Here is a 52,959-nt window from a genome sequence, read left to right on the forward strand (position 1 = left end):
GTGGGCATTAAGAGGAAACAGTCAATATTCAATGGAATTCAACATTTTATTTATGCAGTTTTTAGTCTACATTTTCTTGAGTTTGATGTAAACAGATCAACAAAGAATCACCATTTAAGGCATTTGCTCTGCTTAAATGTCATTTATTCAGTCCCTTTCTTTTTCATATTCTATGAGTTACATATACTGTATTCCTAGGGGGGGGGGGGGGGGGGGGGGGGGGGGCAAGCTGGTTGTCACAGGGGCACTGGCCCCCGATGTCCCGCCCTAGAACCGCCACTGTCAGATAGGAAAACACCCTGGACAAGGTGCCAATCCACCGCAGGGCATTACCCCATGCATTTACTAACTACCTTACTCTCCCCTAGGGCAGTTTAGAATAACGAGGCGCCATGTTCTGTAAGGGCAGTGGTAACTCAGGGGTACAGTACCGGACTAGTAATTGGAAGGTCGCTGGTTTAAGTCACACTGCCAGGTTACCACTGTTGGACACTTAGCATACTTATTTACATTTTCAGCATTTAGCAGACACTTTTATCCAAAGCGACTTACAGTCTAAGCAATTGGGGGGTTAAGGGCCTTGTTTATGGGCCCAACAGTGGCAACCTGGAAGTGGTGGGGTTTGAACCAGCGACCTTCTGCTTATTAGTCCAGTACCTTAACAACGAGGCTACAACTAACCTTCCGTTGTAGAAGTGCATACTGTCAAAATGTGCCCACCAAGTGCCGCAAATGTAAACGTTTAGGGCACAGGAGGTAACTGGAGAAACCTGCCGAAAACCCACATGGGCACAAGGTAAGAATGCAGAATTCCTCACAAGCTGTAACTGGAGACAAGCTCCCCCAGGACTTACACGGCATGGCATTCACATCTCCTGCTGTGTCACCGTGCCACCCTGAATTCGACAGGAAAGATTGGTATATGGTAGCCTCATTTTTGCCAACATTCTGTGCAATTTGCTGCTTTACTTTCCTGCTATTCATCTTTATTAACCGCTTCACTCTTATCAGGTTTGCTGTGTGTCCAGCGTGTTTTTTGGGAGGTTGAAGGAAACCGAATCACCTGGGAGAACATGCAGAGCTCTTTATACTCTAGGTGAGGTTCGTACCAGGGTCCCAAGTAATTTGTGTTCCTGTGTGGCACTCACTTTAGAAAGGAACAGGTGAATATTTACTTCACAGTCTTCACAGTAAATGTTGTTTATATCTGGCAACAGACAAAGTACATAGAAGGTGCATCCTGGTGTTCATCACCTGTGAATCATTTTGCTGATATGTATGACAGCTTAACCATCCTGAGATATTGGAACATCAGGAAAGTGGCAACCCTGTCAGTGAGGTTTCACTTTTCCAGTTTGCTCTTGCTGCTATGATATGACAAAATAGTATAATTTTGTAGCTGGTGCAACTGGATTTAGGCACCCACTATTTCCTCTCTTTAAAACTCTGTTAGTTGCTTCATGTTGTTTTCAAATCACATGTATTAAAGTGTTTGCTCTTTAATGGCTGATACATGTGTTATTTATCAGCTGGCCTAACAGAACCCTGAGCTATTTCTTTTATTTTGTAAATAAAAGTACGGTCTCACCACCCACTGAGGGACATCAGTACATGTGATTGCCCTGCTGGTTTGACTGCATCAAAATAGCAGTGTCGAGCCTTTAAATTATTTGCAGAAATGACAGGAACCAGTGCAATCAGCGATGGGACTGCATTTGCAGATATAATAAAAAGTTACCATTCCCATTTTTTCCTGCTGCTGTGTCCGAAATGGCTCGCACCTCTTCCCTATCAACATAATAAAGGTTGAACCTAAAAATTGGATCCATACTGTAGTAAAAATTTTCACATTATGCTTCATCGATCTCTCAGCAGACATGAAGCTGAGCAGAAGTGCAGGATGAACAGATCTAGCCTACAATGTAAACACAATTCTGTGTGGCAGTTATGCATATTTATCCTTGTTTTAAATATTTATTTATTTATTAGGATTTTAACGTGATGTTTTACACTCTTTGGTTAGATTCATGACAGAAACAGTAGTTACTCGTTACACAAGATTCATCAGTTCACAAGTTTAATATCAAACACAGTCACGGACAATTCTGTATCCCCAATTAACCTTACTTGCACGTCTTTGGACTGTAGTAGAAAACCCACACAGACACGGTGAGAACATGCAAACTCCACACAGAAAGGACCCGGACCGCTCCATCTGGGGATTGAACCCAGGACCTTCCTGCTGTGAGGTGACAGTGCTACCCACTAAGCCACCGTGCCGCCCCTCCTTGTTTTACAATAAGCACACTATTAAATAAAAACCTAAATGCTTTACTACCTGTTTTCTCCTGGTCAGGATCATACTAGTTCTGGCACCACCCTGAATCAAAGAAAACAAGCCCCCTAGTCACGTACTCACCCTGGACAGGGCGGTGCTCCATCACAGACGGCACACATGCATTAGCTCACTCATTACCTACAAACTTGCTAGAAAACAGAACCTAGAGGAAACCAACACAGACATGGAAAACATACAAAACTCCATAAATAATGAATGGATGTAAGAAATAGCTAGGAACCGTGTTGCTGTGTGGCATCCAGTTGACATGCTGGAACATCATGCCACCCTAAAACATTAAACTGATAGTCTAACCCATCCTCCAGGCATTGTTAAGATGTTGCAGCTTTACATGAATGTTTTTAATATAAAATTTGGTTTTATACTGTTGTAATAATTTAATAATTAAAAGAATATTATATTTAAGCTTATTTCTTAACTTATTTTCTTATATTTAAGAATATTATATTTAAGATTAAAATATATTCTTCTTCTTGATTTTAATTTTTTAATTTCTGTATTCTTTTACACTTAGATTTTAAACATTTCTATTTTTTGTATATTTTTTGTCTACTTTGTTTACTTTTGTAACTACTGTGGCTGAGCAGTCACAAAAGCATTTTACTGCCAGTTTTACTGTGTATGACTATGTCTGTGACAAATAAACCTTGATTAGATTTATTAGATAATTAGAAGATTGTTGATTTAAGGTGACTTTATTTAATAATGGTTTTGGCCTAAAAACCATCCAGCAAGAGTTTGTTTGAGAAAATAATAAACTCTTTAAATTGCCCTATTTTTCCATTAAAACCTGCATAAACAAGCAATGCTTTTTAATTAACCAGAAAATAAAAAGCAGCAAGTTCAGCACTGAATGTTATTGCTTCATCAAACCAATCTGAACTCATTCAAGCTGATGTCAAACCCCCTCTCACAAAATTAATTAAAAAATAAACCTCTGTATTATCCACACTAGTTAAAAAGGTCATTTACATTTAACAGCCAACACTTAATATGAACTGAGAGCTGAGCCACATACGCTATATGGCCAAAAGTATGTAGACACCTGATCTTGAGCTTGTTGGACATCCCATTGCAAAACCATGAGCATTAATATGGAGTTGAAGGCGGCAGCACTGATTGTATAAATGCTAACTATATAAACAAAATAGAGGACAAACACTGAACAAAATACTTTATTTGTTTAAAACACACATGGTAACATAACTTACAAGTGTTTCCCTGCATAGTTTCTTATATACTCAGCAATCTCAAACTCACCCATTCCACTGAACTCATTCTGGACACTTAAAAACATCCATTTATTATTAAAAATATATTTTTTAAAAATCCTCTTTAAATGACATGCAACTTGACCCCGGCACAACCATATTTAGCTAAAAGTAGCAGCAATCAGTTTATCCAAGAGCCACTGAATGAGCAACAAACATGTTTTATTGCTTTCTGAAAGCCTGAGTGGACAATTATTGAAAATTTAAAGTTTAAGTAAACTTTTGAAACCCTGATCTGAGCAATGTAAACCTGATCCTGTTCTATTAAAAGCTTTAACTCCTTAAAAAAAGCAATAAAACAAATTCAGTACAACTACAAAGCTCATTTGGGTGGATGGGCTACCAATCAAACAGTTGTGGGTTCAAAACCTGGCTCTGACCTGCAGCCACTGAGCCCCTAAGCAAGGCTCTACTCATAACCCTATCGGCTCCAGGGGCGCCGTACAATAGCTGACCCTGCGCTCTGACCCCATTGTACATTGCACTGTACACGTATGTATATTGTATATGACAAATAAAGGCATTTTATCTGCCTTAGATTAGTATTAAATACAAGACTTAAATATTCAGTTTAATCCAAAACTTGGACCTGTTCTTTTTCTATGACTGAATAATACTTCAGAAAATTTGCTATAATTTGCTACAGCACATCCAAGTGTTTGTTTTTTAAAACCCTGATCAGTAATTTCTGGCACCACCTTTGGTTGGATATTCGGATGGACTGACCCATTTAAAAACTAGTTTTGATGTGCAATGTGGGCCGACATACTGCTGGTTCACTGAGTTGCATCCAATGCACAAGAATATTAGAACAACCTTGCTTCTATTAGAAACCTATTACAAGCCCTTTCTACAATGCACCAGTTTTAGTAGAAGTAAACAAAGCTAAAGTAGCGTTATTGCCAGTAGGTACAGTGATGTTGGGTTTGACATCCACATCTCCTACAAGTACAAAGTGTACGTGGGTTGTATTTGTGCTTATAGTCTAAAAATCTGGTATGCATAGACTGTACTGTAGTTAAATAATATAATCCTGAAGGTCAGTTGGCTTTTTAGATCATACTTAACTGACAGCAGATGGTCTCTAAATTGCATACTGGATTAGCTTATGTAGTGCTGAACTCTCATACTCTACCTTATTTAAAACATGGTGCTAGCTCCCTGACTGTGATAGTGTTCATAGCTTTGGTACAGAGTGCCCCCTCTGTGTGACCCTGCCAAAACAAAGTGATTGTCATTCTGAGTTTAAAAATGTGAAGAAGGTGTTTACAGTGCTTATAAAATATCATCATACCCTTTGCATCATTTATCCAGAGCGACTTACAGGAGATACATTACAAATGAAGTAAAGTCTAACATTTTCCAGCTGTATTTTACACATTACAACTTAAAATGAAAAAGTAAAAATAACATCAAACTCAACTCTCAGGTTCAAATCTCAGCTCTGCTCATGGCTGGCCTGCCACCTACACACAGACACAACATTGGCTGTGTGTCTGTAAATGGGGGGGGCGAGGGCCCAAGAGTGTTTTTCATCACTGGGGCAATTAAAACATCTAGTGACCGGTCCAGATGCCTGCAAGAGGGTGGCTCTATGTGTGATAATGAGTTGTTTGAGACACTGTCCCTGACAGATGTAAAAAAAAAAAAAAAAAAAAAAAATAAAATAAAAAAGATCGGCAAGTGCACGCATATCAAAAGGGACACGACAGCCACAGCCTTCATCTTTTAGAGATGACGCAGTAGCAACGAGAGAGAGAGAGAGAGAGAGAGAGAGAGAGAGAGAAGCTCCAATTGGGCTGGTTCGGGTAGAAAATGGTAAAAATGAATAAATAGAAGATTTACAAATATTGAGGTTAATTATTAAAATAATAATAGTAAAACAGTCAAATGAGACCAAGACTGGACCTTTTGGACTCCAAGGGATATGTTTGACAAAAAGCAAACAGCACAGCACCCAAAATGAGCCCAATCTACTGTGAAGCACAGTGGTGGTAACATCATTCCATATGGGTGTTTTGATTTAGTAGAAAGTGTGCATTGAAGGGGAAATTTATAAAAAAAAATTTTTTTAGGATTTAAACGTCATGTTAAGATTCATCAGTTTGTATCTCCAAATAACCTCACTTGGACAGTAGGAGGAAACCGGAGTTCCCGGTGGAAACCCACACGGACACTGGGAAAACATGCAAACTCCACACAGAAAAGACCCGGAACACCCCACCTAGGGATCAAACCCAGGACCTTGCTGTGAGGTGACAGTGCTACCCACCACCCACCACGACCACTGTGCCACCCTGAAGACGAAATAAATGCTGAAATAAACCCAAATTCTTAAGGGAAAACATATGGCTGTCTGCTGGATATTTAGGGCTAATTCGGAGCCCTAAATTAAAAGTGATCTGTGCATGGACTTGGAGGAGGGTGGCCTTTACCACTCAGCAAAAACTGACATTTCATAAAGAAAAGAGAAAATAGAAAAGTATTTTCTAATCTAGGTGTGAAAAATGGCAGCTACATACTTAAATATATGGCTGTATGCTAGGCGGTAGGATTGTTTTTTTCTTCTGTGATACAAAATGTGACTAAACGAGGTATGATGATTTTTTATATCCACTGTAAAAACATTTTTAGTCTGATGGTGAATTAAACACGATCATGGAAAGTGCATTCATTAGCAGCAGTATTTCGAGAGTGCATTCTCATAAAAAACAACTGTTTACATATAAAACCATCACATTAAAAAGATGTCATTTCCTTTAGCGTTCTTGCACAAAATAATGTAAGTCTGCATAATGTGCGTTCCGTGTTTTCATTAATGGCCACATTAAAAGTAACACGTCTGACCTTAACGCAGTTCTGCTGTAGTGTAAAACCGTCAGAGTGCTTTGAAACTCATCGTCTCATTCTGTTAGTAGTGAAATGAAAATATTAAAACACTTGGCACAGTAAAAATAATTAAGATAAAATGAATCTAAAAATAATAAAATTCGCAATGTGTCTATGGACAATCACTTCCATCATAGATGACTGGCTTCTCTGTGGTCAGGTGGTAGTTGACTTTTTTGGAGATAAACCTACAGAAACAGACACACATAAGGGTCATCAAGGAACTGGAGATTTTCCACAGACTTTACAAACTAAATTAGGCTTATATTGCAGGTACAGGATTAGAATTTAGAGTATTTTCTCCTCACTTTTTTACCCAATATAATAGTGGCCATTAAGAGCTTACTTCTCTCTTGTCGCTGCTGCCATCCCCACCCCTGAACAAGGAGGGCTGAGGTCATCACGTGCCCCTTCAAACCATTTGTTTTCCCCTGACAGGAGCACAGTATTATGTGTGGAGAGAAACATACAGCCATCCGTGTAGGCGCCCTGACCCCTACCTCAAGGAACCCTGTTTTAGCCATTGTCTCTCCCCATACAGACTCACAGCCAATCATGATGCTCACTGTGGCCATTTGTCACCCTTTCCAGACTTATATTTCACCATCATCTCTGTCTCTGGTAGAGGTGCTGGCATTAGCAGTGGAAGAATACAAAAGAAGAAGCTCGGTGCTTTGATTGTGCTGAGGCTCTTTGTATGAATTTGCTGCTGACCAGTGTAACAACGCGGTCGCAGACATACATGAAAGGAATTGTCATTCTGGAATATGCAAGCCTTTGCAGCCCCATTTTGGTAAGAAGTAACTGAAAAATTAATAATAATAATTTAAAAAATATATTTTGGGTGATTTTTGGCTTTTTTAGGTATTCAAACGTTATATTTTAAGCGGTCCATTACTCTAGCTCAGCTATCGACCAGCCGGGCATCCACACAGACTGGCTATGCCTGAGGAGGGCAGATGGCCGAAGCCCTGCCATGGATATTCTGGCATGGTATCCAGGGTTTGCCTGTGGGACTGGACCTGCCATGACCCTGACCAGGATAGAGCATTAGATGAAAATGAAATACAAAAACGAATCTGCATATTCATTACAATCCCTATTGGTTGGTGTTATACAAACATTGACTCGTAGATATAATGTTTTGCTTGTGTGATTGGACATTGTACCTGGAGAAGGAGTTGTCGAAGATGAGAGTGTAAACGCCTGGGTTTCTGGCTTTAAGCTGGCCCTGCATTGTCTCTTTGTGGGCATTACATCGGGTCAGAGCAATCAGAACCTATACACAATATAAAAAACAGAATAATGAATCAAAACGTACTGACAGATGATAGAATACAGTTCTACAAATACAGTGCCAAAGAACAGCTACCAGAGGGAGGGCATCAAGCCAACAGTGACCCTTTAGCTGTTGTATTTTTAAGGCACCATAAATTACAATCAATCTTTCTGTGATCATTGTATTAGGTAGCTGGCTAGAACAATGAATTCTGGGGGATGAAGTTTTAATTGACAGCTCCTGGAGACCTCAGCACAAACAAATATGTGGATTATGTGGCTTTGCGCCTCAACCATACTGCAGGAGTCACAGTTGCAGCAGTAAGGCACTGATACTTTATCCGGAGCAGACACGTGTGGTGGAGAAAAACAGGAAGCATATCGTGTTTCTCCTGCAGGAGTCTCCAGAGTCCACAGGCCAGTAAAATATATCCAAATTGAAACACTGTAGAGGGGAAAATGCTGAAAAAAAGTTAGAATGAGATTAGCATTTGTGTAAAGATGTGTTACCTTGGACTGCTCCACTGGAGTGTCAACCGTTTCTCTGTAGACCACGCTGAAGCAGATGCTCTTTGGCTCAGATGAGAAGACCCAGCCGATTGTGGGTGCATGGTTTTCTACAGTTATGGAGATGAGGCTGTAGCAACTGGACTTCACGAACAGCTCCCGAGGAGAATCACCAAAGTGAAAGAGGTCATCGATGTGCAGCTCTGCTGAGGAACTGCAAACATTACAACCATTACAACATGAAGAAAAGAACTATTACAACAGGTAGGGCATAAACTCAAAAACAGAATCCAACACAATCCAGTAATAAAAATATCTGGCAACACATTGTATCATTGCTATGTTAGTCTATGGTCTACTAAACATAACTATGGAAAGTACAAAGTACATGGAACAGTCGTCTCTTTGCCCAGATAAGGAAGAAAACTCAAACTGCCATCTTATGTTAGAATGAAATTCAATTCAATTCAATTCAACTTTATTGTCATTATACAATACAGGGTTGTACAGTATAACGAAACACTGTCAGGCTACATCTCCAGTGCAGACAATGAAAGACAATAGTGCAAAAACAATGGGGGAGGGGATGGGGGAAGTTACCAAAAGAAAACCATACATAAGGTGCATAGACAAGGTGCAATGACAAGACAATATAAGGTGCAAAAACAATATAAGGTGCAAGAACAAAAGCAAGGTGCATAGACAGATTGAGGTAGTGGATTTGGATTTAGCAGCTAGGTTTGGGTAAACAAATTCGAGGTAGTGGATTAGCAGCAAGAGTGCAGTAAAAGTGCGAGTGCAACAGTCGTAGAGGTGGTTATGTCCTGGTAGTTATAGTAGGAATGACTAGTTTAACCGCTCGTGGGTAGAAACTGTTCTTGAGTCTGGTGGTTCTGGCTCGAATGGTCCGGTACCTCTTCCCAGATGGCAGTGGCTGGAACAGGAAGTGGCTGGGGTGTGTGGGGTCAGAGGAAATGTTCCTGGCTTTCCTCAGACATCTTTTATTGTAGATGTCCAGTATGGGTGGGAGTGCGGTTGCAGTGATGTGCTGGGCAGTTTTCACCACCCTTTGAAGAGCCTTGTGTTCAGCAGCTGTGGCACTGCCGTACCAGACCGTGATGCAGCTTGTCATGATACTCTCCACAGTGGATCTATAGAAGTTACAGAGAAGCTGCTGTGGCAGGTTGACTCTCCTCAGTCTTCGAAGGAAGTGGAGACGTTGTTGTGCCTTTTTGATGACGTGTGATGTGTTGAGTGACCAGGTGAGATCCTCAGCTAGGTGGACGCCAAGGAACTTGAAGCTGCTCACTCTTTCCACCGTTGTCCCCTCGATGCTCAGTGGTGTGTGCACTCTACTCCCCCGTCTGAAGTCGATGACCATCTCCTTGGTTTTGCTAACATTGAGGGAGAGGTTGTTAGCAGTGCTCCACTCTGTGAGCATCCTCACTTCCTCCCTGTACAGCCTCTCATCATCGTTGGTGATTCTGCCGATTATTGTGATGTCGTCGGCAAACTTTATGATGGTGTTGGAGCTGTGTTTTGAGATGCAGTCGTATGTGTACAGTGTGTACAGCATAGGTGAGAGGACGCAACCTTGTGGGCATCCTGTGCTGAGTGTGAGGACGGGGGAGGTGTGGTCACCCATCCTAACAGATCCGTAATCCAAGAATGACACAAAAAAAAAAAAACGGCTGTGCCTTGAATTTGAAGCTGTGATTGTCTACACTCAGATGAGCTTTACATCCCCAGAGGTTTAAGAGCTGCCATTCAAAACGGAAGCCCCTGCTCCAAAATCACCACTTTAATGCTTGACTTAGTTTTGTTGATTAATACATGAACAAACAAACAGCAGGAGCTTGCTGGACTGTGAACAGCACTATTTATATTTCAGGATATATACATTTATTGCATGGTGATGATGAAGAATGCTGTCTGCTTTAATAATGTGTTTTAATGAGTATTTTGCTAATTAATATTAATTAATATGTACAATTAATTAGCAGCTTACTCTCCTGCATAGTGTCGATGATAGTATGCAGTAACAGGTGGTGTGCAGGTACTGACCTGAGTTCCTCTGATTTGAGGAGGTTAATTTCAGCATCTTGTACAGTTGGGGGCAATTCGTTTCTTTCCGCAGCCAAATCACTGGAAGCACCCCTATGAGACAGTACATAAAGAACATCATATTCTGGATGGACAGTAATGAAAAAAGTATACAAATTTGTGTTCAGACTGAAACACAAAAACATTCAGGTATGGGTTATGACCCAAAGACATTTACCAGATGTTAAAAACTTTTTCTAACTCAATTTAACAGGATGTGTCCCAAATTGTTTGTTTGGTGTTTTTTTGGATTTTAACATCATGTTTTACACACTGGTTACAATCATGACAGTAACAGTAGGAACTCATTACCCAGGGTTCATCAGTTCACAAGTTTAATGTCAAACACAGTCATGGACAATTTTGTATCTTCAATTCACCTTCCTTGCACGTCTTTGGACTGTGGTAGGAAACCGGAGCTCCCAGAGGAAACCCACACAGGCACGGGGAGAATATGCAAACTCCAGACAGAAAGGACTCGGACCTCCCCACCTGGGGATCGAACCCAGGACATTCTTGCTGTGAGGCAACAGTGCTACCCACTGAGCCACCGTTCCACCCATGTAATCTGTGCATTAAATAGCATGTCAGAATGGTAATGTCACCTTTAATGTCTCTGACAGCCAGACAAGAACTCAGAATAAACATTGCAAAAATACATCTTTTACACAAATGACCCTGTATGTAAGTTAACATGGATATTTACAACAAAACTCAACCCACTAGGCCTCTATTGCCTCAGCATGGCTTTGCATACCAGACTGTTTTACACTGGATGTCCCTCCTGATGCAGCCCTCCTCTTTGTATCCAGGCTTGGGACCGACACTAAGAGCACACTAACAAGCGCACCTCCAAATGGCCAAGTTGTTTTGGCCATGTCTGCTCACAAATGATTTATTTAAACTTGAACAATTAACAAAAATGAAAAATTAGACCAGAGGTGTCCAAACTTTTGCCTGTAATTGTGTAAGTACAGAAAATCCGACAGGGTTTTTATTAGTGATGAACAGTAAACTCAAGGCGGTACTGCACTGGGGTTTTCATGAAGAAACAGCGCTGTTGGAACTCATTACAAGAAAAGCTTCGAGCACCTTACCCACAGTTCTCCTTAACACAGCATCTGTTCTGTTTCTAAAATTATTTCCCAGTGGAAACAGCAGTTCACCTGAGGCAAAATGTAGCCTGTCTGCATACGAAGGGAATAAATCTCTGTACTGACTGAAATGATGAGTGTGTTTCAATTTGTATTTTAAGCAGATCAGACTGCACTGTCTGAAGTTCTGGCGGGTGCCTGGTGGGATCTGTGTATTTTACCTGGTGTATGGTGGAATTGTGTGTATTTTACCTGGTGTATGGTGAGATTAGGTGTGTTTTACCTGGTGTATGGTGAGATTAGGTGTGTTTTACCTGGTGTATGGTGGGATTGTGTGCGTTTTACCTGGAGTATGGTGGAATTGTGTGCATTTCATCTGGTGTATGGTGAGATTAGGTGTGTTTTACCTGGAGTATGATGGAATTGTGTGTATTTTATCTGGTGTATGGTGAGATTAGGTGTGTTTTACCTGGAGTATGATGGAATTGTGTGTATTTTATCTGGTGTATGGTGAGATTAGGTGTGTTTTACCTGGAGTATGATGGAATTGTGTGTATTTTATCTGGTGTATGGTGAGATTAGGTGTGTTTTACCTGGTGTATGGTGAGATTAGGTGTGTTTTACCTGGTGTATGGTGGGATTGTGTGCGTTTTACCTGGAGTATGGTGGAATTGTGTGTGTTTTACCTGGTGTATGGTGAGATTAGGTGTGTTTTACCTGGAGTATGGTGGAATTGTGTGTATTTCATCTGGTGTATGGTGAGATTAGGTGTGTTTTACCTGGAGTATGATGGAATTGTGTGTATTTTATCTGGTGTATGGTGAGATTAGGTGTGTTTTACCTGGTGTATGGTGGGATTGTGTGTGTTTTACCTGGTGTATGGTGAGATTAGGTGTGTTTTACCTGGTGTATGGTGAGATTAGGTGTGTTTTACCTGGTGTATGGTGGGATTGTGTGTATTTTACCTGGTGTATGGTGAGATTAGGTGTGTTTTACCTGGTGTATGGTGAGATTAGGTGTGTTTTACCTGGTGTATGGTGAGATTAGGTGTGTTTTACCTGGTGTATGGTGGGATTGTGTGTGTTTTACCTGGTGTATGGTGAGATTAGGTGTGTTTTACCTGGTGTATGGTGAGATTAGGTGTGTTTTACCTGGTGTATGGTGAGATTAGGTGTGTTTTACCTGGTGTATGGTGGGATTGTGTGTGTTTTACCTGGTGTATTGTGGGATTGTGTGTGTTTTACCTGGTGTATGGGTGTATGGTGAGATTAGGTGTGTTTTACCTGGTGTATGGTGGGATTGTGTGTGTTTTACCTGGTGTATGGGTGTATGGTGAGATTAGGTGTGTTTTACCTGGTGTATGGTGGGATTGTGTGTGTTTTATCTGGTGTATGGGTGTATGGTGGGATTGTGTGTATTTTACCTGGTGTATGGTGGGATTGTGTGTGTTTTATCTGGTGTATTGTGGGATTGTGTGTTTTACCTGGTGTATGACGGGACTGTGCGTTTTATGTGATGTATAGTGGGATTGTAATTCGCCTGGTGTTTGGTGGACTCACTGATCCTTGGAGACTCTGTCCTCCGTCTCTCCCTCCTGTGACTCTGCTGTGGTTTGTGAGAGAGTCTCACTGTCGTACAGTCCATTCACCTCCTCATCAGTGATGATATCAAACACACCATCATCCTGCTTCACATGTGGATTGCTCACTGTATCACACACACACACACACACACACACACACACACACACACACACACACACACACACAGATGGACGATTTAGATGGATGGGGAATGGACGTCAATTGAAATAAAAAACTACAGTACAGAATTATATATTTTTAATATTATTATATATTACTATTATTGCATATTATTTATCAACTGCTTCATCTTATCAGGTTTCCAGAGGGTCCACAGCTTAACCAGAACTGCTTGGAGCAAGGCAAAATGCCATAGTACTACTTACTTACTGACTTAATTACATGCGGGGGGAAATTCAGATTAGTCACCCTACCCACAAAAACCTACAAGTTTAGGCAAGGTGGGAAGAAAACTGGGGTACCAGAAAAACACCTGAAGTGGGCATATGGAGCTCATGCCAAACTCATTACAGACAGTGACTGGACTTAACATTTAAAAGTGCTCTCTGCTTTGACCAACAAAATCCAGACCAATCAGACTCAAATCACTTTGCCATGGGGTTCCTGTGAGATTAGAAGTGAAGTAAATGCTGGTTGTTGTGAAAAAGGTGTGCAATAGGTCAGGCAAGATGTGCTATACAAACCATTCTAACAAAAATCTTAAGAACTAAAAGTCCAGGCATCTAACCTTGTCAATAGTCTGTAAAAAAAAAAAAAAAAAAAAAAAAATTATTTTGATGACGTTAGAATAAAGCTCTTGTCCCAGAAGTCGATCTAAGAGCGTTAACATTCTAGGAAATTATTCTGGTCCTCTCTAAAATTCCACACAGTTCTCGTGTACAAAAACAAAGCCGCAGCTCTATGAGTGGCACATATAAAAGCCCTAAATTGCAATGTAGCATCGCCTGAACTGCTTTCAAGATTCCGATCCAGATGTGCTGCAAAAGAATAGAAGAACTTCAATAAGGTAAAGTGCCTGCTACGGAAATGACCATCTGTCCCCAGCACTCATACGGCTGTCCAGGAACGGATTACATTACTGATTGGCTTGAGGTGTAAAGAGCGCTGAATTGATTCTATAAACAGAGATCAAGCAGGCAACAAAACAAAAAGCTCTAAGATGAACCTGGTTTGCAGCTGTTACGTTATTTAACCGGTGTTTGTCTGGTAAATATAATAATGAAAAAGCTTTGTGACAAAAAGTCATTTCATTTCATTTTTCTTCACACTTTGTAGTAATGACTAATTGGGTACTGACAAACTATATAGCCAAAAGTATTTAGACTCGCCTGCTAATTAATGGGGCTGATTATTATTTAAATGTTTTGGCCACCCATTGCTATCCATAATGTTAAATACATTTGAATAAAACCCTGTCCACTAAACACTTATAAACAGTGTTTAGTGGATGGTGGAATTGTGTGTGTTGTACCTGGTGTATGGTGGATTGTGTGTATTTTACCTGGTGTATGAAGGGGCTGTGTGTATTCTATGTGGTATATGGTGGAATTGTGTGTATTTTATCTGTTGTATAGTGAGACTGTGTGTATTTAACCTTGTGCACAATCGGATTGTGTGTATTTTAAAACCCTGATGATAAGTCCACTAAACACTTATAAACAGTGTTTAGTGGACTTATGGTATAAACACTAGCTAGCTAGCTAGATAGATAGATTTATTGATCCCGAAGGAAATTAGAGTATGGGACTGGAATGCCTTTGTGTCCAACATCAATTTCTCTTTTGACTAAATTGCCACAAATTTTCACAGACACACTTTATATGAACATTTATGGTTTTGGATTGGTCAAGTGTCCACGTTCTTTTAGACAGACAGTGTATGCGTGTTGATGCATTGACGTCAGCAGTTTTAAAAAGGTGTGTTTTAGATATCCACGCAAAACACACAAAATTTGCATTTTTTTTCACAACCTCCAGCCATGACACACTATTCAGCGACAGCAGACGTCACTTCACATTTGACGTTTTGTATTTGTGTAAAAAGCTTCAGTTCGGTGTGGCCTAGATTTTAGCACATCAGTGTATTGATTGAGACTGTAACTAGAAAGCAGTGCACAACATATAATCTTGCCTTCTGTTCAGATTGCCATCAGGACCTAGCAACAATGCCACTGTGTGACCAATCCTTTGTTCCATAAAGATGAGTACAAGCTGCTAACACACACGCTGACATTTTGAGGACAGACATTACTTGATAGTTATTCGTGTGTTTTTGTGGATGTGAGATTAACACGAAAAGCACGTACATGTTGTGCATCATCATTTTTGGGACTCTAAATGGAAGGCCAGCACTAAACGCATTATTAAGAAAGCTTGGCTGAGATTGCCACCTCCTGTGGTATTGGAAAAAAAATTCAACCACCTCAAGTACTAATGGTGCCATTTACTCTGTCGTCACAGCACTTTCTCATGAAAGTGTTAATCGTTCAAAAAATAACCCTGACCCTACAGTAGGAACTGGATATTTTTTCTATAAAAAAGAGGTTTGGGTAGCAGTTCATTCCAGTTCCAGCCTTTAGACTGTTTCCAGTGAGTGTGTGTATGTGTGTGTGTATGTGTGTACCTGTAACACTGGGAGTGGGTTCGTTTACTGGTGATGGTGTGCTGGCAGTGTGTGGTGCTGTAGCTTTTGTATTTGTAGGGTTCTTGACTTCAGCACCGGAGAGTCTCTCGGCCACAGCGCAATGCTGCGAGTAACACTCCCTGCAACAGCGCTCCTTCTTCGGCCCATACTTTGTCGTCACAAAGTTATTGCTGCAGTAGTAGCAGAAGATCCGCCCACACAACCTAACACACACATAAATGCATCAAGAAAAGAGGAAAATGTGCAGGTCACTGAAGTTCCTAGACATTAACCTCATGAAACCATGTGTTTCCTTGCACACGGGCACAGTCTTACTGGACCAGGTAAGGTTTATTCCCTAAACTATTGCCAGAAAGTTGGAGGAATGTAATTGTTTTATATAGTTGATTTTATTCACCTGTTAGTGTGTAACAGGGGAGTGTGAACTTATACACCAGGCTGTGGCTCAGTTATACACAGAAATCTCTCTGGATTCCTTTAATCTTTATTATTTATTAGAATATTAATGTCATGTTTTACACATTTTGGTTACATTCATGACAGGACAGTGATGGACAATTTTGTATCTCCAAGTCCCCTCACTTGCACATCTTTGGACTGTGGGGAAAAAACCCACACAGACTCCGGGAGAACATGCAAACTCCACACAGAAAGGACCCAGACTGCCCCACCTGGGAATCGGACCCAGGACCTTCTTGCTGTGAGGCGACAGTGCTAACCACCGAGCCGTGCCCCCCCTACTTAAATCTTTCAATGATATTCTGGACTGTGGGTGGTGGAATTTCTAAATTTTATGCAGAAATGAGTTGAGAAACATTGCTTAAGCAATGTTTGGTCTTTGTTTGGTGGTTACCATTGTACAGCATTACTGGTCTTTAAAAGTCTTACCTGCAGTGGTGTTTGCGGAGCAACCACGTGAACTGACTCTGGCAACTCAGGCAGTGCGTGGCCTCTCTATCCACCAGCCACCATTGTTCCTCCGCCCTCAGCTTCTGCTCAAACTCCAGAGTATCCATCTTCTGCCACAGAGCGTCCTTATCTCTGCACCACACAGTGGGAGAAGGGGAAAAATAAACAGGTCTGTAATTTACATGCACTCGTACGTGACAGGTACAGTGTGTCATGGTAGTCTTGAGATTTTTCTTCTATGACTAAATGATTGGAACATATTTCTTTGTCCAAAAAATGGAAGTATTTTCTTTACTGTGTACAACAATATACATACAGTCACTTAGAATATGCTAGCACACCACTGTTAAAAGTTTGAACTTTTTTTTTTTTTTTTACCCCTTTTTCTCCCCTTCTAGCACATCCAATTGTTCAATTAGCATCGTGCTTCCTCTCTGTCTATGCCGAACCCTGCCCTGACGGAGGTGATTGAAGCTAACCCGTATCCCCTCCGAAACACGAGCAGCAGCCAGATGCATCTTTGCCACCCACACATTGACGAGTTTTGGCGCCACCCAGCGTTGCATGCGGAGAGACACACCCTAAGGGCACCCTCTCCCATCTCTGTGTAAGCGCCTCCAATCAGCCGGCAGAGAACGCAATCGCATTCTGACAGAGAGAGACCCACATCCGGTTCTTTGTCCCACCCCCCACATGAGCAACCGGCCAATCGTTGCTCATATAGCCACTCAGCTTCGAACCGGTAAAGCAAGGCTGGATTCGATACCACGCTCTCAGAATCCAGCCCTGGTTGCAGCGCGTTTCTTTTTACCGCTGCGCCACCTGAGCGGCTAAAAGTTTGAACTTTTAATGTTTTCGACTCTCAGCAGAGCCACTGACCTGGCGGGGTGTCCATACAAACCCAATTGGCCGTGTTTGAGAAAGAGAAGGTCGGACAGGGTATTGGTTAAAAGAAAATTTGTATTTTCAAAGCTTTATTGTCATATGTACAGTAGGAAACGTGTTTCCCTGTACAATGAAATTCTTATTTTGCTGTCCACACATGATGTAACAAAGTACAAAGATAATAATAAAATAAAATCAAATTAAGAAATAAGTTAGATATAGTAAAAAAAACACGCTGAGTATAAGTTATGTACATTGTGCAAGAAAAGAGCAGATATATTGCAATCAGACAATATAGTTACATGTGCAAAATGTAAAGACAGTAGTGTAAACATACATGTGCAGCTGTATGTAGACCTGTAAACAGTCATATGTGGTATAGTGCAAGTATTGTGCGCAAGTGTGATAGTGTCTATGAATAATCAGCTCAGCTGTTTAAGAGTCTGATAGCTGTGGGAAAGAAAGAGATCTTTAGTCTTGTTGTCCTGCATTTCACACTTCTGTATCTCCGGCCTGAGGGTAGAAGTGTGAATAGTCCATGTTGGGGGTGGGTGGGGTCTTTGATGATGGACGCAGCTCTCCTGTGGACTCTGTGATGGTAGATGCTCTGGAGAGAGGGTTGTACCGTCCTGGTGATTTTCGTAGCAGTCTTTATCACTCTCTCCAAGCGTTTGCGATCCTTCACAGTAGAACTGCCGTACCACACGGTGATGCAATTGGTCAGGATGGACTCAATGATGCAGCGGTAGAAGTTGCTGAGTATTTTGGGTGACATGCCAAATTTCCTCAGCCTCCTCAAGAAATACAACCGCTGCTGAGCCCTCTTTAACACCTGTGTGGTGTTTAGTGTCCAAGTGAGGTCATCACTGATATGGACCCCTAGGTATTTAAAACTGTTCACCCTCTCCACCTCAAGGTCCCGGATAAACAGTATCCCTACCACATGTCAAAAACTATGTGGACATTCTAAAATCCTATTTATATCTGATTGTTGAGGGGGGCCATACAGCACCAAGAGTCCTGGAACTTAGAAATACGGTTTACATTCCAAATTTTAAAACAACCGGCTACTTTAAATTGCCCTGAACAATTGAGTGAACGTGTTAGTGTGTGATGCCCTGTGATTGACGCCCTGTCCAGGGTATGTTTTTGGGTGATGTCTGACCCACCACAAACTGAATGAAACACATAAATACATTTCTTAAACAATTTGGTCAGAAAGTGTTATAGCCAATTTGCAGCTGTAACACTTTTAAAAGGGCAGACTGATTGTTTCTTTAATAAGCTTTTCAGTACAAGGTATTCTGTTGGCATTTTATGCTCCTGTTAGTGGCTCAGTGGTCGGCTGAAATAACTGAAACCATTAAATAAAAGGCACGGACATTATTCATTATTCATGTCAGTAACCACTTAATTCTATTCAGTGTAGTGGTCTAACGCAAACTAGAAACACAGGCTGCGAGGCAGGAATACACTCCTACTGCCGGATCAGCTGGCAATCGGATGCAGGGCGCCGCTTGGCTTGGCATTCAGTCAGTCATTCATACCTGGGGTCGATTTCAAGCAGCCAATACACTTTTAATCAGTTTTTTTGGAAATGGAAGGAAACAAAAAAAAAAGCAAGATGAAAACACACAGACAAAAGGGAACTGAAGTCCTAATAGAAGTTCAAATCCAGGTATTCAGGACCGTGGATTTAGAGCACTGCATGCTGCGCCTCCCTCTCGCCACGCACTTTGCCATGTAGTGTATTCATGAAAGATCTTAACCGACATGCAAAAAATACAAAGGCAAAAAATATACGGCTACTCAGCACCCCTTTCAGTCCAGCTTTTCTAATCAATTCATAATTCCCATTATCTACAATTCTCTCTCTCTCACACTCTCTCTCTCTCACTCTCTGTATGAGTAAGTGCTGGTGAAAAACAGCAAAAAGCCCATGCTGGTCCACGGCAGGATGTTTATTTTTCAAGATCACAAAAAATAGCTTGACGTTAAACACACAGAAAAAGTGCACATTGATTACAGAACACCACAGGATTGCTGTCTGGTGCCACTTACGTAGAAAGACATTCCAGACACGTTGCTAATTAGTCTTTTTACGTCCCCTAATGTGACTGATTTATTCCTACCAGTCGTACATATTTTTTACAAGACTTTATAACACAATAAGTAGCCCAGAAGTGCTAATCCAGATAATCAGGACTCTTATCACAACAGTAAAAACATTAGAAAATGTCTTTTTCAGTCCTGCCTAAACTTTAGTATACATTAATTTCATACAATGATCAGCCATAACATTAAAACCACCTCCTTGTTTCTACACTCACTGTCCATTTTATCAGCTCCACTTACCATATACAGTGGGGCCAAAAAGTATTTAGTCAGCCACTGATTGTGCAGGTTCTCCTACTTAGAAAGATGAGAGAGGTCTGTAATTTTCATCATAGGTTCACTTCAACTATGAGAGACAAAATGAGAAAAAAAAAATCCAGGAAATCACATTGTAGGATTTTTAAAGAATTTATTTGTAAATTATGGTGGAAAATAAGTATTTGGTCAATAACAAACAAGCAAGATTTCTGGCTCTCACAGACCTGTAACTTATTCTTTAAGAAACTCTTCTGTCCTCCACTCGTTACCTGTATTAATGGCACCTGTTTGACATTGTTATCTGTATAAAAGACACCTGTCCACAGCCTCAAACAGTCAACCATGGCCAAGACCAAAGAGCTGTCAAAGGTCACCAGGAAGAAAATTGTAGACCTGCACCAGACTGGGAAGAGTGAATCTACAATAGGCAAGCAGGTTGGTGTGAATAAATCAACTGTGGGAGCAATTGTAAGAAAATGGAAGACATACAAGACCATTGATAATCTCCCTTGGGGTCAAGATCTCATCCCGTGGGGTCAAAATGATCATGAGAACGGTGAGCAAAAATCCCAGAACTACACGGAGGGACCTGATGAATGACCTGCAGAGAGCTGGGACCAAAGTAACAAAGGCTACCATCAGTAGCACACTACGCCGAGAGGGACTCAAATCCTGCAGTGCCAGGCGTGTCCCCCTGCTTAAGCCAGTACATGTCCAGGCCCGTCTGAAGTTTGCCAGAGAGCATATGGATGATCCAGAAGAGGATTGGGAGAATATCATGTGGTCAGATGAAACCAAAATGGAACTTTTTGGTAAAAACTCAACTCGTCGTGTTTGGAGGAAGAAGAATGCTGAGTTGCACACCATACCTACTGTGAAGCATGGGGGTGGAAACATCATGCTTTGGGGCTGTTTTTCTGCAAAGGGGACAGGACGACTGATCCGTGTTAATGGAAGAATGAACGGGGCCATGTATCGTGAGATTTTAAGCCAAAACCTCCTTCCATCAGTGAGAGCATTGAAGATGGAACGTGGCTGGGTCTTCCAGCATGACAATGATCCTAAACACACTGCTCGGGCAACGAAGGAGTGGCTCCATAAAAAGCATTTCAAGGTCCTGGAGTGGCCTAGCCGGTCTCCAGACCTCAACCCCATAGAAAATTTGTGGAGTCCGTGTTGCCCAGCGACAGCCCCAAAACATCACTGCTCTAGAGGAGATCTGCATGGAGGAATGGGCCAAAATAGCAGCTACAGTGTGTGCAAACCTGGTGAAGACTTACAGGAAACGTTTGACCTCCGTCATTGCCAACAAAGGTCATGTTACAAAGTATTGAGTTGAACTTTTGTTATTGACCAAATACTTATTTTCCACCATAATTTACAAATAAATTCTTTAAAAATCCTACAATGTGATTTCCTGGATTTTTTTTTCTCATTTTGTCTCTCATAGTTGAAGTGTAGCTATGATGAAAATTACAGACCTCTCTCATCTTTCTAAGTAGGAGAACCTGCACAATCAGTGGCCGACTAAATACTTTTTGGCCCCACTGTAGAAGCACTTTGTAGTTCTACAATTACTGACTGTAGTCCATCTGTTTCTCTGCGTGCTTTGTTAGCCCCCTTTCATGCTGTTCTTCAATGGTCAGGACTCTCCCAGGACCACCACAGAGCAGGTATTATTTAGGTGGTGGATCATTCTCAGCACTGCAGTGACACTGACATGGTGGTGGTGTGTTAGTGTGTGTTGTGCTGGTATGAGTGGATCACATTGGTCACAGGACACTGCCCACAGTATATTTTTGGTTGGTGGACTATTCTCAGTCCAGCAGTGACAGTGAGGTGTTTAAAACGCCGTCTGATCCACTCATACCAGCACAACACACACTAACACACCACCACCATGTCAGGTCCTGGGAGAGTCCTGACCATTGAAGAACAGAATGAAAGGGGGCTAACAAAGCATGCAGAGAAACAGATGGACTACAGTCAGTAATTGTAGAACTACAAAGTGCTTCTATATGGTAAGTGGAGCTGATAACATGGACAGTGTGTGTAGAAACAAGGAGGTGGTTTTAATGTTATGGCTGATCGGTGTATGTGTGTAAAAAATGACATTAAAATCCTAATAAAGAAATAATTGATGTTCAGTTTTGTATGTAATGTATTTAAATTGATAGAAAAACTCTCTTAAGCGTCGTCATTAGGAGACATTAGAAGATGAAAAAGGGAGGCAGAGCTAAAGCTTCACTGCTCTTTCTTTCTACAAACTTTATCTGCATCCTTAATTAAAATCAGCTGTGTAAAGCAAACTTCCATTTTAAATTCCTACATGAACACATGCAGACATAATTATTTAAAAACGTTACCCAAACACAGTGCAGGTGAACGATTGGCTCAGTGCCCTGACTCGGTGTAGCGAAGCCCTTTTGAATCACCCCAGCTCTGTCAATTCCAGTGCATTTTGGACTATTAGTGGGTTTATTTAATGAGCTGAACTTGCCTGATGAGCTCGATGAGGCGTTCCTCCAGTGTGCTCCTGGTCTGAGTGAGGTCTTCGATCTCGGCAGCCATTCTGAGCTGCTTAGTTTGAGCATCAGACAGAACTTTCGGCAGCTTCACCTTCAGCTCATCGGACTCCTGCTGCACGGCTCCCAAAGTCTGCTCTGCACTGTGGAAAGAGAAAAGAGAGACATCAAGTGTAAAATAAACACAGTTTCATTAATGAAAATCAAGCCCCAGCTTTCTCATGAACAAACAAACAAACAAAATGAAAAAAACAAAAACAAAGCAATTTTGTAATTTTTTAATGACTTAGTTAAAAATGTAACGCTTGATTTTTAGGATACTGACACAGAGGCTTCATAACTGATGCATACAGCATATCCCTTCACTAGACACTTAATTAGGAACACCTGTATACCTGCTTATTCTTGTATCCATCCAGCCAGTTGTGTGGACGCAGCACAAAGCACAGAACATCAGAATGAAAAAACAAATGTGACAAAAAAAAATTTTATCCCCTGATTTTTAAGTTTTCCTCCACAGTGCAGAGCAGGTTTTAGGAGTACAACAGTACAACAGGAGTCTAATGAGCAGAAGGTGAACCTGGAGAAAGTACTGTCAGATGGGGTGGGTGCTAGTCTGCAGCTCTCAGCCAGCAAATGGGTCGTAAAATAGAACTGGTAAATGATTACATACCTTTAAGTAATTACTTGTCCCTGAGGGGGAAGGGGGGGGCAGCACGGTGGCTAAGTGGGTAGCACAGCAAGAAGGTCCTGGGTTCGATCCCCAGGTGGGGTGGTCCAGGTCCTTTCTGTGTGGGGTTTGCATGTTCTCCCCGTGTCTGCGTGGGTTTACTTCGGGTGCTCCGGTTTCCTCCCACAGTCCAAAGACATGCAAGTGAGATGAATTGGAGACACTAAATTGTCCATGACTGTGTTTGATGTAACCTTGTGTGAACTGATGAACCTTGTGTAATGAGTAACTACTGTTCCTGACAAGTGTAAAACATGACGTTAAAATCCTAATAAACAAACAAAAACAAACATGTCCCTGATGGGATATGGGGATATTTTGCTCTTTAAATAAATTAATTGTTTTTTAAGGGCAGTGGTAGCTCAGCTGGTATAGAACTAGTAATCAGAAGGCTGCTGCTTTTACTAAATATACAGTAAAAGTAGTATTTTATAAATGTGTTGTGTTTTTCTTTTGTCAAATATCATGAGGATTATAATGATCCCAAATCATTCAGTGTGCAAATAAATAACAGAAAGTGGCGCTCAGGTGGCAGAGCAGTCTACCATGTTAGCCCACCACCGTTGGGATCTCAAGTTGTCAAGTCAAATTCCAAATGTACTTTCGACAACCCGGGTGTCTACAGAGACACACGAATGACTGAGTGCGACAAAAGGGTTAAGAACCAATTGGACACTGGGGAAAAAAAAGAGAAGAATGACTGACTGATTGAATAAACAAATAAATTAAAAATAATAAAATAATAAAAAATAAAAAGAGAAATGGGGGGGGGGGGGGGGGGGGGGTTTACATTTTTACAGCACTTTATGTATACTGGAAAAAAAATATGCATAGAAAACAGTGAAATTACCCCATTAATGCTCCTCTCACAAACTACAATGCATTTTACTCACCTCTGTAAACAACACGTGTGAAAATTACGAGACAAAAGTGAAAACGAACAGAGAGCATCACTGCAAACGCTGTTCAGTAAAAACCTCTGCACATCTGTATGCAGACATTGTGTCGGAAGCAACAAGTATTATCTTCTTACATGATTCTTCACTCTCCCTATACTAGATGTAACAAAAAGCCTCCACAAGGGGGCGTTCGTGTACAAACTGGAACCACTATGCTAAAATGTCCATGAAAATTCCTATTTCATAACAAAGGTGCATGTAAGGGTCAGGGATATATTAAACGTTGAGCGGATGGAAGTTACTTGTAATGCACTGTAGAATGCAGCAGAGGATTGTTCAGGAGTGCTGACAGGCGACCAAGGTGAGTACCGAGTGACAGCTGTTGGCCGAACATGAAGGCTATGGCAGAACTGCTGCTGTTGCTCAAATTGCAGAACATTTTAATCCTGGTGATGAAGTGAATGTGTCAGGTTACAATGTGCATCGGACACCTCTGTGTATAAGGCTGTGTAGATGCTGGCCAGTCAAATTGTCTTTGCTAACCCCTATTCACTGTTGAAAGCACCTACAATTGGCACATAGACATCAGAACTGGACATGGAAGCAATGGAAAAAAAAAATCGACTGGTCCAACAGATCCTGTTTGGCCTACAAAACAGATTGACTGTAGGATGATCCACCTTACAACGTTCTTATTTTGAAGGACTAGCTAGAGGAGATTAGGGTCTCTGTAATATTTTGCTTAATTTTTAGGTGACCCACATTTGGCAACACAAACAATCAAAATGAAAAACAAAACAAAATAAACTTTTATTAATTAATAAAAATGGTGGCAATCTGGTCCCACTGTGGTTTACAAAATGTAACTTAAAGCCTTCACAAGGGGGCGTTCACATTTTTGAACTGTGAGAGAAAAGTGGAGCCACACAGACACGGGGAGAACACGCAAACTCCACACGGGAATCGAACCCAGGACCTTGTTGCTGTAAGGCCACCGTGCAGCCCTCATTTCTGTGTTGTGTACAGCTCTGCATCCTCCTCTGTCAGTGCTGCTGTGTGATCATGTTCGAGTATAGAAGTGGGATTTTGGAAGAATGAACTAAATGACTTCATTTCTATCCAAACGGTTGTGTGTGTGTCTGTGTGTGTGTGTCAGTGTGTGTGTGTGTGTGTACGTGATGAGTGAGTTACCCTTTCAACCTGTCCTTCAATTGCTGTATTTCATCCTCTCCAGAACAAATCAGAGTCTCGGCCTTGGCGATGTGCAAATCTTTCTCCTCCATCAGCCGAGAGCACTCGGAATTGACTTCCTGCAAAAAGGCAAGCGGGTATTCAGGATTTTCTACTCATTGTAGCTTCTCTATTATTAACAGAACATTATTAGGAGCATCTGTACACTTGCTTATTGATGTAATTTATCTAATCAGCCGGTCATTAAACACAGGTCATGAGGTATAGCTAATGTTTATGATAAAAAAGCGACGTGTAATTTGGGAGATGTGAGGTGTAACCTCATGGACAGAATTTCCTTACTCAATATTACTAATGCTCTGGAGACTAAATGGAAGAAAATCCATGCAGTCATGTTCCAAAACTGAAAGGAAGCCTTCCCAGAAAAGTGAAGACTGGTCTGGATGGCAACAATAGGGGAACTAACTTCACAGTTTTGGAGGTGATGTGAGAGTGTCAGGTGTTTGTCACCTCTGGTCTCACTTTAAAGTGGAGATGAATTACCAAGGACATGGTCTAAACCTTCTGAGGACTAAGGAATAATTGTAGTCGTGAGAATACAGAAAGAAAAACCAATCAAGTGCATTCGCTAAGCCCCTGTGTGAGCACACGGCTAATGAGAGCTCTGATATTGTCAGTCATAGCATAATTAACCCTCCTCTTTTTTCATCACCTTCAGTGTCCTGGCCTTTCTTTAAGGTTAAGAGAGAACTGTGGGATCCTCCACATGCTCATGTCTAACTTATTAGCCTGACAAACGTCTGTTTAATTGCTGGGTGGTAATGAATAGTCATTGCATGAGTTACACAATTTATAACACATTACTGATACTACATGTGTAATGGTGCACAGGTCATTACTGAACTTATTCTACACAGGGATCACAATAGAATAAACACTGTGAATAAAATATAGATGTGATCCTGTGATCTGCTCCATGGCTGAATTAAGATCAGAATACAGGCTTCAGGTCACTAGCCTGAAGGACTAGCTCTCGAATTAGAATCTCAGCTGTGCTACCTACCTTGACAGGTGCCCAACAGGCATTACTATTTATATGTTTACTAGAAATGTGACAGTATTACTAACAGTATATTATTTAACCCTAATTGCTGTAATTTTGCATTATAACCATTATTTGATTATTTCTGAAATTTACTTTTGATCTTTTAAATAAAAATGTTCACATCACAGAAAGTCATGCACGGTGATTTCATAGTATCACCATTGGACAAAATAACACTGTATAGGTATTATCACGAACAATATTATATCATCCATCCTTACTTACATATACATTTTACTAGAATAAACGTATCAACCTTTAAAAGTCAAAATGCTTTCTAATATTTAAGCAGAACTCAACATAGATAAAAATGAACAGACCTCCAACTCTGAGACTTTAGATTCCAGGCATGCCATCTTCTCTTTCTCAGTCTTCACTTGTGCTTTTAAATTCTCAAACTCTTCATTTAATCTCTGACAGAAAAATACATAAACAAAAATACATTTTATAAACAAGTTTGAAAAACAAATGGTATTAAAAAAGAATAACCTCAATGTGACTCCTCTGAAAAGGCTTCTTACAAGACTTGTATGAATGTCTGTGGGAATTTGTGCCCATTTAATCAAAAGTTGACAGCATTTGTATGGCTGGGCACTGACATTTGTCATGAAAGCCTAAACTGATGTTCCAGTTCATTCCAAAACTGTTCAGTGGTGCTGAGGTCTGGACTCCAGTTCGCTGGAGTTTCTTTAAACCGAGATTTTCATGTCTTTATACAACTTGCTTTGTGCAGACAGTCGGCAACGGCCTTCCCTAAACTGCTGCAGATAATTATAAATGAAGCATATAATTTCCTTTATGCCTATGATTTATTACACCTGTTAGCAATAATTGTGGCTGAAACACAAAATTACAAGGGGTGTCCCAATACTTTTGTTCATTTAGTATTTGTACAGGAACCTTTAGAAGGGTTGGAAAAGCTCTGCCAACCAAAAGCGCCCAAAATACCCATCCACTTCTACAGTGATTGGTTAGTAAAGATGTGTAAATAAAGGCACTCAGGTGGCGCAGCTGTCTAATGTACTGGCCCATCACCACTGAGATCTTGAGATCTTGAGATCTTGGGCGCCCATACAGACACGATTAGCTGTGTCTGAGGGAGGAATGGTCGAAGATGTTCCTCTGCTGGATGGTCGAGGCACCTGCATGAGAGATGGTAGATTTGGGCAGCAATGCTTGACCTTCCATACATAATGCTGCTCTCTGTGAGCCTCCATCTCTAGCAGGTGAAACGAAGCAGTCCAGGGTCTGTGACAGTCTGTGACTCTTCTTGGTCATGGAACAATTATGAAAACATTAAAATGCCCTTTATTTAGAACTAAATCTACAAAATATGGAAATTTAACTCAGAGGGAACTTGGTGGAACAGCAGTCTATTATTAATCGTGCCCACTGACCTGGTTGGGCACTCTACAAACACAACTGGTCGTGTATAAAGGAGGGAAGACTGGATGGGGTATCACCGCATTGCTGAACAAGGGGCAAAAAGAACACTTCGGTGTATCTCCATATGGGAATCTATCACTGGCTAGCACAAAGAAGAACCCAGTGGCATGGCCAGTGTTAAAGAGAGAGTCCAGTAAATGACCAGATTATTGAACACTAAAATAAAGACATTCCCACTTTGCTATGCATTTGCTATGAGGAATTTTAGTGACTGTACGAGTGCATTGAGAATAACGATCTGCTTACCTTCACCTGGCTCTGGTGCGCCATACTTTCTGAACTCATCTGAAACCTTACAGCTGCTGTCTCCTCCCGTGCCGCCTCTCTCTCACACTCAGCTTTGTCTAGCAGCTCCTTCAGCTCCAGTACTGTTTTTGGAAGATTCTCCAACTGCTGAAGCTCCTCTCGCAGACTGGCACTCTCCTGCTGAAGCGCAGCCAGGCTGGCATTTAATCCGTCTATCTCACGTTTGCCTTGCTCCTCTTGTTCTTTAACTCGCTTGGCCTTGGTTTCCCAGCATTTCTGAGTCTCTTCACGTTCCGCCGTCAGCTTGCAGACAGTCAGTCCCAGCTCTGCCATCTCTGTGTTGACTCGTTGGAGCCCTTCTTTGCTATCAGCATTCTCCAGGATCAGCTTTTCGTTCTGTTCCTTCAGTTCAGCTATCTCCTCCTGGGCTGTGGCGTAGTCGGCAGTTAGCTTACTTAGTGCGGATCTTTCGGCGTCTAGTTCAGACGTTACAGCCTCCATGCGCTGCTTAGAGTGCAGAAGTTCACCGACATGAACTCGGTTTAGCTCCTCGCCTTGCTTTTTGAGTTGTTCAGTCAGGGTTTGTAGCTCCTTTTTAGACGCTTCTGTGATTTCCAGACTGGCCTGGATCTTGACCTTGTCCTCAGAAGCACTGTGCAACTTGCTTTTTAGGTCCACAACTTCTTCCTGAAGCCTGGACACTTCTTTAACATTTATGTCCAACTGCCCCTCCAACAAAGCAATATTCGTAGCCATCTTTTGGGCTTCCTTCGCATTACAGGCACTTGTCTCTAGCTGAGCTGTTTCTACAGCTTTTCTCTGCACCTCTAAGTTTTCTATCATCTTGCTTTGTCTCTCAAGGGCACTCTCTGCATCCACCTTCCCTTTCTGCAGCTCTCGTTCACGGGCTTCCAGTTCATCTATTGTCTCCTGGAGCTTCTCATTCTGCTGCTCTTTGTCCTTCAGTTGGGAATCTCGTTCCGTCAATTGCAAGGTCAGGTTTGCTTCATTTTGCCTGGATCCTTCTAAGCTTTTCTCAAGATAAGCACTCTGTTCTTGAATGTTGTGTAGCTCCTCTTGCTTAGAAGTGAGAGCACCCTTAAGTTTCACATGCTCCTCCTTGAGTTCCCCGTTCCCCTGCTGCAACTTGTGAGCTATGCCTTCAGACTCTTTAATCTGCATGTTTGCTTTCTGGAGCTTCTCATAAAGGCTGCGGTTCTCCTCACGCATCCGCTGTTCCTTTTCATCGACGGTCACTTTAGCATCGTCAAGTTGTCCTCTGAGCTGATTCTCGGATGCTCTCAGCCCAGCAAGCTCACTTTCTAATGCAGCCTTGGTTTCTTCCAGCTGTTTGCAGGTCTCCTCGTTCTTTTTGGCTGATTGGATGAGGTTGGTGTTTAATTCCATCAGATTGGTGCACTGCTCTTTGTATTCGTCGATCTTCTTGCTCTGGTCTTTGATTCTGGTCTCTAATTCTTGCACATCTCCACCCAAGGTCTGTTTCTCTTGTGCCACCTTCTGAACTTCAGACTCCAGGTTCTGGATTCTCTTGGAGCTGGAGAGAGCTGCAGCTTCTTTAGTCTTGAGCTGTGCATTCAGGCTTTTCACCTGGCCTTCCAGGTCTTCTCTAAGAGCACTCAACTTTTTCTGCAGCTCTTCAGTTTCCTTCACTGTCCTCTTTTTCTCAACTGCAGCCTCTGACTCTGTTGTCTCCAGACAATGCTGAAGGTCTTGCAGGTCTTTTCGGAGATTGTTAGCTTCCTTCTCCCTCACCAACAGCTCCTCTTGAAGTTTATCCATGGCGTTGCGTTGCTCCTTGGCCAGCTTTTCACCTTTTTCTGTTAAAGCTGTCATTTTAGTTTCTCCATCTCCCAAGGCTTGCTTTGCTTTCCTGAGGTCTTCAGCCAGTCTTTCAGCATACTTTCTTTTCTCCTCTCCATCTGCTAGTGCTTCTATCCTCCCTTTCTCTGCCTCCTTAAGTCCATCCAGGAGCTCATGAATCTTCTCTGCTGAGTCCAAGTGGCTGGCTGCTCTCTGTCCTTTTTCCTCAAGCACCCGATCAAGTTTAGCCATAAGCTCCTCGTTTTTTCTCTCTGCGGATGCTAACTTTCCATGAAGTTCCTGCTTTTCTGCCTCTCTAGCAGCTTCACGTCCCCTCAGGAGCCCCAGCTCTTGTGCTAGAGTCCGCTCCCTCTGATCCAGCACCTGCAGCTTGAGCTGGAGCTCTTGGTGATTAGCCTGAGCTGCTAGTGAGATGTCCAGCTGTCGCTGCAGTTCAGTCACTACTTCACGAAGCTCTGTGGTCTCACCACCGAGCTGCTGGACTTGGTCAATAAGCTCTCGTTGCTTCAGTTCAGACTGATCCAGCTCCAGACGGAGCTCGTCCACTGTGCTTAAGGACGAATCTTGTAGAGGTTCCACAGATTCATTCAACAGTCCCTGTCCAAAGTCTGGACTGTAGAGAAACTCTGGCACCTGGTGTAAAAGTTATCATTTAGTTTGTTTCAAGTCAGATGTTTACATACACTTGAAGTGGCATGTATATTAGGGAACTGCATTGATTTCTGCAAGTATTTTTCTAAACACACTTCTTTGTCCAAAAATATATTTGCAAATTTAATGATTCATAATAATTAGAACAAATTATTAGTTAATTTTGATTATGTAAAAACAATCTGCTGGGTAAAAAACCATATATAGAACATCATATAGACTGATAGATTATTGATTTGGTGGTGTAAAAAGTTCTATAATGTAATTTTACTTCTTGACACGACCTCCTAATTCATTGATAGTTATTAAAGGTGAATATAGCTGGTGACATTTCTGTGCCCATATAAATACGGCCAGTTTGACTGCAAGTTTAAGGTTAGGAAGAAATGCCTTAGAAGAAAACTATCACCTTATACTGAGAAGAAATCTGTCCAGATTGTTAGATGCACTGTGTCGACTACCAAGAACAGGTCTGCCATGAGGTGCTTGGGTGGCTGCCCAAACATCGTAGCCCACCAGCCACCAAAAATTAACACCCTAAAGCTTGACTAGTTGACAAGATATTTGATGATTGAATGTCTGATGTCTGAAGGGTAAAGGTAGAGCTACAGCCCTGAGACTGATTAGCACCCTGTCTGGGGTTTTCGTGCCTTGCACCCAGTGTTTCCCAGTGGAATTGAACCCACTGTAACCTTGACCAGAATACAATGGTTTAAGTGAAATAAAAATGAAGTGAACTAAAAGTTGTGTACTGTATGTATGTTTAAACTGTACTATAATCTCAGCTCTATATATAATATAGTGGTGACACAGAATAAACAAATACGACATTTAAACACTTATTTAAACAGTTAACGGTAATTATTTGTATTGTACGTATTTCACGGTCAACTACAGCAATCAGCTTTGGTAACTACTGCCCTCTGCTGGAAACAAACCATGAAGCAAAAGTTTCACTAAGTTCAAGTTTTACATTTGCATTAAATTTAGGCCCAACAGTGGAATCTTGTGGCAACCATACGATTACTAGTCCAATACTTTATTCGTTGAGCTACCACTGCCTTATTTGCATCTGGAATCCTGTCTGATAAAGAGCACTTAATCACCTGAGAGTACGAGCTGGCCAGGCTGTTGATGCTGGAGCTACGACTGGGTGGTTTCCACATGAGGCTGGGAGAGCTTGTCGTACCCAGAGTTCTCCTGTGACAAATATTTGAGAGTGTTAGCAGGAACAGTGCACATGATGATCGTGTTTGCTTGTACAGAACATCAGATAACTGTAAGAAATTAACAGCTTTACATGCACTTGGACACCTGACCATGACTTTGTTAGACATCCCAGTTTGAAACAGAGTGACCCCTATGTGATCTTTTCAGCACTTTTCTGACTTTGGAGTGCATCTTTGGAAATTTGTGCCCCAATTTCAGTCAAAAGAGCATTTGTATGGCTGGAAACTGATGTTGTAGTTAAAACACATTAATTCAAAAAGTATAAGGGATGTCCCAATACTTTTGTCCATATTGTGTCATTAAAATACCTAAGGGGCCGAGTTGTGTGGATACCAAAACAATGTTTTCTCTTCAATGACATACAATATATACAGTGTGGGACCAAAAAATGTCTCCCAGTCTAGTCATTTCCAATTCCCGATTGTGAATCTGGTGCCAGATGAGCCGGATCACTACACCACCCTCCGACACATCCAATCAGCATCTGCTTTTTATGACTAGGTTATAGTAATGTGTGCTGGTAAGTATGGAACCAGTACCAAAACAAAAATCTAATTTTCTTCACCTACCTTGCAAAACTGGGCCATGCTGAATCCAGGTCATGACCTCGGGAAGCCACATCAAACTGGACCTCGTTGAGCTCATAGAGGTAATTAATAATGTCCACACTGAGGTGAGGCTTTATGAAGGGACTCCGGGAATAATACCAGTCACTACAAACAGATCACAATCACAGCTTTAACACTCACTTCATTACTATTAAAAGTGTGGAACAGGATTATTTCATTTCATAAGTATAAAACACAAGCTAAATCAAATTAATTGGTACAAAAGTTATAACTGCTTTATCCTGGTCTGGGTCACAATGGGTCCAGTTTCCCTGAAACCACTGGGCACAAAGCAGCAACACACCCCAGTCAAGACGCCAACCCATTGTGGGGCCTCGGTCTCCCCGTCCCACCTCAGAGCCAATCATGTCTATACCACTGGGGATTCAAACCCTGGATCCCAGCAGTATTGGACTGGGCTAACATAATTTACCTCTGTGCCACCCAAGCTCCCTGGTAGGATTTACATTCAAATTAAATAAATTAATGATTATTGCAAGAGATTTGGTTGACTTTTTCAGATCTTCTATAACTTACAGTATTTGGCTAGAAGTATGTGGACACCTCACTATAAACCTGTTGGACATCCTTAACATGGAGTTGCGCTCCCCACCCTCTCCACTGATGTGGCTTTAACATTTACATTTATGGTAATGTGCAGGAGCTTTTATTCAAAGCTGTTTCTAATTGGTACTGAACACACTAAATGCAGGAGATTGAGAGCCAAGGACCTTACTCGAGAGTAGCAACTTGTTTCGATTACTAAGCCAGTACTTTAACCACTGAGCCACTGTTCTATAACAGCTTTTACTTCTCTGGTTTTCTGAAAAGACTTTCCACAAGATTTCGTAATATGTGCGTGGAAATTTGTGCCCATTCATTTAAACAAGCATTTGTAATGTCATGCACTAACGCTGGATCAGAAGGCCTGGTTCACTAATCTGAGGTCTGGGCTCTGTGCAGGCCAGTGGAGTTCCTCTAAAACACGTCAAAGCATGTGCGGTTTTGACTTTGCTCTGTGCACAGAAGCACAACCATGTTAGGGAAAAGAAAGTTCTTTTTCCTAAACTGTAGCCACAAGTCAGCCACATTTAAAATGAAGCATATAATTCATATTAAATAAATGATTGTAAACATCTGTTTGTAACAGGTCTGGCTGAAATCACTAAACTAAAGTCCAGATACTTCTAGCAATATAGTGAAGCTTGCTTTTTGTGCCTTGATTAGCTACTTTAGATACACTGTCTGTATAAAAATGTCACTTCAATAAAGAGCACAAAAGCAAATAGCTACAAATAGCTTTTTAAGTATAAATTTGAATGAATAAAGGGTATAATTAGTGTCAGGACAACACCCACTAATCCCTAATAACACTAACGACTTATTGATTAATCAGTTCCAGTTTAATGTCAAACACAGTCATGGACAATTTTGTGTCTCCAGTTCACCTGACTTGAATGTCTTTGGACTGTGGGAGGGAACCGGAGGAAACCCACGCAGACACGGAGAGAACATGCAAACTCCACACAGAAAGGACCCAGAACGCCCCACCTGGGAATCAAACCCAGAAGCTTCTTGCTGTGGGGCGACAGTGCTACCCACCTAACTATCCAGAGGCCTTCGGAATACATAATAATTAAGGATCTAACAGAGCGTTTTTGGTTCCTAACCTTATAATGATTTTATAAACTGGCCCTTCATCTAAACTCATCTCTGTATACGTCTGCTTACACAACAAATCACACATCCGCCTATTATTCTCCAAACACAAAGAAAAGGGCAGCTTCCACTTCAAGTTTGTTGAAGTGATAGTTAAAAAAGGAAGCGAAATTATCAAGGTAAAACAATGAAAGTGTTTGTTTACAGGAACCTGAAATAATGTCATTACCAACACGCAACACTCACGCTTTACACGCTGCAGGATGCAAACATGAAAAATCATATGCAAGTGATGCAGCGATGGTGCAGGTTACACATGTAACGGAATGATTTCTGCAAATGTTCTGCGCACGTACTGCACATCTTTGTCCTAAAATACTGCACAGCATTACTGTAGAAATAAAGAAGTGAACTAAACACTAGAGTAAAAATAGCTGAATTCGATTTAATAGCAGTCCAGCAAGTCGGGCCAATTATAGACCTAATACTAGGAATCAGTATGCTGTATCAGAATCAGTGCTCTCCTTCTGCAGAATTCAGGCACAATTAGTACAGTTTATTCGACTGTGATGTGAGTGTGGTTACCTGGTAACCTTTTGGTTTAGGAGGCACTGCTGAAGTGTGTCAGCTAACCGCTGGTGCACCAGAGAGTAGCGGATAAAAGCTCGTCCTTTTCCCAGAGATGTTTTCAGCTGAGTAAGCAAATCCAGAAAGATAAGAGACAGAGAAAACAAACACAAGGTCTGATTAGGGAGACAGGAGGATAATTAATGGATAATCACAACATCAGATATTACGATCATGGACTGGCACTAGAATGTTAGTACTCGCATAATTAATAATGAAGTGTCCTCAATGATTCATCATGAAAACATACGCTTAAATAATTAGGTTTCTTTAAAAAAAGCTTGTGGAACTATGCTGTCTATGGCAAAGTGGAATGCCATAACTGTTTTATTTTTATACTGGGACATGGGGAAAAATATACACACATGTACACATTCAATGCTAATCTCATCTGAACAGGGTTTTTTAAGCTAACTCTGCTATTTTACTTTCTCCTTTACGATGAACTGCGATGACAGACAGTAAAAGTAGGGGAACATTAATAACTAGTTTGCATCATAAAGTAAGATATGGCTACATCAATGAATGTCCAGATTAGTCTGGAAATACCAGGATTTTAATGCATTTAAAGAGTCAGAAAGCATCCTCTGAGATACATTAATATTTAAACGTATTCAGTATAAGGAAGTTGGTTTTGCTTTTACCAGTACTTACAGGGCAAACTAACATGATCCGTACTTTTACAGGAGAACCTGACATTTATAAAAAAAGGTTTATTTATGCAAATGTACAAGGAAGTTAAAAATCAATCATTTACTTTGTTCTTTAAATCTAAAAAAATGTAGAACTATAGCAAACCAGGACAAATGTTGGATGCCTAATAAGAAAGTGCAATGCTATAAAGCCTTTCATAGTGCAATTATAAATTACTTAGCTTGAGATTGTAAAAACCTTAATAAAAAAAAAAAAATTGAACAGTATGTAAGATGCAAAGGAAAACACAAAAGTCTTTTCCCTCCAGACAGTGCCTACAAAGTCTAAGTGGCACCACCATGCCAACCAGTAACTAATCATTCTGTAACAAGGAAACAGTGGACTGGTGTCGTACCTCGGTTATGGATTTGACGAAGCGAATGCCATCGTTGGCTCCTTTGATTTTGGCAAGACAGTCATTAAAATAGTCCCAGTAATCCTTCCTGGTTCCCAGAAATGTAGTCTTCTCTTTCTGGTCAAACTGTATAAAAAATGAAGTGCTGATTTAGGAATAGTTTGGACTAAAATTTCAAAGGTAATAATTAGGTGAACATGTTTGTTGTCTAATGATTGGGGTTTTTTTTGTCCTGTATTGAAGCTACGACCAACGCCCCCCTTTTAGCTACCCTTGTATTTCAGGGTCAGCACAGCAGATCACTCTGTTCTGCACTTGATTTGAAACAGTTTTAACGCTGGGTGTCCTTCCTGACACAACCCTCCTTATTTTATCTGGGCTTGGGACTGACAATGAAAGCTCGCTGACAAGTTCACCTCCCAAAGGCTCGACTGTTCGGCCAACCCCCCCCCCCACACAAGACGTAGCCAGTCATGTTTGTGTAGACATTTCTTATTAATCAGTTTCTAAACACAGTGAGATATTATAAGTAAAAGCCAAATGTGTGAAAATGTAGACCCAGACTATAAGGCCACAAGTATTTGAACACACCTTTTGTCATTGTGTGGAAAATCAGTGCAGCAGCCACCACAGAGGAACATTTCAAATGTTCGAATATTGATTTCAAATGCTTTAATAATCAAAAATCAGCGCCAGACATCACAAATGTGTTGTTGACTAAAATGAGCACAAATTTCCACCGTGTGGAAACCATTTACAGAAGAACGGAGGCTTTTATAGTCTTAAAGGAGTAACCAACTCTATATAGTTGCTCATGCTTTAAGAACAAGCTGATGGTCAGATAATTGTGGCTATAAAGTTTATATATTAAACACATTACAGATTTGTGGAAAATACTGAATGAGAAATACAAATTTACAGGTACTAGTTAGCATTGTGCAAAGTGGGTGTTTAAATCATCACACACTTTTTATTTACAGTAGCAGCATCACCTCAACGCTGGAATTACTTCACATGGCACCAGACTCAGGCAGTCGGTGTGGAGCAAAATTTACAACTACAATTAAAGTAAGATAAGAAGTGCTGCTTGCATGATGATAAATTGGAGTTTATACTCTCCCCTTATAAATCAGTTAAAATTTCAGCTACATTTACCTTGTAGCTCCAGTGCAAAAACTAAAGAAGCAAACATTAGACACTCAAGTTAGTGTCCAGGATGGTTGAATAGTTTAAAGGACAGAGGAAATGCGCATCACATTTACATATCTGGCTGACCGGTTCTTTAAACATAACTTCCTAAATTACCCTGATGACACAAAATGATTGTTTTGAACTGTATCACTTCACTTTACCAACCAACATACATGCAAAGAACAAACATCATCAGTACTTTTAATTATAGTGACGATCACTCGAACACTCATTCCAGCTACTGGCGACATCACAGCAGTGCCTGGCACTTACTACAACAGTGTGTGTGTGTGTGTGTGTGTGTGCTGTAGCAGAGGCTCTGTACCTGTAGCAGGTACTCCAGTTTGTAGGAGAACTTGTGAAGGTTTGTGCTGTCGTCTGTGATCGGCTCTCCGTTCTCCTTGTACTCTTTGGCGAGCTCTGTTATAGCATCTATCAGAAAAAAACAAGGAAACAGTGCGAGTGAGTGAAGTAGATCAATAATAAAACAAATAACACATAGCAATCAATACTACAAACTGAGATCAGCTGCAATCATCAACCAGGCTTGCAATCATCATTATAATTTATTCCTGAGCTGTTTAATGCAGTTGAGGTCAAGGTTCTTTACAGATTTCTCCAAACCAAGCTCATCAAATCATTCCCATTCAATTTATTTTATACATGTTAGCGATGAGTGTGACATACTCATTAAACATTCTCTCACACATCATACCCCCCCTCCAACTGTACCATGAAGATCTCTGATGATCCTCTGAAGCTGGGTCTCACCAGCCGTCGCCATGGTCCTGCTGGCTCCCTGATAATCAGGTCAAGAGCTCATGTGGAGTCTGCTGAGTCAGAGACACAATCAGGGGTAACATAGAAAAAAAAGTCTGAGTACACATACAACACCTGACAGATCCATACACACATCAATTAAAAAAAAAATTGATTAATTTGATTGATTAACAAAACATTGCTTTCCGATAGCCGAGCAATATAACAATATATACCAGCGAATGATTTTTTTATTAAGGGGTCTACTATTAAAGTTTTGTGTTACTATTTCAGCAATATACAACCCCAAATTAAACCTTATTAATAAAAATAGAGAGCTATGGTTTGTAAAATCTATTTCCTCTGTTTTAAACAAAAGTATGACATCTGACACTGTGTCACATCACCTTTTCTTTTTTCTTTTTTTTTTTTTACAATACTTATTAATCATTAGGGGTGTTAAGACAATTAATAGACAATTGATTCAGGTTTAAAAAGCTTAATTTTTAATAATTCTTTTATTATGATAAATACATCACAGGTTTTTAACAGGACACAGGTCAGGATTACGAGCAGGCCTATGCACTATAAGAAAATGAATTTGGCTATAATGCTAAAATAAAACCAGTGCTGGATTAGTGGATAGGACTCAGGGCCAGTAATCTGTAGGGTAAGTTTAAATCCTTGCTCTACCAAGGCACCACTGTTAGGGTCCTTAAGAAGGCGCTTAACCCTTGTTGATTTAGAGGGTTGTTTTATTGTTGACCCTGCAAATTGATTTGAAAAAGCTGGATTTGGAAAGAAAAGTTTGTTTGTTTATTATCATGTTTTACACTTTGGTTACATACATGAGAGAAACGGTAGTTACTGGTTACACAAGATTAATCAGTTCACAAGTTTTAATGTCAAACACAGTCAAGGATAATTTTGTATCCCCAATTAACCTCACTTGCATGTTTTTGGACTGTGGGAGGAAACCGGAGCTCCCGGAGGAATCCCACGTAGACACGGGGAGAACATGCAAACTCTATACAGAAAGGACCCGGACCACCCCACCTGGGGATCGAACCCAGGATCTTCTTGCTGTGAGGCGACAGTGCTACCCATCGAGCCACCGTGCCGCCCCTCCTTCAATCTTTCAATGATATTCTGGACTGTGGGTGGTGGAATTTCTAAATTTTATGCAGTAATGAAATGAGAAACATTGCTCATGCAATGTTTGGTCTTTGTTTGGTGGTTACCATTTCTCAGCATTACCGGTCTTTAAAAGCCTTACCTGCAGTAGTGTTTGCGGAGCAACAAAGTGAACTGACAGTGTTACCCACCGAGCCACCGTGCCGCCCCTGGGAAGAAAAGAATAGAAGTGTTTGTTTGTTTATTGGGATTTTAACGTCATGTTTTACACTTTGGTTACATTCATGACAGGAACGGTAGTTACTCATTACACAAGGTTCATTAGTTCACAAGGTTATATTGAACACACTCATGGACAATTTTGTATCTCCAATTCACCTCACTTGCACTTGGACTGTGGGAGGAAACCGGAGCTCCCGGAGGAAACCCACGCAGACACGAGGAGAACATGCAAACTCCACACAGAAAGGACCCGGACCGCCCCACCTGGGGATCGAACCCAGGACCTTCTTGCTGTGAGGCGACAGTGCTACCCACTTAGCCACCGTGCCACCCGTCTAAAGAGTGTACTTATGCCATTTGGTTTCTGGATCATGGTTTGTTTTGGGGGAAAAGTGACTACTTATTGAAATGTGTGTATTTTTTGCCATTACCTAAAGTCATTTGTTTGTTAATAGGACTTTTTGATGACAACACAGCTGCCATTTAGTCCCTGATTAAAAAATACAGAATTAAAGGGGGGTGCACTTACTTTCTCTCATGCCAGTATGTTTACATGACAGTTGTGTGTAAACGTTTGCTTACTAAAACAAACGCTTATTAACGTTTGGTGAAAACAAAACCACATTCTGAAGATAAAAGTAAAGTATAAAAATAAAGTAAAGTATAAAAATAAAGTCACTTTTACAACAACCTGTAACATAAACACACTGATTAAATGCCTCGTTGTTTACCAACACAGTGAGAAGCACCTTATGAATGTTTATGTAGCTGTTCCTGTATAAACCATATTAACTAAAACAGCTTGATTTACGTCGCTTAAACACAATATTATATTTTAAACACTGACATGAGAAACTTTTACAGACTTTTATACATACTTGAGAAATCCTGAGTCCCTTCGGCTAAGTTTACATTGGTATACAAACCTGCTAGTCATTCTTTGATTGACGGCTCTGTCAGCCAATCGCCGCCCGTAATTCGACACGACGGGACTTTTCCCCATGAGGTATACAATTTTACAATTTAGAAATTGTTTTATATTGAATAGTAGAAAATTGTACATTTTAACTACGTTTAATTAAAAAAAATTGCAAACACATAAGTGCTTGCTTGCTTGTCTTTTTTTTTATACCTCAGGTAACCTAAATCCCGCCCACCAAAGCATCTCAACCAATCGAAGGTCTTTTTAAAAGAGACTGCAGACAGCTGAAGGAAAATTCGATTCAATTTAAAGAACCGATTCGTTCGATTATCTGTAGTATTGAATCGAATAAGAATCGGAACTGTGTGAAGCAAGCATCATGATAGCCTAGAGTAGCATAGGGCAGATGAGCTATTGGACTAGTAATAGAAAGGTTGCTGGTTCAAGCGTCACCACTGCCAGGCTGCCACTGTTGGGCAAACTGTCAAAAAGCCGCACAGCAACATGAGACCCGAGATTCTGGGTTTGATTCTCAATTCCTGTCACTGACTGTAAGAAGTTTTTCATGTTCTCCTACCGTCCGGGAGAGTGAATAACTGACTCGCGCCAAATGTCCATGTCGCTGGAACCGCCACAACCCTGACCATGAAGTGCTTGATTAAAAAACAAACAAATCACTGTAGTGTATAGAAAGCACACGAAACCAAACCCTTATTTGCTTGCTGGACTCTCAGCACCCACAGAATCGGACTTAAAATTCTTTTTGGAGTCGATTCATGTAATTAATTGGACATTAAAAACTTTTGCTTTAAATATTAGCATTATGTTAGTTGTAGTGAGTTTTAAGTGTTCACAAACTGACATGCCATGTATTAGTGATCCCAGTCCAGGATTCAAATCCCCAGATGGCTTTTACCATTATTCCACACAAGCTCACATGAAATTCAAAATTGTAAATAATAAATAATAATAGTAATTATTATTTTTTATACATAATTTCCTCTTACACATATGTACACACATTGATGTAGCATAACATTAACAAGTGTGCATGGCAATGCCTGTTTTATAACAGTTGTGCATGTTAGGGAAGGGAAATATTCGATGTTGGGCTGGTAGTAGTTTCTTATAATCCAGGTATGATGCAGCAGACATGACCTGTGTAACTGCAGAACCTACCAATTTAATGTGAATTTAAAAAATCCATGGGTAAACAGTAGTTTTTTCTTGTTCTTGTTGTTTCGGCCTCATCACACAAAATGGCATTTGACGACACTGAAATGGAAGGTTTTCAAGGTTTGCTTATCTCTAAGTACCAGGAATATATCTGGACTAAACAGCAGATGACCGGGTTATATATTTGTGGTCAGTAATATTGAGTTTGGTAAATGCTTTAAGATTAGTGATAAAAAAAAGGAAAGAAAGAGATGTCAAATAACTGAAAAGTGGCAAAAAAGTTATACAACAGACAATAAGCAACAGATTACATTGCAATCTTCTACAGCCCTGCTTCTCTGTAAATTATACTGTAAAAAACAAAAGTGGTTGAATATTTGTTCCTCATTACTGTAGATAAGATTGTACAGCACACAAAGGTTTATTGTTTTATGTGCATTTGAGGTTAGGGGAGGTGCAAATACAGTGTATAAAAACCCACGGTACATTACAGTTAGTTTTGGGTTTGCCAACGTTTTTTTTATAAATTTAAAAAGGAGCTCCAGTTATTCACTTATTCATATTCATTTTGGATAGACAGCTGGGTGGTCTTGTATGCAGATACAATACAGAACGAAAGCATTGTGGACCAAATGGGTATGTAAAGTTGTTTTTACACAGTCAAATGCATGAGCAGAAGAGACAGATTGTGGAAACAGATAAAATAACTGAGATCAGGTTAAAGGTTTTGTAGAAACCTTGGTGTGTTATGGTAGTCTTGGGGTTAAATATTTTTTGTTAATTAAACACATACTTTTGTCCCCTTTTATTTTGTTTGATATGATAATATGATAACAACTCTACTCATTTACATAATTGACAGAACATTTATTTTTAATGTCAATCACGTCAAGATTGTCATCCAACGCTGGTACCCGATAAGTCCAAAATTTCGGATTACTTACTAGGTTTTTTAAAGGTCCAAGCAATAGCTCTGCACCCATAAATAATTGAACTCACAGTGTGATTATTTAAATCCATTGCTTTATCTTGGTCAGCATTAGGGTGGGTCTAGGCCAACCCAGAAACACTGGATGGCGTGCCAATCCATTGCAGGGCTTCAGTCACCCCCCTCAGACATAGCCAATCATGTCTGTGTTGACACCTGGAGGGCACCTGAATTTCAAAGGCGGTGGGCTAGCAGAATAGCACCACCCGAGCACCAGCTAAAATATTTTGCTTTAAAATGTTTTAGATCAGCATATATATACCACTGCTGACATGACAGACATGCTACTTAAAAGTGTAAATTAACTTTTAATTGAAACTTTATGTGACAAGTCTCTGTTTTTCCCCCAGACAACAGTACAATACCTGATAATTATATTTACGATGATATCGACAATATTAAATCTGGTTTGTGTGAAAAGGAACATGTTGCCAGAATCGGATCCATTGCAGTCCCAATATTCTACAGCATTGTGGTCATCTTCAGCGTGGTCGGAAATGTTCTGGTTCTTGCTATCATTTCACTCTACGAGACACTCAAATCACTGACCAACATCTTCATCCTGAACTTGGCTCTGTCGGACCTGTTGTTCACTCTTGGACTCCCGTTTTGGGCTTGTTATTACATCTGGGGCTGGACGCTGGGACACGTGGCCTGTAAAGCCGTCAGCTTTATCTTCTCGGCTGGATTTTACAGCAGCATCTTGTTTCTTGTGCTGATGACCGTTCAGCGCTACATGGCGGTGGTGCACCCACTATCAGACTGGGAGAGAGGACAGCACATTAACTTGATCCTCATCGCTACCTGGGTGGTGAGCATCTCAGCAGCTTTACCAGCTTTAATCCAAAGCTCTGTCATGTCTGATCAAGGAAAACTTTACTGTGAGCTCGAGAGCACTGAAGCTTATCTAGCCGTTACATATAAACAGAACGTTTTTTTCATCTGTGCCTTCATGGTCATGAGTTTCTGCTACATAAGAATTCTGCAGATTGTTTTTAAATCTCGGACTAACAAAAGACACCGGACTATAAGACTCATTTTTTGTCTTGTTGCCGTCTTCTTTGTCGGCTGGGCTCCTTACAACCTGGTGATTTTTCTCAAGACGTTCACTTATCATCAGATCCCATTTTTTACAGATTGTGATGTCACACATCATCTTGACTACGCATTGTACGTCTGCCAGCTGTTAGCCTTTTCCCACTGCTGCCTCAATCCGGTGTTTTACGTGTTTGTCGGAGTGAAATTTCGCAATCATTTAAAGGTGATTCTGCAGAAAATTTTTCAAAGGCCAAGCAACACGGGTCCGTCTCCATCACGAACTGCTGTCTTTCAGTCACTTGGATCCATGTACTAATACTGCAACAGTAGAGGAGATTACTGACACACAACTAACAGATTCACTGTAAAAGTGAAAGGTATCTTGTTTTTACATATGCATAATATAAGATTTAATTCAAACATGATCAAAGATTCAAAAAGATGTGCTGGATGGTTTTGTTATGCAATAAAATGCTAATACAATGGACAATCAGTTTAACAGGAAAATCTATTTAACTGCACTTACTCCTACCATCTTCTGAAATACACCGATCAGCCATAACATTAAAACCACCTTTTTGTTTCTACACTCACTGTCCATTTTATCCACTTACCATATAGAAGAACTTTGTAGTTCTACAATTACTGACTGTAGTCCATCTGTTTCTCTACATACCTTTTTAGCCTGCTTTCACCCTGTTCTTCAGTGGTCAGGACCCCCACAGGACCACCACAGAGCAGGTATCATTTAGGTGGTGGATCATTCTCAGCACTGCAGTGACACTGACATGGTGGTGGTGTGTTAGTGTGTGTTGTGCTGGTATGAGTGGATCAGACACAGCAGTGCTGCTGGAGTTTGTAAACACCTCACTGTCACTGCTGGACTGAGAGTAGTCCACCAACCAAAAACATCCAGCCAACAGCGCCCCGTGGGCAGCGTCCTGTAACCACTGATGAAGGTCTAGAAGACGATTAACTCAAACAGCAGCAATAGATGATTGATCGTCTCTGACTTTACATCTACAAGGTGGACCAACTAGGTAGGAGTGTCTAATAGAGTGGACAGTGAGTGGACATGGTATCTAAAAACTCCAGCAGCGCTGCTGTGTCTGATCTACTCATACCAGCACAACACACACTAACACACCACCACCATGTCAGTGTCACTGCAGTGCTGAGAATGATCCACCACCTAAATAATAATGTTTAGTTATTTAAAAAAAAAAATATATAGCACTTTTTGTTTTAATGTAAAAACCTAAACATAAACAGAATTGTTCATTTGATTAGACCTTCTTTTCCTGGTAAGAACATGAGCTACAGCTTTCAATAATATCTAATGGTCATTCAAAGAAATTGCAGAACAGCCAACAAACCAAACATTAGAATTTAAAACAACATAATTTATTATTTCATTTTCATGAACTGCTTTGTATTGGTGAAGGTCTCTGTGGATCTGGTTAACCTGGAAACACAGGTTGCAAGGCTGGAACCCTCTAGACAGGGCACTGATCCACCACAGGGCTTTACGTTTGTACACCATATGACCATTTGGACATCTGACCATGAGTGTGCTGGACATCCCATTCAAAAACAAAATACCACTGGAGATTTTGTTCATGTATAGATCTTGCTTTTTGCACAGGGAAACAGTCATGCTGGAACAGGGAAGAATCTTTTACTTGAACTGTTGCTGCAAAGCTGGAAGCATATAGTGTCCTTTATATTATATAATTAATTTATTACACTTGTTAGCAATTGTTGTGGTTGAAAGTAAACACATCAGGGGGGAAAGGGGTGTCCCAATACGTTTGTCTATACAGTGTATACCATTACTGACATGTACAAGAACTGTAATTCAACCATGATATGATGCAAGCAGTAGATAATTTAGCACTTTAGCTATTGCAGGTTCTGTACATTGATGCTTTTTGATGCCAGACTAATATACATCATGTTTGTTATTCACACAACAGTTTCACTTCTTTAAAACAAGGTTTAGAATTTATTTTTATCCTTTATCTTTTAACCATGTTTAATGTTTTATTTTGTAATGTGATTAAGTGGTTTATTTTCATGAATTATGTACAGCAGTCTGGTATTCATATTGTTTTTGTTTTTTTTAATAAACTTGACCACTTTAAAAAAAAACAGAGCTGTTGGGTATGATTCTGTTTTAATTCTTTAACAGAGAAGAGATGTTTGAGACATTTGGTCAATAGTTGGATTGATCTATGGGTTCTATGGATCTATGGATCTATGGGATCTATGGCCCCAGCAGGAGCATTATATCCATGTTCCGAGTGTAATATGTTCAGTTATTCCTTCTCCGTGTTTAGTGATAACTTTACATGTGATAAGTGTAGATTAGTTGTTAGTCTGACGGAGAAGATCTCAGTGTTAGAAGGGCGCATTCGGGCGTTAGAACAGACTACTACTAGTGAGGGCTTAGATTCAGCTGTAGCAGTCCCGAATGCCAGCAGTTCAGGTGTAGAACCCCAGACTCCGGCATTAGAGCCCTCACAGCGGGGCGACTGGGTGACGTCTCGGCGACATAGTCGTAGGGAAAAGCACCGACCATCTCAGTTGCACGTGTCCAACAGGTTTTCCCCACTCAGTGAGCCACCCGCTGAGAAGCCTGTTAATGTAAGTGCTCTGGTTATAGGAGATTCTCAGCTCCGACACGTGCGTATTGCAACCCCCATAGAGACACCAGCAACCATAGTCACCTGTATTCCGGGGGCCAGGGCGCCTGACATCAGAGCAAATCTAAAAGTGCTGGCTAATGCTAATCGTAGATTTTCGAAGATTGTTATCCACGTCGGCACTAATGATGTTCGTTTACGGCAGTCTGAGGTTACTAAGAGTAATGTTAAAGAGGTGTGTGAGTTAGCTAGGTCGATGTCTGAGGCAGTAGTGTGCTCTGGCCCCTTACCGATTCGACCCAGTGGCGAAACCTACAGCAGGTTGTTGTCGCTGAACCGCTGGATGTCTAAATGGTGCTCAGAAAACTGCATTGATTTTGTAGATAACTGGTCCACCTTTGAGGGAAGGCCTGGTCTTTTGAAGCGGGATGGTGTCCACCCCACGTGGGAGGGTGCTGCTCGCATTTCTTGCAGCATAGGTGACAGGCTTTACCACCGCGTTAGTGTAGCGGCAGATAGTGTTAAATGACTATCCAGAGCCAAGACCAGGCAGCAGACTAACAGGCCTAACCGACTGTCTGCGAGTCGCCATCGGACGTCACCTGGAATCCTTAGGTCACAAACCATTGAGACTGTGTCTGTTTACCGTGGCAGGTGTAAGCCAAAACAAAATCAAAAAGTATGTCATAATAACTTAATTAAAATTAATCTAAATGAGCATCATGAAAACCCTAGTAAAGTTAAACTAAAGTTAGGACTTCTAAACATCAGGTCACTTGCATGCAAAACAGTAATTGTAAATGAAATAATTACAGATAATTGTCTTAGTGCCCTGTGTTTAACCGAGACCTGGGCTAGACCTGATGAGTATCTAGGTTTAAATGAAGCATCTCCTCCGGGTTACAGTTATGAACATAAGCCACGTCTTAGCGGTCGTGGTGGAGGAATAGCCGCAATTTATGATAAAGACATAGGTCTTACTGTAAAATCATCTCCCATAACAAACTCGTTTGAAGTTCTTATCTCTGACATAACCAATAAATGTTCATCTGATAAAAATAGTATGTTTAAGCTGGTTACTGTTTATCGACCCCCTGGTCCTTACTCAGAATTTCTTAACGAATTTGCCGATTTTCTTTCTAAATTAGTTTTATCAACTAAGAAAGCTTTAATTGTTGGTGACTTTAATATTCATTATGAGGATAAGTGTAATCCACTCAAAATTGCGTTTGACTCTATTTTAGAATCCTTAGGCATCACCCAAAATGTAACAGGACCCACTCACCGCTGTAAACATACCTTAGATTTAATACTTACTTATGGTATAAACATAGACAACCTGGAAATTATACCACAGAATGACTTAATCTCTGATCACTCTCTACTAATTTATGAAGTGTCCCTGTCCAATAATATACAGCAACCAAATCGTTTTAAATGTAAGCGCACTATTACATCTGCAACTGCAGCAGCGTTCATAAACTGCCTACCAGAATTACCAAATATATCAGCATCAGAACCTAAAGAACTAGATCAGGCAACTCAAAACCTAGAGACCGTACTGCGCACAACCTTAGATAACGTAGCCCCACTCAAAACTAAACTGATTAGGGAGAAAAAACTTGCTCCTTGGTACAATGACCACACATGCGCACTTAAACAAGCAGCACGAAAATTAGAACGCAAGTGGCGTCACACTACACTGGAAGTGTATAAGATTGCTTGGAAAGATGCTCTAACTGAGTATAAACATGCACTTATAAAAGCTAAATCTTTATATTATTCATCCCTAATAGAGAAAAATAAAAACAATCCCAGATTCCTTTTTGAGACAGTGTCCAAATTAACTAAAAACGTTAATGAAACTGAATCTAATATACCGCCTGACTGTACCAGCGATGATTTTTTAAAATTCTTTAATGACAAGATAGAAAAAATACGACTTCAGAGTCAGATTGTGTCACTTGCCAATGTTAAGTATGGACTCACTCCGAGCAGCATTGGTGATAACAGTGGTGATAATAGTAACGAGTTAATCCAACTAAATTCCTTTAATCCAATCTCCCAAAATGAACTAACTCTGTTGATTAAATCATCGAAGTCATCATCGTGTATACTCGATCCTGTTCCAACTCGTTTACTTAAAGATTTACTCCCAGCTATTGTAGAGCCCCTGCTTACATTAATCAATGCATCCCTTAGCCTTGGATATGTACCTAAATTGTTTAAAAGTGCTGTTATTAAACCCCTGATTAAAAAACCTAATCTTGATCCACATGTACTAGCTAATTATAGGCCAATTTCAAACCTTCCTTTTGTCTCAAAGATATTAGAAAAAGTCGTTTCCAAACAGTTATGTTCTTATTTGAATGAAAATTGTATTCATGAAAAATTTCAATCAGGATTTAGACCCAATCATAGTACCGAAACCGCATTAATTAGAGTAGTTAACGAGTTGTTAATGTCTTCTGATAATGGATGTGTCTCTTTTCTTGTTCTATTAGATCTTAGTGCAGCGTTTGATACGGTCGATCATAACATTTTACTGGAGAGGCTAGAAAATACAGTAGGTGTTAAAGGACTCGCACTCTCTTGGTTTAAATCATATCTGACTGACCGCTCTCAATTAGTTTATGTAAATAATAAATGCTCAGAAACTACAAAAGTAAAGTATGGTGTTCCACAGGGGTCGGTACTGGGACCGCTATTATTTACACTCTATATGCTTCCACTAGGTGAAATTATTCATAAACATGGCATAAACTTTCACTGCTATGCAGATGACACACAGCTGTATATATCAGCCAAACCAAATGATACTGACACAATCAGTAAGATAGAAGATTGTGTAAACGACATAAAAAACTGGATGTCGTGTAATTTTCTTTTACTTAATTCAGATAAAACTGAGGTTTTACTTGTTGGCTCTAAAGCTGCAAGAGACAAATTGTCTAACCTGGTGCTAAACTTAAACACGTTCTCTGTTACTCCCAGCCCAGATGTAAAAAACTTAGGTGTCACAATAGATTCAGATCTCTCATTTGATACACACGTTAATAATATTACTAGAGTTGCTTTCTATCATTTGCGTAACATTTCTAAAATAAGAAATATACTATCTGTTAATGACGCCGAAAAACTGATCCATGCGTTTATAACTTCTCGGTTAGATTATTGTAATGCTCTTCTAACTGGATGCTCTGGTAGATCCTTAAACAAACTCCAGTTAGTTCAAAATGCAGCAGCTCGAGTGCTAACTAGAACTAAAAAATTTGACCATATTACTCCTGTTCTATCATCTCTACACTGGCTGCCAGTTAAATTTCGCATTGATTACAAAATACTTTTACTAACTTATAAAGCGCTACATGGTCTGGCTCCACAGTATCTGAGTGAACTTATTAATCACTACAGCCCAGCGCGTCCACTTCGTTCACAAGATGCAGGGTTACTTATAGTTCCTAAAATTAAAAAGATCACGGCTGGTGGAAGAGCGTTTTCCTACAAAGCTCCACAACTCTGGAATAATCTTCCTGCCTCTATTCGGGATTCGGACACAGTCTCAATGTTTAAGTCTAGACTGAAAACATATTTATTTTCTCAGGCTTTTGATTAGTATAGACAAAGGCGCAGAGCTTGGGGGTTCTTGGTCATAGAAACTTGTGGTGATCAGGGATGTTGGGTTGCTGTCGTTCTGCCTCTCTTGTCCGATCACTCAGGTTTGGTGACGGTGGGGAGATGGGCGCTGATGTCCTGTGAAAGCCTTCATGACCTTGTTACCTGCTTGCTCTCCCTTTTAGTTATGCTGTAATAATTAGGGCTGCCGGAGTCTAAAACTCTCTGTAAAACTGTTTGTCAACTAGCATTGTACATTATTAACTACATTCTCTGTTGTTTTACCCCGAGGGCATTCTGATGGAAACCTGTTTACCCGCCGAGGTTAAGGATTGAAGTCGAGACTGCCGGGACAACGATGCTGCTCCTGTCAGATGTGACTGGTCTGGAGTAATTGCAACGACAAGAAATCACTATAGACTTTATTGAAGACTAGAGTGGATAACAACTCTATTATTATTTAATTGTTTATTTATCTATTTATTACCAGTTATGACTTTTAGATCATTTAATTCTGTGTTTGTATGATTTGTGTAAATCGTGTATTTATTTAAAGTATCCTCCAGGCCACCCATGAAGGATGGGCCCTGCTGAGTCTGGTTCCTCTCAAGGTTTCTTCCTGTAATTTTCAGGGAGTTTTTCCTTGCCACAGTCGCCCTCGGCTTGCTCAACAGGGGTTTTTGTATCTGTTGGTCCTGGATTTTGTAAAGTTGCTTTGAGACAATTTCTATTGTAAAAAGCGCTATATAAATAAAGTTGACTTGACTTGACTTGACTTAAGACTAGGGGACACTTACCAGTTGGCTTGAACACTTAAGGGACATCGCCAAATCTGACCTGATTACACATGTGGTTGGTCTAAAAGTTTAGCTGAAGAGTTTATTCTACCAAACAGGATCAAACCTGTTTAAACATTCTGGTATTAAAATACCAACTTATTGATTCAAATTAGCACGTGTAAAATCAAAAAAGTTGCTGGCAGCCTTGTGCTGTATTTTAGTTTATATTCCAACTATTACTAACAAAAAAACCTTATAAATGATTGCTACTAAGACCTTAAGGTAGATAGATAAATAATAGATAGATAATACTTTATTGTCAGATCAGAGATCTGAAATTTGTCTTGCATAAAAACACAGTAGCTTCGTTACAACACAATACATTAACATTACAACACATAGAACACAGACATTATACAAAATTATAACACCTTTGATAATTATGGATTAAGCTCTTTGTTTAATTTAAGAATTGACTGGTGCACAAAAGAGTGCTTCAATCTAACCTTATTAAACCGTGGAACACTGTATCGTCGTCCAGATAGAAGAAGTACATATTCACTGTTTAAAACATGATTAGTATCAGAGATTATGTTTTTAGCCAGCCGCACTGTGTTATTATGATAAGCTGTCTCATACAGGCCCTCTAGAGACTGACCCACAGTCTTTGAACAGATTTTGATCAGGTGTTTCAGTCCAGACTTTACAGATGTGGACAAACAGCTGTACCACACAGCATTACAGTATTGCAAAACGCTCAAAATAACAGCAGTATAGAACAATAAAAGTATCTGCCGAGTAGCTCCAAAGGACCGAAGGTGACGGAGAAAATACATTCTCTGTTTAGTTTTTTTACAGATGTAGTCGATGTGGTGTTTCCATGATAAGGTGGCATCAATTATGACACCAAGATATTTATAAGACTCCACCTGTTTGATTATTTCATTACTTATAACGGTGGGGTTTACAACTATTGGTTTTGGGCTAAACACAATTTCTTCCGTTTTCTTTGTGTTTATTTCCAGAGCGTTGTTTTTGCTCCATATAACCACTTTGTTAACCCCCTGTTGGTGCAGATCGGGGCTGTCCGAGTCATGTAGTAATGTTAGCAGAACGGTGTCATCTGAGTATTTTAAGACATATTGATTATTTAAAGTTGAACAGCAGTCGTCTGTATATAGAGTAAAAAGCATAGCAGAACTCACACAGCCCTGAGGTGCACCAACGTTAGTTGAGATGGTAGGAGAAAGTGTCTTGTTCACTTTAACCAGCTGGACTTTTATAAGAAAAGAGGCATACCAGTGAATCAAATAGGGGTGTACTCCCAGATGGGACATTTTGGAAAGTAAAATATTGGGTTGTATTGTGTTGAAGGCTGATGAATAATCTAGAAAGAGTGCTCTTACATAGTTATGGGGTCTGTCTAAATGTTTAGTAATTATATGAACTAATGTGGCAACAGCATCTTCTGTGCCACAACCTGTTTTATATGCAAACTGAGATGGATCTAGTTTGTCATTAGTACATGTAATTTGTAGATGTTTGAGCAGAAGTCTCTCTAGAGCCTTCATGATCACCGAGGTCAGAGCTATGGGTCTGAAATCTTTATGTTCTTTTGGACATTGAGTTTTGGGCAGTGGTTTTATGTGTGAAGTTTTCCATGCTATTGGAACTGTGTGTGTGTCGATTGAGAGTTGAAACACTGGTTGCCAAGCTGGTGCCAGCTCTGTTGCAAAGTTTTTTTTAAATAAAAGGACTACATTTATCTGGCCCTTCGGCTTTTTTAGTGTTAGTAGCTTTAAATATTTTTCTAACTTCATCAACAGTGATATTAATTCTGTCTGAAGGTCCTGGTTGAATGTTTGTAAGAATTTGATTACATTTCTCAGAGCTGTCTGATGATTCAAATCTTGTAAAGTAAATGTTTAAGTCGTTGGCAAACTTATAATCATTATCTGTTGCAATAGGTTTGTTTGGGGACAGCATACCTGTCATTGATTTCATGGTGTCCAACACCTTTTTAGAGTTGTTAGTTTTAAAGGTGTTTTCTAAGTCTTGTCTGGGTTTACATTTTGCTTCTCTTAATTTAATTCTTAGTTCTTTTTCTGTCTGTCTAAGTGTTACCGTATCTTTGTTATTAAAAGCCAAATTCCTTTTGTTTATAACTCCTTTGATGTTCTTGGTCACATATAGTTTATTATTTGGATAGATTTTAATTTCTTTTGTAGGGACTACCAACTGTACACAAAAGTTAGTATAGTCATTAATGACAGTTGTTCTTTCATCTAGAGAGCCCTCATGAAAAACACTCCAGTCAGTCCTATCAAAACATGCTCTAAGTTGTTCCTTACTCTCATTTGTCCAGATTCTTATGATTTTCTTTTCAGGCTTACTTCTCTTAAATTCTGTCTTATACACTGGAATCATATGAATCACATTATGATCCGGGTTTACGATAGGAGGTCTGCATTTTGAAAGGTAAGCATTCTTAATATTTACAAAACATTTGTCCAGAATGTTGTTTTTTATGGTTTGATTTTTTACGTATTGCTCAAAGCCAGGCAACACAGACACAGAGTCCAGATGACACTGATTCATGTCTCCAACTACTATTGCTGGGGCATCAGGGTATTTAAGTTGTAGCTCATGAACACAGTCAGCAATGATGTTAGCTGCTTTAGAAGCTTTACCGCTGGGTGGGGCATATACCACAAAAAGTAAAATGCATCCAAATTCTCTGGGTAAGTAGAACGGTCTTAAAGTCATTC

At 40.4% G+C, this 52,959-nt stretch overlaps 2 protein-coding genes across 2 annotated transcripts; one reads left to right on the forward strand and one right to left on the reverse strand.

Moving 5' to 3' along the window:
* Positions 1–6,369: 6,369 nt before the first annotated feature.
* On the reverse strand, positions 6,370–39,042 carry fyco1a (FYVE and coiled-coil domain autophagy adaptor 1a). The gene is made up of 18 exons (XM_063015653.1): positions 38,949–39,042; positions 37,646–37,743; positions 37,239–37,345; positions 35,723–35,848; positions 34,633–34,739; positions 32,350–32,493; positions 31,657–31,750; positions 28,058–30,532; positions 26,686–26,778; positions 25,261–25,379; positions 22,416–22,583; positions 16,637–16,789; positions 15,728–15,951; positions 13,061–13,208; positions 10,369–10,461; positions 8,308–8,518; positions 7,689–7,798; positions 6,370–6,707 (listed from the first exon to the last, which is right to left on the reverse strand). Exons 2-18 carry the CDS (start codon positions 37,695–37,697, stop codon positions 6,632–6,634), a joined length of 4,500 nt encoding a protein of 1,499 aa, XP_062871723.1. The 5' UTR covers positions 37,698–37,743; positions 38,949–39,042; the 3' UTR covers positions 6,370–6,631.
* A 2,167-nt stretch (positions 39,043–41,209) lies between these two features.
* On the forward strand, positions 41,210–43,468 carry LOC134333919 (chemokine XC receptor 1-like). The gene is made up of 2 exons (XM_063016084.1): positions 41,210–41,246; positions 42,465–43,468. The coding sequence occupies exons 1-2, from the start codon at positions 41,210–41,212 to the stop codon at positions 43,466–43,468; spliced, it is 1,041 nt and encodes a 346-aa protein (XP_062872154.1).
* Positions 43,469–52,959: the final 9,491 nt, after the last annotated feature.

This window comes from Trichomycterus rosablanca, chromosome 19, assembly GCF_030014385.1.
Source record: "Trichomycterus rosablanca isolate fTriRos1 chromosome 19, fTriRos1.hap1, whole genome shotgun sequence".
NCBI classification, from domain to species: Eukaryota; Metazoa; Chordata; class Actinopteri; order Siluriformes; family Trichomycteridae; genus Trichomycterus; species Trichomycterus rosablanca.

What these genes read in the sequence shown, in the direction of transcription:
- fyco1a (XM_063015653.1), bottom strand. Translation starts at nt 37,697, where the DNA reads ATGGCGACGGCTGGTGAGACCCAGCTTCAGAGGATCATCAGAGATCTT. An exon ending in GATCATCAGAGATCTTCATG is followed by an intron (nt 37,346 to 37,645) that starts GTACAGTTGGAG and finishes TTTTTCTGATAG; the next exon opens with ATGCTATAACAGAGCTCGCC. An exon ending in TGGCCAGCTCGTACTCTCAG is followed by an intron (nt 30,533 to 31,656) that starts GTGATTAAGTGC and finishes CTTTTACACCAG; the next exon opens with GTGCCAGAGTTTCTCTACAG.
- LOC134333919 (XM_063016084.1), top strand. Translation starts at nt 41,210, where the DNA reads ATGGCATTTGACGACACTGAAATGGAAGGTTTTCAAG. An exon ending in TGAAATGGAAGGTTTTCAAG is followed by an intron (nt 41,247 to 42,464) that starts GTTTGCTTATCT and finishes TTTTTCCCCCAG; the next exon opens with ACAACAGTACAATACCTGAT.